At 31.4% G+C, this 72089-nt stretch overlaps 1 long non-coding RNA gene across 1 annotated transcript; it reads right to left on the bottom strand.

Moving 5' to 3' along the window:
* Window positions 1-54358: 54358 nt before the first annotated feature.
* On the bottom strand, window positions 54359-58289 carry LOC143081852 (uncharacterized). The gene is made up of 4 exons (XR_012980120.1): window positions 57871-58289; window positions 57002-57087; window positions 55939-56035; window positions 54359-54739 (listed from the first exon to the last, which is right to left on the bottom strand). It is a non-coding gene; the product is annotated as an uncharacterized LOC143081852 (long non-coding RNA).
* Window positions 58290-72089: the final 13800 nt, after the last annotated feature.

Raw genomic sequence — 72089 nt, 5'->3', positions numbered from 1 at the left:
ACGAGAAAACTCACGGCCTTGTTTGTATACAAAAAATGAACGAAAAACAAATAAACAAACGACAACCACTGAATTACAGGCTCTTGACTTGGGACAGCCACATCCATAAATAATGTGGCGGGGTTAAACATGTTAGCGGGATCCCAACCCTCCCATAGTTTCTTAAATGATATTTCGTCCTAAATATGCATGAAATGTTTGCCATTGGACGTTATGGAATCAACAATCAGTTGATCAAATTTTGCACTAAAATATGTATTCAACAATTTAGTTAACTTTCTGAATTCGTTTTTGTGCAGAAATTAATTCCATAGAATATATTAAGTATGTAAATATATGCAAAGGGTATCTTGTGGTCTTGTGGTATAGTTTATATTATCAAATATTGGTTCCATTTTTTTCTGTTCGTCGCCTCCCCACTTGGATTAAGACCAATCATTTGGCTGTTGTCTGCTCTTTGGTTGTTTTGTTGTCTCTTTTACACATTCCCCGTTTCCATTCTCAATTTTATCGTATGTTAATTTTTATTGTATATGCCAGAAAATGTATTAATCCAGTTTAAATGAAAATAAAGAGAATTAGAATATTGTTGAAGAGAAAATACATATCCGTGCAGAATTCGCCTCAGGTTGTTGTTTCAAGTTTGATATCCAACTTCTTTACCCGACAACCTTGTATATTGTATATGTTTGATGGACCATTATCATGCTCATGTGACCATCAGGGACTGAGATAAATATGTTATGGTTTAAACTCTGTCAAAGCCTGGCCAAACTGATTAAATATATATATCTAATATAAATTCATTCATGCATGCAGTAAAACATTTCTTGAATGAGTGAAATTATATAAACCAATTTTTCAATTTTTGTCTATAATGCGTTTAGCCTACATGTGAAAACAAACCGGGAAAGGACTTGTGATAGACAAATGGACAACTATATGCATGATATACAAACATATGTATTGTTATTTTCTTTAGTTATGAAATGTAGAAAATACCCGATTCATTTATCCTCATTACACATAATCTGTGTTGAAATGCGTTGAAAGCATGGGAGTTTGTAATTCTTGCTCCTATATTCGTAAATATTTTCTTCGCCTAAACTGTGATCGATGTTTATATTGTTCTTATGAGTCCTGAATTATATAGTACGTATCACACCTCTTAACACAATCGTAAGAAAGGGGGGAAAACCTTGAATGACACAGTACAAAACTCCCAGTATATGATTTTATTTTATCATGTCCATTATAACGTTTAATCTATATATTGGTTACTAAAAACATGAAATCGACAATAAAATTATACCACCAGGTATTTAATTGTACCATGTTGGTACTACTTCTACTACTTTGTGTTACACGAAGTTCCTCAAAACAGGGACTTAGTATAGAAAGTCCCTGCTCAAAATAAGGCTATTTTGACATTTCAAAGAACTCAGGTGTTTTTCGTTTTATTTTGCCTGGCATTGTCGGTATGTTTTCGTCTTATAAGTTTGAGATCCCCATTGTACGTTATATGTTCCCTCCCTTATTGTGCAGCAGAAAATATTCCAGAAGTACGTAATAAATACTTAGTATCCCGTATCATGACTAAATAATTAATAAAAGTAATGAATCATGGCCTTTTTTTTCAGACAGGATAATATGCTCATCTCGGAGCTTTTTAATAGTTAACTTACTTTGGTCTCTTGTGGAGAGTGGTCTCATTACCAATCATATACTATAGTACCACATCTCCTTTCAATGGGTGCGCTCTGTTTGCACACATTTGGGAATTCAAATGTTTTACATTTGCACTCAGCTTTTGATTACATTTGCACGCATTTATTTAGCAGGTTTATTTCAATCAATCTAGATTGCCAGAATGTTCTCTTTTCATGCTTTTTATTCAAAAAAGTGTCTCGCAACAAAATTTCAGTGATTTGAAACCTAAAGCATGTCAAGCTGACTCATATAATAAAATTAGTTTAACTCATCAACAAAATTTCAGTGATTTGATACCTCAACAATGCTTAAGCTGACTCATATAATGAAATTATTTCAATCATGTTAATGCGTCCACAAAATTTCAGTGATTTGATACCTCAAGCTGACTCATATGATAAAATTATTTTAACGCGTCAACAAAATTTCAGTGATTTGATACCTCAACAATGCTCAAGCTGACTAATATATAATAAAATTAGTTTAACGCATCAACAAAATTTCAGTGATTTGATACCTCAAGCTTACTCATATAGTAAAATTATTGTAAGGCGTCAACAAAATTTCAGTAATTTGATACCTCAAGCTGACTCAAATATTAAAATGATTTTAATGCGTCAACAAAATTTCAGTGATTTGATACCTCAAGCTGACTCATATGATAAAATTATTTTAACTTGTCAACAAAATTTCAGTGATTTGATACCTCAACAATGCTCAAGCTGACTCATATAATAAGATTATTTTAACGCGTCATCAAAATTTCAGTGATTTGATACCTCAAGCTAACTCATCATGCTCATATTGTAAAATTATTTTAAGGCGTCAACAAAATTTCAGTAATTTGATACCTCAAGCTGACTCAAATAAAATATTTGCTCTTTATTATGTAAATCATTATACAAAATGATATAGAAGCAAAGTAAATCAGCAATATTTTGATGTCAGAATGGATTGAATTATATAAATTTTGTTGATTGTTGGCATGTCTTATTTTTATTCAAAATATTGTCTCGCAACAAAATTTCAGTGATTTGAAACCTCAGGCTGACCATGCTGACTCATATATTAATAAAATTATTTAAACATGTCAACCAAAACTGACCATATAAGCACTTAAGCATGTCTATTATGTAAATCTATATAGCAGGATAGCAAATCAGCATATTTTGATTCTTTTCTGTTAACGTAATATAAAACTGTCAGTGAAGTCAGTATCATGAGTATCTGTATCTGTATTTCCCACTTCTGAATATGGATGGGTATGTCATTGATTCATTTTGGCTATTCTGTGATTGGTGGGTCTGCGCATAAATAATTTGTGCTTGCTGAGGTGTGCTCATTTAAACCCAGTGGTTCAGGATGTTTTGTAAGATACACCATATCGCTAATCCTGGCTGAGCCGGATGCTTGAACTTTTGATGAATTTAACAATCACTTTTCCATGGTGTCGTCATATATTTTGTTTTATGACGTCAAAATATTACGGGAACTTGTGTGATATCTATTAATGGCAGACAAATAGCGATAAGGTTTATTAAACTAATCCAGTAGTTCATCCCCCAACAATGTGACTGACATGAGAGATTTCCTTTGTACTTTCTAACTACTTTCATGAATTCATAAATAAAAAATGAGAAGTTTTCTTCTTGGAAAAGTATACTGTTACACGTAGTATATTATGTCGGTTGGTTGATTTTGTTGGTAGCTAAATTTCAAGTGGCAAATATTTCATTCCTGTTCGCATATAAAGTATTTTTTCGAACGTTCACGATATCATTTATAATCCATAATGACAAATCTAACACAACTGTTCATAGTTATACAACACCTTATGTGCAATACATGTAACACTGTACAGTGTACAAATTTCTTTTGAACATTTTCTGAAAAACAGAATCGTACATCCAAGGCAAACAAACGTGAATTACGAAGGAATATTTATGAAGAGCCTGTCAAAAATGGGGAACGAAGAAACGTTAAAAATGATGTTGATAACCCATGATATAAAAATAATGTTCCTATCGTGGATAACCTCTTTATACGGCTTCTATTTAAAACAAAATCATTTCTTTTAATTTATAATAGCTGCAAGTGATAACAAGTGTCCAATCTGATAGCCATTGTTCACTATAAATAAGAATATGAAAAAATAAAATAATTACTTTAATAAACACATTAAAAAAAACGTATTATTATCTATAATATATAAATAGTCTACCGGGTATAGTAATTTGCTACTCTAGAAAAATATTAATTAAGATTATTATTATTGTTTATGTTTACAATCCGAAAAAATAAAATAAAAAGAACTTCGATTTCCACCAATGAAATGTAGTACACCATTCATTCACACCATTCCCGATTGCACGTTACACGATCACACCATTCCTCATACACCATTACACCATTCCCCTTACACCATACACCATAGCACCATACACCTTACATCATTGCACCATACACCTTACACCATTACACCATACACGGTTTTTTTGGAAGTTTACACCATCCAAGGGCTGTAATGCAAATCAGAATTAAAATATTTCCCTTTAAAATTTGGATATATATAACTGTACCAGATGAATCGTTGATTGAACTATATGTATGTATTAATTAAAATATAATGTATGTTGGTTGATATGTTTACTGATTAAACAAACATTAACTCAAAGTTTGTCTAAAACAACACGAACAATAGAAAGTTTCATGTGATGCAACTTATCTTGTATCGGCCTTCGGAGTCAAGTCATGATAAGAATGATAGTCATGATAATATTTTGGTATAAAAAAAAAATCACGTTCGAAAGAGTAAGCGCCGTAAACATTGTCGAACGTTAGTAGGTATTTATAAGACCTTGTCACCTTACAGACACGTGATGTAGAAATAAGAATAACTGATATAATTTGTGTAATCCGTTGAGAGGCACATACCAATTTTACAGAGGTTGGACGCATACATGAGTGTTGAAACATATGCAGAAAAAGATGCATACACTAATAAAAAACGAAAGCAGGAAAACAATTCTGTCGAAAATGACATTTCATTCGATTTAAGACTGTCCATACAAAAAGTATGACATCAAAGTAATTATCTAGTTTACAATAATATTACGAAAGATGACATTAAGTAGCATATAATTGGTTAAAGCTATTCATTATTCACTGGATAAAGTTATGCCAACTTTCTTATACAGTATATAATGCTTGAAGCTAAAAAGCATTTTAATACTCTAGCAATCTCTTTTTCAATTGACATTTTTATTCCTTTAGTAGAAGCCACCGTTCAGACTGGAATTAGTATCAGTATAAGAACATTGTTAGCAACTTTAACATACACATATCCATCATGAACAAGTATATGTGCATACGAAAAAATATCTGAATTAGTTATTAACTCAAAAATGTAAGGGCTAAATAAGTCCTTCAAAATCACTATTGTTTAGCACATGTAACACGGATAGCATGGTAAATCATAAACACTAGACAACGTATCGCTACTCAGTACACTGAATGTTGTTTATGTTTATTACGTTGCAATTATTTCGATAAATTTTAATATCATCCTTTTATTGTTATAGGGCCCTTGTCATTGTTGAAGGCCCTATGTTGACCTATGGTTGAAATTTCTGTGGTTAAATTTCTTTTAGACTTCATCCACACAACATTAGAGTAATCATATAATATATATATAAAGTAAGAATTATTCTAATTAGATGGTAGGCACGTCGAGTGTTTTATCAAAAGTTTGTATACCCTATTTCTCATATGCCTAATAACAAAAGGACTTCCAAACAAAAAAAAAGAACGATCACCATTGTTTACCTTAAATGGGTGTCTTCGATACTTAACTTAGGTGAATACAAGGGGTAATTGCAGATAAACAAAACAAGTATAACAGCACCACATCTATACGCGATAACGCCTACACTTGATATATGCTTTTAAGTTTAGTATTTTTTAACGCTTAAGTTTCTCTGGACCCGTCAAACGCTTCTATAGTTTTTTTCGCACGCGTAATTTTGTTACAACAAACCATTAGAAACATGTGTTTATATAGATGCAAAGATTTGGTCGGTGTGTTTGATCGAAAAAGTAACAAACAATCGTATTGTGTACATATTTGATATTACGTTCATAGGTTACGACGATTTGTATACTTAGTTCGTTAATTTATATACGACCCGTGTTCATTTTTTTTTTATCCTATATGACTTGTTATCTTAGTTTTGTTAATAGAATACAAATTTGACGTTTAAAGTCTCTACTGTATCAAAAGTTTTACTAACAGTCGTAACCGATCGTAAATATGTTAACCTCTGTCATATTTTCTTTATTTAATTGGGCTGAAGTTTTTTTGTCATAAGTCCTTAAGACCTATTTTCCTCGTCCTAATACCATGTTTAACAAACGTTTTCAAAGATATTGGGACATTGAAATTCTCCGCCAGACATATAACCATCAGTGACAATCAAATCAAATTAAAAGTAAAATGCCAAATCGATTTCAAACTTGAAGAACACCGAAAAATATTTATCTGTCAGTTATCTACCTCCTGTATCTCTGGTCCTCACTGCATTATTAATATATTAATTCTCCTCCAACGTTTCCAACTCCGCCAGTTTACCTCCCAAGTGTTTACAATTTTCATAAAAGCATGTAAAAACATAGTCACAAAAGATTGCACTCAAAAAAAAACTATTTTATTTTGTTGGTCCTTTGTTAATAAATCGCATTGGGATTAAAATTGTTTAAAAAAAGATACTTACAATAGTTCATTGGAAACATAAGTTTCCTGAGTTTAATCTAACAAGCAGTGTCTGTAACTAAAACTTTACTTATACCAGCAAATGCAGCAAACTCATATCAAGGGCAGAAATAAATCATTTCTCGTTATTTTTTATTCAACTAGAAAAATGAGTTTTTCAAATTTCAAACATTACTTATTCCAGATAACATTTTTTTCTAACAGGAAAGGAACAGGAAAATCTACTTATATTTTCGTTATCATTCACAAAAAGCTTTTTTTTCTTTTTCTTTTTTTTAAATTTCCTGGAAACATTTCGTCGTGTGAATATTATAATGTTATAAGTCCATTTTACAGTGGAAATGAGTTATGGGTGTCAATAGTTTCGTGCTGCAATGTTCTATCTCCCTATATATTTAACCAGGCTTAATTATCTTCAAATTTGCTAAACAGTAGTATTAAAATGATATATCTCCAAATACAATGTTGTATTCAGAATTATAGTGATCTAAGTACAAACCAATGAAATTGACGGATTCTGGGTCACATAACAAAAGTTTACCAATGGAGATAGTATGAAATGAGGGCATTATAATTTAATAGGACTTTATGGCACTTTCATACATAAATATAGTCTTAACATGTTGTTAATATTATTGACAAAATATAGAAATTTTCAAATGGTCCAAGTGACAGCTTTTTAATGAATATCAAAAAAAAATATATACATTTTGTTTAGCTGAAACATATACAGATCCCTTTCATATCATGTCATGAACTTAATGTCCAACTGTTTTGATGATGTGCTAATTATGATTTGTTTATAAATCAGCATCCTATAAGGAGTAAAGGTGCAATTTTTGTAATTCTTTAGTTTTATATTCATAAAGTCATTGTCTAATTATTATGTGTCATTTTATTACTGTCCTTTTAGAAAAAGAATGTCCAATGACACTACATGCCCGCCAATGATCTGTATTTAAATGACTAACAGTTTGTTCAGACACAGACCCATTACAGACTTAACCTTAAGATCATATCAAATTAATTTTTACATTCTTATCCCCATCCGTTCCAACCAATTAGGTGGTTTATATTTTTTATGTATTTTTATAAAGTTCTTTGGAATCTGTAATAAAAATACGTAAAAATAAAATATAAGAGTCCAACTCAACCCAATATTTTCAATTTAGGTGGATGAGAATCTATCAATTAACTTGATCTGGCCTTACCCTAACTTTGGGTCTTTAGCATTGACTTTTTATTACAAAAGACAAAGTCAATGAGTCTTGACTTATTACGACCCAAGCATCAACTTTGCATCAAACAGTCCACATCATAAGCTATCTATGTACAAAGCTGCTTGATGATATCATAACTCTTATATCAAAAACTTAAACCTGAAACTTAACCTGGTTTTTTAACATTGAAATTCTATTAAGAAAGACAAAGTCAACGTGTACCTTAACCTTGCAAGGACAGACGCATAGACAGAAGAACTATACGCCCAGTTTGCCTTGCAGGCATAGCTATATAGTTCAAAGAAAACATAAGACACTATTTTAACCAACAAGATTGTGTATGGCCTTTGTTTCTACTGCCGATTTTATTCAATTTTAATGGCATATACATTGCCCAGTAATAATATTATAATGTTTTATGTCCAATACCATTTTAATTCTTTCAACTTGACTTATCACAAGATTAAAATGTACTATCTCCAAACTTGAAATATGAAATTGCCGAAATAATATATACTTTATCAGATTTCTGAAAAGGACAATTTAATCAGATGTGTTGGAACTAGTATTACGCATACTTTTTGCATAGCTCTTGTTTTATATGACTGGATATCAGACTGTCCAACTTTAAATGCCATTTTCTCAGTTTTAGAAAAAGGGGACATAAAACATTATAATATTCACACGACGATTTTCCAATTATTTTATGTAAAAAAAAGGTTTGATTTTGATTTCCTATTGCTAACTTGAAAATAAAAAAAATGTAATTGAAGGATTGTCATAGTATCAGTTTGCAAATGTAACAAAATTTGAGTATTTGTTGTGATTTTAAACATATAATCAGTCAATACGGTATTGTAAATAAAATTCAAAAATTAGAACCAAAACAAATATTGACTAACCTTTGATCTGAACCATTCTATATGCTCCTCAAAAATCGAATATGTGGATTTACTAAAGTGAATGCATCCGTTATACGTCAGTGGAACTAAAAGCATAGATAATAGCAGTTTAAAATCAAATGTTTAATATTATCGTGTTGGCTTAACGTCATTAAATTGCATTACTTTACCAAGCTATGTTTAAGGTTTCTTTTTAAACCTCACCTATAAAATCCTTTATCCTACTTAGATCTTTTTCGTTGGTAGTGTACAATGTATGTTTATCTAAAGAAACTTATTGTGTACTAAATCGTCTTTGTGTTTACCAATGGAAATGTCTTGTTAAACGATAAGATGCCGATAAACTAGTCATTACCATAACTAAAAAAATCATCGTATATGTATACGGTACATATATTTTTTACGTTTTTAAGAGGAATTTTGAGGCCACACTCATGTTATACAGCTAACTGAATACAGATTTAAAAAAACAAACTAGTCCGTAAATATATGTGTATAGTGTCACCAGCATATACTTTGTACGTGTGCTTTTGTTATCTTTTGACATTCATGTTGTTATACTTTAAAATAAAAACAATAGTAGAAGGTTTGGAATGACGCGATGGCTTACTCGATAATAAATTTCGTCCAATGGTGATATAATGGTCATAATCCTTAGACTTTAAGATATTTCATGATTTATTAGTTTGTTCTGAAAGGGAAAGATGTTGTTATACTTCATTTCCGATATTTTATGGAAATATCCAACTGTACATATTTGACTGGATACATCGTGCCTATAACGTTCATTCCTAAAGGAGTAGGTCCGGTAAGACCCCTTTTTGGCACCAAAATATAGCAGTTTTACAAAATTGTTAAAATGTAAACTTTTATTTACTAATTGAACAGTAGAATACTTCTGTTACATAAATATGGGCTGTTTTTGACAATACAATGCACATATATCGGGTACAAGCACCATTAAGTCATGCTGAATCACTGAAATCTTCACAATTCTAGCATTTTAGTCAAATTTTAGACGGTTTTCGTGTAAAACGAAAGTGGCCGCATTCGTGTTCATCTTTAATAGTAAAATGTAAGTTGTATTTTATGATAATACATAACATATATAAATTTGAGGATGAACACGGATGCGGCCACTTTCATTTTTGACAAAAACCATCTGAAAAGTGGCATTTTTTGGCATATTTGGTAGATTTTTCATATTTAAGCTTAAATTGGATCGTTTTTAATGACAAAATCAGTTAAAATCTTTCTCATAAACTAATTGAATCAAATAAAATAGACACTTAAGTGTTTAAAAAGTGGTCAAAATCTTTCGTCAGATAAACCTGAAATTTGAGGCCAAAATCGGTTCTTACCGGACCTACTCCTTTGTTTCTGACCGGCATACATTTTCTTCTGCAATGTTCAGGTAATTTTATTTCTATGTTTTAAAGACCGGATAGAGTCTTGGTACTTTTTGTTGTCTTATAGTCAATATATATTGCGAACAGAAATAATGGTTAACGTTTATTATTCATCAATTTATATTAGTTTGTATAGATAACATACCAAAACCATTCACAAAACTGATTATGCTCTCATCGCTAATGAAACAACAATTTATGGAAAAGAATCCCATACATGTATCAGCATATCATTGCTAAACGCATTTCAAAATTGAATATAAATCGATTTTATACAAATTACAAAAATATTAATATAGAATTGTGTAAGGGATTTTGACATTAATTTAATATTTAACTATCTCGATATTTTTTCTAGATCAAACAGTAAAACAAATTAATCCTATACATATAGTTGCTTTGATCTAAAATCATATGAACTGGATGATTAATCATCTTTACTTTTACATACGAATATAAAATGACAATAGAACTACAACTACAAAAGATAAGACATAAAACAATATCCGATCAGAATTACAAATAAAACATCATAAAAAAAGACATAAATACATGAACGTTGGATAATCAAATTCAGAGCTACGTCCTAAATCATAGAAAAATGGGAATAGGAAAACCGGTTAACTTTTTAAAGTCATCAATAAAGCATTAGTTGCTTTAGATGAAATAGCGAAAAGATTGATAAAACTGATTACAATCTTATCGGTAATGAAAAAAAAAAATTACTGAAAAGAGTCCCAAACCAGCACATCGTCGCTAAATGCTAAATTTTCAGTTAGAAAAATTCTAGTGCTACCCTTTGTTTTAAATGTTTCAAATCTCAGATCTTCATCAATTGCATTTGTTACAGTAAACGTAAGTGTTGTGAAAAAAAACTGCACAATCAAGATAGCGGCAACTTTTCATTCAAAATTAAATATTTTCGAATTTCTATTTCGTAGGTAGAAAGATTGTTAAAAGATTAATAAACACGTGTTCCTAATATAAAAAGTCGTAACAAAATGCAACTTCAGCATTATTATAAATATATATAACATTTAATGCGATACCATAGATCAGATTCGATTTTCAGTCTGTTGAATTTAAACAATAACACTCTATTATGCCATACAAATACATGATGATGTCAAAAGACGGAAGTCAAACTTTGTTTCATTAAAGTATCAAGTAGTTTTAATGTAGTGTAAAAAAACTAAGCTATTTTTTTGGTTCTAGTTTCCGTGGTTTTAAAAACTAGTCCATAGAGAACAAACTACTATTATTCACGTTTGTCTAGAACAACGCAAAGGAAGACTATACAACTGAACAAAAGTTTTGTTTACTTTACGTTTTGATTTTTCATGTATTTCCGTACTCAGAAAAGACTTCATAATGTAAAATATTTGCATTAAAGTACTAAAATGGTTTTCATAAGTAGTGTTGCCAATCCTGTCAACAACAATAAATCATGGGTACTTACAGTATTATGATTGAAAACATCATAACTAAAAAGATTCCTTAGCATTATATCACTATGGCTCTCATTTTATTACTAATGTAGGGCCAGTATGTATCGCGTCATCTGCGTTTTCTTTCAAAATGTGTAATGACTACTCAATCGATTTTGACATGACACTCTTGGCGTCGAAAAAAGACCGTCGAAAGATATCAAAAGGACATTCAAAATTTAAAGTCGGAAATCTTATATACTCATATATGAAGACTATCAGAATCTTCTGTTCTAGGAACATGTTCATTTGTGTTATTCTATAAAATGGGTTCAAATCAATCATCATATTTTCCTTGTTTTTTAGACTTTCAGTACATATTCGGGAGGAAGGTTTGTTGGTAAGCCTTTTTTTTTGTCAATGCTTTTTTCAAATCATATAAGTGTAACAAATATACCTGTTTTTTTCGTCGTCCGATACTAGCTGAACATCTTGAAACTCATTAAATTTTTGTTTGCACATAGGTGAGAATGCCATTTGTTATTTTTTTTTATTCAAATGTTTCACCGTGTTCATTTTCTTTTTCTTTTGATACATGTCCTTTTAATGCGTCTAGATTCAATCAAAAACATGATGTGTTACAATGTTAAATAGGGGACAATTGTTCGTCCGATCTATTCAAACAAGCATAATGAATGACGCAAAAACAATAGAAAAGACAGTTACGGATACCCGTTTCTCAAAGTGCAATACAGTGACGAATATCTGTCTTTACAGTTACACATTAAATCGCATTTGTTTTTGGGATAACCAATTTCTCCATTTAGCGGTTAAACCATAAATTAAGAAATCTTTAAAAACACGATATGTCTCGTGCAAACACATGTTGATTTCAATATCAGAACACGGAAGTTAAACTCTTTTTCATCTAAATTTGAAGTAGTTTCAAAATGTTTGTAAACTTCATTAGCTCACGTTTTGGTTCTAGTTTCCATATTTTGAAAAAAAGTAGCCCTTGGAATACAAAAGATTATAATTATCTTTATAAAACTGGCTTTTGTTTAGGAGAAAAAGGATATGTCATTGTCTTAAGTGCTTAGACATCATGGATCCTAAATGCGTCAGTATTAAAACATCGTCTTTCAAAACATTCAAAATATATAATGAAAATGGCGTTGTAATATTAAAAGGTATAACAATTCAATTTCAATAACAACGAACTAAAACAAGCATTATACAAATTGAAGCATAGACATTTTCCACGTATCATCTACCTTTATTATCATTTATGTAGATCAACAAAGGATTCTGTCATTACGATTCGTTTTATTTTGACAGTTTACCCATTGCGTCCTCGTCCTAATATTAACATTTTGACTGAGTGAGGTTTTGCATGCCGGGTGATTCAGGCATATCAGAAGAGCATTTATACAAGGTTCAAACCTCAATAGCTTTAGGGATCATGCGATTTCCCCCGTTTGTGTGATTCAAAGAAAGAATGAACATCCTCATTATTTGTTAAATAAAATAGGCTGTTAGTTCTTTTGTTTGAACTGTTTTACATCTGTCATTTCAGCGACTTTTATAGTGAATATGCTGTATGGACTTTGCTCATTGTTAAAGGCCGTATGGTGACATATAGTTGTAGTTGTTAATTTCTGTGTCATTTTGGTGTCTTGTGAAAAGTTGTCTCATTGGCAAGCATATCACATCTCCTTTTTTTAAATCTTTCAACATGTTTAACTGCTGTTGCCTTATTATATATCACAAAATTTACTACGATTCTTAGGTCTGTAATAAACCAGACACTTCTATCGTTTATACATCAGTCTTTAATTTTGTTAGTGTCAACAAATATAAAACTACATAGTTCAAGACTACACATAAGACATGTTATAAGCTGCAAGAAATGTGTTTAATCTGTACATTGAATAGATCCCGAATTGATTTTTTTTTAGATAAACTTACATCTAGAAGAAAAATACTCAATTATTTAATTTGGAGGCATACTTAATATTTGTCTTTCAGTTATTCGTTGATGATCCGTACTAAGTATTTGTTTGTGGTTTGATTTCGAAAATGGCTAAACTAAATGCTTTTTTAGAGATATCTATTTTGAATTGAGTAAACTGATTTTACTGTGCGCATCGGCAAACAATGTTCAAGAATTATACGCAATTGTAGGTCTAACAGTTTATAACAAAAACACATTAAAAAGGAAAATGCAAAATTTCAAATCGGAAAACTCAATTAAAGATATGTTTTTTTACATGTATATTAACTAAGTATGATACCATCATAACATATATGAAAAGAACATAACCCGTTGTATGTCAAAAACCGGTTTGGGAATAAGTGTGTTTATTTTCCATGCAAAGATCCTATGAGTTAATATACTAACACCAACATTTAATTACATGTACCCTTATCTCTAAATGCCTTAATGTAACAGATTAATTGAAATTATTAGATGAGGAAATCCAGCATAGTCTTCAAACTAAAATCGTTTCATCCTTTTTTTAATACATATATAAGGGAACATGCAAAATAGGATAGAAAAACTGGAATGATTGAAAGATTAAGAAGCGACAAACACAGAAGGAAATACACGCAATTTAAATTAAATAACTCCCATTTCGAACAAATTCTAGATAACTTGATTAAAGTTTGAAAAAAGCATATAGGGAAGATAAGTACCTTCTCTTTTTTTAAATGAACGAACAAAAATCCACTAGAAAATACAGAACTCACAGGAGAATTCAAAACGGCCTTTTTCAAATTGTTAAACCGAAAGCTCAAACACCTAAAACGAAGTCAAAACAACTGTCATATTCCTAACTCGGTACATACATTTCCTAATGTTATATATAATGGATTCAACCTGGTTGTATAGATATATAAACCTCTCCAATTCTTAGGGTCGCATATAATTCCATTATATTGACCAAATTATGTAAAGAAACAAACAAAACAATGTGTAAACAAACAAAACAATGTGTGAACAAACACATAGACAAGAGGTAATATTGTCAAATATTTGGGACACATAAGCCAACACTGTGATACAAATTGAATCCTAATCACTACCAAAAACAGCACACTATTCTAACAAAGAAAAGCATAACAGAATATATACACTCTAGAGACAATGTATGTAGGCGAGAAAGAATTTTTTCAGCTTGAAATAAGCTTGCAGTAACTCGAGTACATAGTTGGGTTTGGATTTTTGTTGGGATGTATAAATACCTTGCCATGTTATTTTTGTCATTTTGATATATATTTTGTGTTTTTTGTCGATCTAATAAGATACGCCTTTTCAATGGATTTTTATTGTTTGTTTATATGTTGGACTGTTATACCACCAATGAAAACTGTCCAAGGTAAATGAGGGTTGTGTATGAAAATAATTCGTGAAAGGCTATAATTTTTATTATAAATGCTGTTTCAACCACAGAAAAATTTTATGACAATATGACAATAACACACAAGTCACAAGTTTGATATGTTGACATTGCGATTGATAAAAGTTAATAAGACTCACTAAACAGTTTAAACATCCGCGTAACAATAATTTTAATATCACTGACACTCTGACAGCCTATTTCATATCAATCATTTGATATCAACTTGCTGGTTTGCCAGGATGAACAAAGCAAGTTCAAAAACCATTCTAGGGTTAATCTGTATGCTCTACTTTTCCTCTCAAAATCAACCTCCGTTATATGGAGTACCACTTCTTTAACTTATAATGTACTTCATCAAATCATCAATTCAGGACAAATCCGTCATAAAATGAATAATAATATAAGAAAGTTTTATCAGATTAAAATAATCGCCATACAATTCAAAATTAGTTTTCAATTAAAGTGATAATATTTATCGATTCGTTCCGATACAGGTATGACGTCCGCTAATATATATTATTTGCTCGTGTATGTAACAATGTTTTAGATTTTAACGAGAGAAATTTATGTATTACTGAAAAATTATTACACCAGGGTTTTCGATATCACAAACTAGTCAAAACATTTACTAAATTTTATCATCGGTATAAAGTCATCATTCGTAAATATAGCTCAACATGCAGACTTCTAATACGTTCAGGTATTTCACATCCAATATTTTATGGAAATATTCTTTATAAAGCACAAAGGTGTTAGTATTCACCTCAGAAACTTACAAAACCTTTGAATATACTTATTAAGAAGGGATATAATTACGATACTGTTGTCAAGTCATTAAAGATTGCATGTTTTGGCGTTAATATTGAGTCACTGATAAGGTCTTTGCATCGGAACTAAACACATTTATTCTCAAAACAGTTGTTGGCATGACACGGGTTATGTTCTTCTCATATATGTTATGATGGTATGAAACTAAACCCCTAACGGGAAGGATTGTGCCTGATGTTCATATGATGAAATCATAATCTTTCAGTCAGTTTAATTGAAGTCTGGAGCTGGCATGTCAGTTAACTGCTAGTAGTCTGTTGTTATTTATGTATTATTGTCATTTTGTTTATTTTCTTTGGTTACATCTTCTGACATCAGACTCGGACTTCTCTTGAACTGAATTTTAATGTGCGTATTGTTATGCGTTTACTTTTCTACATTGGTTAGAGGTATAGGGGGAGGGTTGAGATCTAACAATCATGTTTAACCCCGCCGCATTTTTGCGCCTGTCCCAAGTCAGGAGCCTCTGGCCTTTGTTAGTCTTGTATTATTTTAATTTTAGTTTCTTGTGTACAATTTGGAAATTAGTATGGCGTTCATTATCACTGAACTAGTATATATTTGTTAAGGGGCCAGCTGAAGGACGCCTCCGGGTGCGGGAATTTCTCGCTACATTGAAGACCTGTTGGTGACCCTCTGCTATTGTTTTTTATTTGGTCGGGTTGTTGGCTCTTTGACACCTTCCCTATTTCCATTCTCAATTTTATACTATATTTAGACATGAAATACTCTAGTTTTGTTCAAGTTATACATTTTCAATAGAATTATCAACCCTATTCCATGTTCGAATTATTAGTTAGTACATCATAAAATTGAGAATGGAAATGGGTAATGTGCCAAAGAGACAACAACCCGATCATAGAAAAAAAAACAACAACAGAAGGTCACCAACAGTTCTTCCATGTAGCGAGAAATTCCCGCACCCGGAGGCGTCCTTCAGCTGGCCCCTTAACAATTTAACTGTTTGATTAAAAACAATGCACAAGATTCGTACATTCATAAAATGTACTCTTACATTAAAAAAGGTGATTTGCCTTTGATTTGAAAATATAAGGTGTTAGAACAGCAGTCGTATAACGATTTTTTTTCTCTCATGCAAATAATCAGATTTAAAAAAAAATGTTGAACTTCACTAGAACTAAATATTCAGTCTGATTTGTTGTTACACTAAAAAAGTCAAAAAGTCTGAAAGACCAGTTTTTATCTAAATTTGTCAAGAAAAATTAAGTCACAAATCATACTTTTGGAGAATGTCGAGAAAAGATTAATACATAAATAGTTCTTTTCAGATTATTAGACTTTTGTAGTGTTATTTTTCGATGACAAATATGTATTATAATAAATATCCTTTGCTAATATTTAAACAAATTGGAAGTGTAATGTAGTACGTTCAAACTTATTCAATAAATGAATAATATATTTTTAAAAAAGAAATCATTATGGAGAACAGATGCTTTCAGATACAGATAAAAAAAAATTACAGGAAAATACTAGATATTCAATAACATAAATAACAATTTGAGACACTGATAAATATTTAGTCTAAAATTAGTCATTTTTTGAAAGCATTATCATGAAAAATCGCTCTCCTCATTGATAACGTTATAGCACATGTATGGTTGTATGGTCCTGTCAAGTTTATTGGTGCTCAAATTCACAAATATATGAAAGCGGGGTGGTACAATAATGATCGGCCCAACGAAAATTAAAACCTCTCCAAATCATCACGCATCGCTGGTCCGCAGTTGCTTCTGGTTGTGGGTATGTCTCCATGTTCCAGTCAGTTATTGGCATAGATTGGTTTGGTCTACTTAGCCATTCAAAATCACCATCATTGTTGAAATTATAACCTCCGATCCAGTATCCATTGACTGAAAAAGATAGAATATTTGAATGTTGGTCTTTACAATATATGAGTAATCAGTTTCGGGTAAACGGAACTATGTATTCTGCAATAGGTGACAATACTAACATTGTTTTTAATTTACCACGTTTTATAATAAAAAAACCATTCCAAAAAAACTATAGTACTTTATTATTATGTTTTAAAAATCGAAAGCCACATTGTATCATGACCAACTTCCAACGGAGTTTGTTTCAAATTTATATTGTAAATTTACACACTGGTGTAATTCATTGATAATTGTACTCTAGATTACAATCACACCGCTCCTTGGTTGTTTCCTTCCAACTGCTTTTAACACAAAAGGCCAACCTAATGCTTGGAAAATGTTAAAGTACCGTTTTTCCTATACTGTGATTTCAAAATATAAAAAAAATCTTATAACACCTTTAATGCAATACTGGGTTATTGTGGAAACCTTGGCTATAATATATACTTGTATGTACCCATTAATTATAGAAACTGAAAATTGCATTTTGGAATATAGTTTTAAAAATAGCATCAGTGTTGATGTTCCTTATTCCATATAACTCGTAGACGATAAGAACGTTGACAAAGTGAAACAAATGATCCATTTTTTCCGATTGATGTCTAGACGCGTTTCGTTTAGTTGCTGTCACACAGAAGCTATCTGGCACATCCTTTTATATTCCTATAACTGATTTAATCGATCGATAATACACTTGAGGAAACTAATGGCATTAACAATAACATAATTCGAGACGCTTGTGAATGGTATTGAACTTTAATATTCTGTGCTTTTTAGAACAGATCAGTGTATCTCCTACTTTTCAAAACTCAACTCAAGAAAACCAACAATAAGTTAGTTTGCTCTGCATGTTTTTGCCTTATGCAAGTGGTGTCTTGTCTTGAAGATTCTTGTTTTTTCTGTAGTATAAATGTATTTTGTAAGAAAACTGTTAGCTCAAGGTTAAGTTGTTTTATGCATGGCATGCTGTTTTACTGACGTAAATATCATACGTATTTTTGTATTCCTATTTAAGAATAGAAGTACCTCCAGTATTCAAGGTCCTCACTGTATTCTTGATAAACTCATTTTCCTCTGAAGTTTCCAATTCCAACAGCGTTCCTCCGAGACATATACAGTTTTCCTGAATCCACATAAAGATAAGTAAGTTACCTAAAATACCTTGCATCATGCAGAATTGTATCCTTTATTAAACATAAAGGACAGTGCAGCCTTTGCATGCATTGTACTACTTTTCATGTTTTGCTATACAACTGCGGTTTTGTCAGATACAATCAACAGATAATAATGCAAAATATATTTGGTACTATGTAATTTTGTTAGAAATGCGTCGCGCGAGAAATTCTTCAATAAGTTCAGTACAGTGTGACCTGCCTAATCCGACACCTGAGTATTAATTCTTTAACCGACATATTTGCATGATCCCAAAATATGCATATCCTTGCAACAGAACCTGAGTATTCTGATAGTTGGCTTAATTCGTCCCCCAGTGTGTCGGATTAGACAGGTTACACTGTAGTTATAGTCGTCAATGTATCAAATTAGTTAATAAAAAAAAGTTCGTTTTAAACTTGTATCAAGCGCGATATGTTTACTCTTATAAATTAGTCGTTTATTTGATAACAAATAAAATCTGTTGAATATAAATTAATACTAGAAAGTTTTAAAAATAAAATATGTATATTTTTTTATTCCTTTTTTTCAGTGCGGTATGTTTTTCTTAAATCCTAGGGACGTAATGTAAATTAAAATATCACTATTTGGGTCAGTTTACACTACTGAAAGTGAACAAAACACATTATGTGTTTTCTTTCTATATGAAGGTTTTTCGTTCCGTTCCGAAAAAGCGAAAGAAAACATGTAAATTGTAGATTTTATTAATACAAATGACATGTCCATTTTAATACTACGCATTTAAATTGATTTGTGAATATCCTTTCATTTCGAATATTCAGTTTATCTTTTGTTTTAAATAGTTTTAAATAGTAACGACTTATGCATGTTTAAACCAATAAAATGGTTAACTTACTTTCGCATTCTCCCATTCTTCATAATCTGGGATAATAGAATACACGGAATTGCCAAATGTAATGTTTCCTGTACAGGTAATTGGAACTGAAAACACAAATATGTTAATTAACAATTAAGATAAAACAAAATAAATGTTGTACGATTCGTGATTTTTTTTTTATCTAGATCTATTGAGTATATGACAGAACTGGGTCAATACAACAGTCATGTATCACAGCGTTATTTACCATATGTTCATTTTGGCGTGGCTTGGTTCCTATAAATCAGGTCGTTGTATAATGGCGTTATGGTTAATTTTCGTATTTTTTTATTTGTTTATCCTTACGTAATTTTTTTGTCGAGCAATATTGTTTTTGACATATTTCTTTGGTTTTATAGTATAAGATTAGAAGGACACAACGTTGACTGCTATACCCCTAATTTTGACATTTTCTGTATTATGTCTGTTTGCAAATTGTTGTCAATATTACGGAATTTGATCCAACTGTCATACAATTGAGAGGTTTGTCTCTCTGTAGAAACAAGTATAATCCACAAAAGTTTACATAAAAAAATACCGGATTCTAATCCTAATGATGTTGTCTATTTGTGTGATGCGTTTAAAGCTTTCCATTCCGTAATTTGATTAGAAGATTTCCGTTTTGAATGTTTGGTATATTTGTTATTTTATTTTTTCTCATGTAAATGTGTCATGCATGCTGATACACAAGACATCACCAATTTCAAATAAACATACAATTAAAGATGATAAACGTCTTATTTATACAAGCGTAGTAACAGTTATAGACTAACAAAAGATGTGTTTTTAATCTGAATACATTAATGTCTCGAGCGGAGGAATATCATGTATACGTCATGCAGTGGTACAATCGATCTATATCAGCCTTTTAAGTCGAGTCTTTATATCAGTGAACAGAAAAGAAACACGTTAAATTGTCAAATTGAAATTTTATATTGTGTCTTTCTATCTTATGATATTAAACTATTGTTCTAGGTAAGGGTGAATGTGGGTACCTATTAAAATTTTTAAACTCCCTGCATTTGTTTGCTTTTGTACTTGGCATGCTAAGTCAGGAACCTGATGTTCAGTGGTTGTCTTTTGTGTCTTTTGTTGATTTAGGTTCCTCGTTTTTCATTTTGTATATTGGTTTTCATGTTTTAATGGTGTTACACTGGTCATTTTTGGGGGCCTTTTAAAGCTTGCTATTCAATGTGAGCCAAAGCTCCGTGTTCGAGACTGTATTTTAACTTATAATGGTTTACTCTTTCAGTTATTTGTATCACCAGACCTTGAATTTCATACAAGTTGAAATTCTGTATGGCATTTGAAATTACAAGGTTTATTCCACAGGTTATTAAAATTATTTTTATATTTACCCTTAGTCAAATTATGAATGTATAAATGATTATTGTCTTATAAATCAGACCACCATTATATAGATCAGGTTGAATTGACATTGTCATTATCGAGGAAATACTTTCAACTTACGATAGTTTTTTCGTCGAATAGTCCTCCATCCGTCTTTGGTTTCAGTATCAATGCAGCATTTCTCTGAAATATCCAAACGACATGTTGATGTTTCCTTAGAAAAGCTTGCAACACAGCACTGCCGATTTGATAAACATGTCTGTGCACATATAAGTAGGGACTTGCAGTGAAAATCTGAGGTACTTAAGCTTCTTATAGCTCTTGTGCTTCCCTCCGTTTGAAACGATTCGACATCTTTAGCATTTATGTTTACGGCGTATAGCAGGCATACTGTAATTACATAGTACACAGTTGCACTAAGCAGAAAACAGCGAATGGTCATAATGATTTCAGTATGAACATCAATGTATCTTGTGTGTTGCAGTTTAAACAGCCGTCTTTTAATGAACAAGAAATCTTGAATAGGATTTCTTTATATAACCTCATAGTAAACAACTCAAAAAGGGTGAACTAAATTCATTGGTCTGATTTATGCATTTATCCAATAGAATATAAACGATACTAAAGCATAAACAAAATAGTACAACAGTGAATTGTATCATCAAGAAACAAATACTGTTTTCGAATTCGATATTAGGAACGATTAAACGGATGTTGAAAATGTAGTTCAGTCAAAAGTGACGTACTCTCCATTATTTTAGAAAATGTCAATAACCTTTTGATCTGGTTTCCTTTTATCATTTAGAAAAGCTGTATTCAAGGGATAAGTATTGCAATCGAAACACTTAAAATGAATGTGATTCCTTAAATAGCAATACATTATAATCTTGAAAGACTATTGTTTTATATCAACAGAGATTGCCAAGGCATTTTTTTAAATTTTACCCGTTCAAGAAAAAAGAAATGCCTATTTATAGAAAAGGAAACAGAAAAACGGACGTTGTGAAAACAATAGTTCTATTCAATATCAATGTGATTTCAGCATACAGTTCCCTGTGTCTGTGTATAACAACATTTCAGAACCACCTGCATATAATGATATTCCAGCGTAAGAGTTTGTCGATATCCGTGATAGGATTGCGGCTTTCAATGAATCTATTGAACTAATTAAAGTCGATGTAATCGCAATTATTTGATGAAAAATCAAGAAGCTTACGTTATGTACGTTTAAGTTCCTGTTATTATTTGAAAAGCTGTATTTAGGACATAAGTATTACAATCGAAACATTGAAAATACAATATAATGGTTCATAATGCATTAGAGTTTTAAATATCTATGTGTTGTGTTACAATGTATATCAACGGAGATTACCATGACATTATTGCAAATATTACCTTTTTGAATAAAGATAAAACATAGAAGAATATAGAAAAGTAAATAATTTCGAAGTGATTTTAGCCTACGGTTTATACACTTTCCGTTCCTTTGTAGGATCATTTCAGCACAGCCCGCATATGAAGTTTATTCCTCCATTTGTTGATATTCCAGTGCATGCATTCCCTATAATGATTTATAATTCAGGATTGCTGCTTACAATGAATTTAATCAAATCCAATTGTGTTACAGTCGATGTAATATCTGAGAAGGTTTTACGGAGTCCACCAGGACAGATTAACTATGATGTGATATCTACATGTGGCCAGGGGTATTTTTACTTACTCAATCGAAACTAAACAAAATGGGAATCTTCACCGAATTTGTACTTTACACGAGCCAAACAACGGATGACACTAGTGGAGAATCATCAGGTTACTTTTACCAAACACTGGAAATCTCCCATGTATTTTATTAGTTTCGTGTTGCTGAATCTAAGTTTTTTAACGGTTTGTCTTTTTGTTTTTTTAGTTTCCCACGGCTTTGTCATTTTTGCTTCGACCTATTAATAATAAATCTTCCCTCAATACATGCTGCCTCTTCTTGCGCAACCAGAGCATTTTGAATAAGATGGCTCTAAGCTAACTATTCCAAAAAAGTGTTTTCTTCGCCAATTTTTTTTACATATAACACATTGTATAATATGAGAACGCCGACATTTGTTAGAAACTGACGACTGTTTCAAAGTTTTTTTAAATCGTTCATAAGCTTCCTATTCTAATTTGCATATAAAAAAGGCTCAAAATGTTAAATCTTACTGGAACTTTTAAGGTAGAGAGTCTATTCAATCAAGTTTATATACTAAACATCTTCCTAAACAACTCAACGTATGTCAATTCAATCAAATGATAGTCAGTGATATATGTTACTGTTGGAGGCATTCTGATATAAATTTGGTTTCCAACGGGTCAATTTCTTTTTTCAACACCTCTTTCGCCATTGTTTTTTTTTTTTTTTTTGCCATTACTTTCTTACTTAACATGAATAAAGCCTGTTTTTTTTTATTATAACTCGACATATCTTGGTCATATCCCACATTTCAATAAATGAACACTTTATGAATACAGACATTTCTTTTTTTTTTTAAAGTACTGTAACATTTTTCTTCTGGGATTGGTCTTCAATCAAATTTGCCTCGAAAGACGAAAACACAAAATGGACCATTAGTAATTCCCAATGCGTCTATTATATGAAACTAAAAAGAGGTGGCCTCATTGCTAATGAAACAACTCTGCAAAAGAGAGCAAAAAACACAAAAAGTTATAACGAACTATGGGTCACGATACGGCTCAACAATGAACCAAACATATACAACATAGTCAGCGTTGAAAAAGCGAACAGCAAACGACAACCATTGAATTACAGACTCCTAGATTAAGACAGGCACATACATGTACATAATGTGGCAGAGTTAACCTAGATTACCGGAGCCGAGCCCTCCCCTAAGCTAGGACAGTGAGGTAACAGTAAAACTTGAGTCTGCAGTTTTCAGTCAAAAAAGAAGTTTTGCCTAGCAATTAGTCAACTACTGACGTCTGAAAGGACGTTCCCCTACGAGTTGAGGGTATTTATATGGGGCTATTAACTGTACAGCAAAATAGAAAGTATTTTCCGTTTAATTTTGTCAAAGTTTATGTAACACTACTAATTCGGGCCTGGTCAGAAAGGACATACCAGAAGTAGTACATATTTTTAGAGTCCTGTTTGATGTGTGTAATTATTGTGTGCTATCAGAATGTAGATTTCAATGATAAGTGTGCTGCAACCAGCGATACGACAGATACGGTATGATGTAAAATAGTTATTATCAATATTACATGTATTAAACTGAAAAACTTTTTTTGTTTAGATATTTCAGAAGTTTTCTGTTACGATGATATACGAATATTTCTGTTAACTTTGTACAAGGCAAATTTGTGTTTAAAGCTTCTGTTAATGGATGTGTTTGTTATGTGGATTATCAGTAACAAAGACATTAAAAGAGGGACGAAAGATACCAGAGGGACAGTCAAACTCATAAATCGAAAATAACCTGACAACGTCAGGGCTAAAAATGAAAAAAGACAAACAGACAAACAATAGTACACATGACACAACATATAAAACTAAAGAATAAGCAACACGAACCCCACCAAAAACTAGGGATGATCTCAGGCGCTCAGGAAGGGTAAGCAGATCCTGCTCCACACGTGGCACCCGTCGTCTTACTCATGTTATAACAAATCCGGTAAATAGTCTTATTCGGTAGGTTACATTCATGATCTGTCAACCAACTCGTGATAGTGTCCGTAAAATTTACGAAGGGATGATTTCAACTCTTGGTTTAATAGCTTCCATTGTGAGTAGCAACCCTCTATCAAGAAAATCATAATAGGAAATACAAGCACGGGAATATCGTATCAATTGGGAGATATATACCCCGTATGGGGAGAGGGTTGATAGAGGGTTGCTACTGACAAGTTAGCAATAGAACCAAGAGTTACAACATTAACTTATAATGATACGACAGATAGGCATGCATTTATTAAATGACAGAATAAGTGTTGTACATAAACATGGCTTATTAAGAAAATCGTTCAATTTGTTTATTTCATTGATTGAATGTCCGTTGCATACACATACTTTTACATAATTACATAAGATGTATGTTTCATTATAATATTTTATTCTGATTGGCAAACTGCACATCATGTGTTATTCCGTAAGTAGTTGCATTGATCAATACAACTTTTCATTCATGATGACACGTGCTCCAACAATAAAGTGCACAGGTGAATTAAATAATAAAATATATGAAGTTCGTGTTTTCATAATCATAGCTACAAAATGTAATTATAAGTAATGAATGCTTCTTTTTGTAACTTTATAGGGTTGTAAAAGCGTTGACCGTGCGTACATTTTTAGAATGAAGTGCTTCCGCGCTTCATAAAAAATGTACTTCGGTCAACGCTTTTACACCCCAATAAATTTACAAAAAGAAGCATTCAATTATTAATTATTATCTTTTCTTTTAGTGTTTAATTTGATGAATAGAACTTTGAAAAGTACATACGTATGGAGGTGTAATACCACCATTGATTTCCCCCTATTAGTCTTTGTTAAATTTGCACTTTTCAAAAAAATGTGCAGAATTTATCTTTGTTTCAAATAAAAAAATACTTGGCATGAGTAAAGTTTTATCCTGAAAATGAAAATAACCATCATTGGAAGTTAACCAATAAAATTTCTCCTCTTATTTTATCTGTGTACAAGGTTTAGTCACCATGTAACCTCGAGATACAAAATTTTCTATAAATATAGAAATCCCAAATAAAAAAAAATGGTGTTTTGAAATACCAAAGACATAAGTTTATGACACAGAAATAGTTTTACTGCAATACAATGTAGGATTAATTACCTACAACTGTCAAATTCAAGGGAATATTTTTTTCGACCTACTTTCGTATACAACCGGATGTGACGTACCATAATTTGGTGGTATTACACCTTGATCAGTAGTTCATCAATACATCAGGCCGTTGGTTTTCCCGTTTGAACGTTTTTTTCAATAGTCATACGTGGGGCCCTTCGACATGTTTATAGCTTGCTGTTCTGTATTAGCCAGGGCTCGGTGTTGAAGACCGTAATTTGATATATAATGGTTTATTTTTACAAATTGTGATTGGATGGAGAGTTGTCTCATTGGCAATCATACCAAATCTGCGTATACTAGTATATATGCAAATCTAATCGTATGTTGTCTGAATACGATTAATTTAATTAGTTCAGTTGCATTCAATTCGTTTGAATGCATCTAATGATGGTAATATAGGACAATGAGCTACGCCTTCCTAATCAATCAACTCAACAATGGGCAAACAGTCTCAGTTCAAAAAGAGGTATAGCCAATTTACCGGCAATTTGTTTCATTCGATAAGATAGGTAAAATCATGTTTTAAATAGCCCGATAGATGCTATTTATAGTACATAAAAATACGTCACATCATTTATTTTCATACCTTGAACAGGTATTCCTACAAAAACAAGGCCATGACTATTGATTTTTTAATATTGATTTATTTTATTATTAACATCCTTTATGCAAGGTGCCATACCATGTAACTTCTCAAGGAGCCAAATAATATCGAACTAATTCAAATCGTGATTTTCTCATTCTGAATACAATGTATGTATATCTGTTACACAGTATTTGTCCTGGTCTTTTAAGGTTTTATCGTCTATAAGATTGGACGAGAAAATACATGTACATGTATATATTTTAACCGGAGAACATCTTACATCAGTTGGTCATAGATCACCCTGTGTTTCTACTTCATGTTGTATTGCCTTTTCTGTAATTTTAACAAATCGACCCTTCGTTGTGATACAGATGCAACAGCTTCTTGATGTTTTACCTACAATCACGATTTGTAGTGTAATTGATTTGTTCTGTTATGTTGTTTTATTTTTCTGATGAGTTATGTACCCGTGTATAGACGGTGGTAAAAATTTCAGTACTAGTATCTTTACAGTTTGTGATTTGGCGACAAAATTGTTGTTGACTGCATTTGTTACATATAATACCATGTTCAAAAAAGGTTTCGACGAAATGTGTTTTGTTGTTATGAAAATTGTATACAATGGCCTTATTTTAAGTTATGTGTATATTACACCCGCAACATGTAGGCTTAATTTCTATAGAAATAATTCTCGTGTTATTGGTTATGTACAGGCACCTACATCAGTTTGACGACAGTTGTCCCTTGGATATATGTATTAACGTAAACACATGAATAGAAAGTAATTCAAGAGTATGGACAGTCATAGGATTGCACACAATAAGCGATACATTGTTTTTTCTTTGATACACGTAAAATTATTTACTAGTACACTAACTGAATAGTCAAAATGAACCAAAATGACTCTATGAATCAAGAAACAACACAAAAAAATATGATAGAAACTTTAAAATTTAATAAAACAACACAAAAAAATGCAAAAGTTCTGAGCGAGGTTCGAACCTTTTCTTCAAAACCGTCATTTAGTAGTAGTTCTCTGCTCTACTGGTGGAGCTACGGCGATTCTTATCATTATATATGTTATTTAGAAGCTATATTGGTACAATTTATCGATGTTACAATTTTTTCTTTAAAAAGTTGTTTTTTATGTAATAAGGACACACTAAACCAATTTCATTTTTGAAGTAAAAATTAGTATGAATAACAACAGTCATAAAAAGCATAACTTTTCTTTGGTTTGAAATGTCCTTCTTGGGGGATTCCCTGTTTTTTTCATATAAAAACACCCGAAAATCCGGATATTGGACTTTCATCCTTTTTTAGGGTTAAATTAACTATTGATCACACATATCATACTATATGTAAATCGAGATATTGATCAAAAAGCATTTTTATTTTTGGTTTTTATAGGAAATTTTACTCTGTTGGCACTTTTTGAAATTGGCCCTTCTGTGAAAACAATCCTCGGCATATTGGCCATACCTCTTTGACGATGTGTATGTGATCCATTGATAAAATATATTAGAACAATTAATGATTCACTAAATAATCTTTATTAAGAGTCGTCGGCATAGTTTACAAAAACAAGAATGTACATTACAAATTCTTTTCAACTTTAAACTGGCGTACAAGTCATACCAATACTAATCAAAACAGGTTTGAAATAACTATCAGAAAAACAAAATAAAGCAATATGATTAAGTCTGATAGCAATAGCAGATTTATGAGCATGATACGGACAAGATTTTACTTTTTTCATCATTATCTCCTCATGACGCCACTTATTTCTTCTATTATGAAAGCGGAGCCATTGTAGGCTTTATTGCAAATGTAGCTCTTGAAGCTCAATAAATGTATTCACATGGCATCCTTGCGATCTTTTATAAACAGATATATTCAATAAACAAATGCATCAGCTACCGGCCTTTAAGCATTTTGAATGCACTCAAATTATGTTTGACAACTTAGAATAAATGCATGATTAGTTGTCATGGGCAATTTGTACAAAAATTATGAATTATAAGAAAATTTTATCAATATTTAACGAACTATATATCTGCTTTGAAATTGGCATCTTAATCATGAAAATGTAAGTCGTATGAGCTATGATTAATTGCACATAGGTTATGGTTTTTCTCATCTCATTAAACCATTTTTGTAAGAGTTGTGTATTTTACTTTAAGAATCAAAATGTATATACCGATCACCTGAAAAATAATTACGAAATGTGATTATCAAACTGTTAGCAAGTAAAAAATAAAATACAAAAAAGACTCCGAAGAAAATTCAAAACAGAAGTCCCATATAAAAGGCAAAATCGAAAGCTCATATATATCAAACGAATAGATAACTACTGTTTTATTCCTGATGTGGTACGGGCATTTTCTTATGCAGAAAATGGTGGATTAACCTTTGATTAATAACTATCTAAACCTCTCACTTGTATGACAGTCGCATACAATTCCATTATATTGACAACGATGTGTGAACAAAACAAACGGACATTATAGGTATAAATGTCAAAATAGGGGTACAACAGTCATCATTGAATTATAGACAAAGCACATAAACAAAAAACAAATACAAACATGACAAAAATACAAAATATAAAACATTACTCTTGCACAATAGCACAATGACGAGATGTACAAGAACATAGCCACGTCAAACATTTGTCGAAATAATACCACAAAAATATCCTTAACTGTAAAAGAAATATTTAAAAAAAACATTAAAAGAAAACTAAAACACGATAGTAAGTTGACAAACAACTCCAGTATGACAGTCGCATTACATCCGTTATATTGACAAGGAAACGCAAGTCCTTTAATAACGTATATATTTTAGTTATATATACAAACTAAGATAAACAGTTCCTAACAGAAATTGCTGAGCCAGCGCAATGTGAAGACACTAAGGTTATTTAGATATCCCCTTTTTGTTATTTTCGTGCGGACATTATGACGAATTAACGATCATAAATCGTCTTATATCCACCTTTTACGTAGTAATGTATGAGCAATCAAATTTATATATAAAATAAACGAAACCGAAATTTATTTTATTAAAACAATGATTTACATAATATTCAGTTTATGTCTTGGCTTCCAGGGGGAGTGGTTCGTTATGTTTTTGAAAAAGGAAAAGACGGTAACTGGACATAGACGCACGAAGCGCTGTGTACAAAATGTTAATCGTCACTTGCATTAATTTTCTAAAATATTGCCAATAAAAAACAAGAATTTAGATATAATAATAAAAAAATATTCTGAATTTTTAATTTTTGAAAGTTGGTTTTACTAATGTTGATATTTGTATATGTATCATATAGCGTCAATTAAACATGTATCCATGTTGTCTAGATGTTATATGAAACTTCTATTTACCAAAATTGCTAAACAAAACAGTGTGTCACCATTAAACAATTCAAAGTATTACAAGAAGTGCTGCCTTCCTTACTTAGAAAATTTAAAAGTCATATTAAAATCCCACCTCTTGAACACTTACCATACATAACAATGTTACTTCAAAAGGTTAACAAATTGAATGAATTCATTTGTACAACACATCCATTTTAACGAATGGATGATTAATTGTATTAATGAACAAATTATGCATAGTAGATGCTTTGATATACAGAATAAGATGCCAGGAAATAATTTACCAAATATCATAAGTTTAACTGATTTAAATAGAATCACTTGTTCGTCTATCATCGTACAAACATGACTGATATCATCAATTGCAATTTTCTATTTATAAGTACATGTTCAAAGTTGTTAACTTTATTGGTACTAAAATTCGCATATATATGCAAGCTGGTTGTTACAAGGATTATCGTGCCAGCGAAAATCATTAAACCTCCGAATCATCATGCATTGGCTGGTCATTGGATGGTTGGGTTCTCCGTCGTACATGTCACTAAATGGCATTTCTTGGTAAGGTTTACTGATCCATTCCATGTCATTATCATTGTTGAAATTATAACCACCGATCCAGTATCTTTCGACTGAAAATGAAATTATAATATTTGTATTTTGGTCCTTATAACATATGCGTAATGAGTTTCGGAAAAACAGAACTATTTATTCTGCAATAGACTACAATACTGCTCATCATTACAAAATATTTTTTTGGGGTGAGGTCTAGTGCAGATCGTATCAGTTCGCTGTTGAATGCATTCGCAATTTTTGATTAGCACCAGCTGGTTGATTGGAAGCTTTTCAAAATATATCAAACTGACAACTTTGTAACGATGATTTGATATCACTCTTCAGTATAATGTTAAATGCTTAATTCATATAATGTTCATGAACTTGAACATAAACCTGTTGCTACCCCGAAACAACTTCAAAGTTGCATTTTGTAATCTTATTCTAAAAAAGGATAAATGTTGATGTTCCTTGTTCTTAATAACTCGTTGACAATCATAATGTTGACAAAGTGTATCGAATGATCCATTTGATAATGACCTTTGACCTTTGACCTCATTTTTTAAGTTGGGACCCAAGGACCTCAAATAAACAGACTCTAGGTTGATACGCCTTACGGTTTATGAGTTCATATGCATATCACTTATATCAAATGTATAAGGGGAAATAACTCTCATATGGAGTCTCCGAATAGCTTCCGCCAAAATTAATTAGCACATCCTGAGGATATAACAAACAATTGGGTCAATAAGTTTTGTCGTAATTTTATACGGTTGGGAAGTTTTAGCGATAACAAGGAAAACAGTGTTCGGGGAGATAACTCTTACACCGAAAAAAAATTGTACGCGGTGTCAGTTTCAAAAGCGAACAAACTGTTCAATATCATAATCCAAATAATCTAAGAACATGAATAATATGTATAATATGTGTATAAATGTTATACTAAGCTGTATAGTGACTATTGGATATAAATATTAGGTGAATTCAATAACGTATTTACTTATAAAAAATATTATGAGTATTATTATAAGTGTTGTCAAATCATACAGTTTTGCCTAACCGGTTACTCGAATAATCGTTCGACCGATAAACCGGTTAACCGGTAGTTTAATTTGATGTCTGACAGCCTTATCTGTTCCACCCTTCAAATATACGTTATTATATTACGATGAATTAAAGTTTTTCTTTTGGTATTATAAGGCTTTTCTGTGACGAGGCCTAAAGAAGGTTGACTTTTAATAATCCAATATTCCGTAACTACTATGGCGTTTTCAATAACTTCAGACTGAAAAATTAAAAAAAAAAATCTCGATCTCGTCGAATTGAAAATGATTGAAAACTCGAACCATCAAGCATAGTTCATTTATTACATTCACGTTGATTTGAATTTCTCAATATTTTAGTTGGGATTTCGTTTAAAATATGCCAAATCCCAGCTTGAACGATGTGGAGGTTGCACATTCAGATGTAGGTATATACGCAATATTAAATAAAAAATAAAATAGAGAAGGAAATCGTAAAAAATCGTGAAAATCTGTCGTCAAAAGGCTTATTTTTGTTATGTTCATGTAACCCAACTTTAAATAAAATAATTTATTCTTTTATGTTCTATATTGAATAACTGATAAGCAAATTTCAGTTTAAAACAACTTGTATACTATTAAGGTTTACTTAAGATCTTGCCCCGAGCTGATATACAAGTTGTCTCAGTTCTAATTAATTTTTTGTTTTATGTATTACCGATAGCAATCAATATACTGGATAATTGATCTATCAAATTAATTATCAAGACGACAATTAAATAAAACAAAATCATTAATGATTTCAATACACATTTCAATAACCGGTTAACCGTTGAGAACACTAATTAGTATTATAGACGGTTATGATGCCCAATTTATCGTATATGTGCTGACACGCTTAGATATCCATACCTTTTGTAAATATCAATTTGAAAGAAATGGTACTCCGTTATACAATTTATAATCGTGGTCATGCACTTGTCTCCCCCATTCCAACCATGGAATTAGTGTTTTGATTTATTATTTTTTACTGCCCTTTTCATTCAGAAAATCAGTGGTTGTAGTCTATCTTTCATTTGCATATTAGGATTGGTAAGCGAAAAGATTTTGGATGAGTGTACACCGATTGGTGTCTTTGTTTATGTTTCGTTCTGTTGCTCTCCGGCTGAAGTAAACCGCACATTTTTTTTAGTAATCTCTAGTTTGGTATTATTTAGTCGTTACTTGGACGAGGCATCATTAGTAGTTCTACTGCAAAACACTTGTGATATGTGTTCAAATTAAATATCACGATTTTCCTTTCAGAACAGAACAATGTCGTCTTGTCTTTTATTTCGAACAGTGAGTTGGAGACAGTATGACAACATTTTCCTTTTCTTCCATATGGTTAACGGATTAATGAAGACGAAAAAAGGTACAATGTTAATCTTGAAGCTTTAAACTTAAGTTGTATAGACATTGTTTATATTTTACATAAATATTGGGTCCTAACTTTTAAGCTCTTTTTGGGTTGGTGTGCTATTTCATTTGAGTCAACCGTATACGTTTCTTTACGTTTACTTAAATATAAAAAATAACAATTACCGCCAGTATTTCGTGTCCTCACTCCATTCTTTATAAACTCATTCTCCTCTGATGTTTCCATTTCCACCAGCTTACCTCCGAAACATTTACAGTTTTCCTTCAGAAAAACAAAGCTATTTACAACTTGGCATTTTTTTTAAATGTTTCAGAAACTATTTTGTTTTACTGATTGATATGGCTGTTGATTCTTTGACACATTATGTGTTCATTCACAATTTTATTCTTTTATTGCATAATGATTGTGGCTAATATGAAATCCCTTCTTATACTTCATACTATTTGCGATTATTAGGTCTTTCCACTTTTCTGTGGAAAGACCTATTGTTTTTCTTCTGATTATTTTTTTTTTTTTTTTTTTTTCCGCCTAATTTTGTTGTTGCGATAAACATTTGTTTCGCAATATGTCGCTTAGATATTTGGTATATGATATCGAACAGTTTATGCGCTTTTGAAATTTACCCTGCGTAAACAAATACTTTTCTTTGTAGGAGTTATCTCCCCAAACACTGTTTTCCTTGTTAGCGCATCTCCTTCGCAACCGTAAAAGATTATGACAAATTTATTTTACAAAATTGCTCGTTATATCCTTCGCATGATTTGTCCTATTTTGACCGAAGCGATATGACCGCTCCATATGAGAGTTATTTCCCGTTATGCATCTGACATAAGTGATATGAATTTCTATCTTATAAACCATAAGTGATAGAGACCTAGGATCTTTTGATTTGAGGTCCTTGGTCCCAAAAAATGAAAATTAGGTCAAGGTCAAAGGTCAAGGTCATATTCTAATATTTGAATTTGGCTTTTTTCAACTTATATCCAAAGACTGTATAAGATATCAACAAATAATTTTTACTAAATTGTTAGTTACGACATGTCGTAAGATGTAAATTTTGATTGCAAGCGTACGTTGAATGTAAAAGGGAGTTTTCTCCCCTCTTGTATTTAAAAATACGTGTTTGGTGATATAACTCATTAACTAAATATAATTAAGACCTATGGTCTTTTGATTTGAGGTCCTTGGTTGATGACCTTGAAATTGATCTTTTGACGTTCTAGATTTTGACCTTTGCTTTTATTCTATATGTATACATAATAAAGATATACAACTTTTAGAAAAAGGTATCAAACCATTTAACCTTGAAAAAAATAACCGGAAGTGACCCTTTGTAAACCGGAAGTAGCTATTTTTTGTACTTTATTAATATAAAAGTATATAGAACCAGATATTTTTGGAATCAGTGTCAAGTAAATATTCAAATATAATCGGAAGTGACATTTTTCAAACCGGAAGTAACAAATTATCTCCCTTATTTAAAAAAAAGGTATGGAAACAATATATTTTGGAATCAGCTTACTAGGAGCTATCATTTGACGATTGAAATGACATTTTAAACTTAGTTTCACAACTTTTCATATCAAAATACATTGTTTTGATGGAAAGACCTTCAATTGTTCTCTGAACAATTGGTTTTTAATTAATTATATATCGTTCAGTGCATTTTATTTTTTTTTTAAATATACTTTGATTGTTAAGCATTTCAAAACTATGTCTTTCTATATGCTATACTATTGTTTCAGGGTAGGGTGACGGTTGGCGGCTATAAAAACGTTTAAAAGTGCTGCACAGGAGCCTAAAGTTCAATGGTTGTCGTTTGTTGATGTGGTTCATACATGTTTCTCGTTTCTAGTTTTTATATAGACCGTTGGTTTTCCTGTTTGAATAGTTTAACACTTTTCATGTTTGGGGCCCTTCATATCTTGCTGTTCGATAACAGCTACGGCTACGTTTTGAAAAGGCCGTACTTCGATTTATATTGGTTTATTTTTACAAATTGTGACTTAGATAGAAAGCTTCTAATCTTCTAATTCATATATCATATATATGTGATTCCCAATGTTTCTATTTTTGTAAAGGAGAACAAACAACGCATTATATATTTACCATCATGGGTTTTCATTACATTCGGGAAAGCGAGGAAATGCGACTGCTCATAAGCGATTTTATGATATAGTTGCCCATTATCTTTCAGCATTGTTAAGTGCGTATTAATGTTCATTAATTAAAGTTTATGTAAGTGTTTATTTCCTTGCAGATGCCATTTGTTTACTTTATCTCTTATCTTGACTTATTTATGGAAGTCTGGGAATTGTCTGACCGCAATGTTAATAGTCTATCTTGTTTGATATAAGGCATGTCAATCTTAAGTTACTCCTCCCTTACTTGTCTAGGGTACATTAGAAATTTAGTTAAATTGCAGTTGTAATTTTTATATGGATTAGATACACATGTTTATTTTATGTAATATTTTTATTTGTAATTATTTAAAATGGCTTCAAAAAACGAAAATCCGCTAATGTTGTCAATTCAAATGATTCTAGCAAAAAATCAAAAGAGGAATTAATAGCAAAACTAATTGTGATTGGAGTTAATGCTCCTGCTTCATTTAGCCAAAAACAATTACAAGCTTTGTTACACTCTAATCGTCAACCTATGCCTGCTGTTAATGTGCAAACAACTGATGACACAGAAGTAGTCAATGATATGTCAAAGAACACTATTCGTGAACTATCGGCGAATGTTAAATCGTTGACCGAAACAGTTAAAAGTCAAGGAGAAATTCTTAAAACAGTAGTGGATCTTCAAAAGAATGCTACCGGGAATGATATATCGCATACTGGTACTCAAATTCCATCGTCATCTCAATTAATCGAAACACAGGGATATAGTGCTTCCGGGAAAGTGTCTGCTGGTATGTTTCCGCACATACAAACAGTGTCACAAATTCAGCGACAAAACATTAAAGAAGGCAAGTACATTAATTTAGTTTCTTTGCTTATTCCTGTTAATGAAAATCATAGTGATACACAGCAAATAGAGGCAGATGGATCTATTCTCCTTCTTAAGCCAAAAGATCATCGCCTGCAGCGTGACCTATCTATCCAAGAATACATAGAGGCATTTAACATTTACAAAAACATTGTGTGCGAATTTCAAAGATCGTCGGGTAGAACTTGACATGTTTTTGCAAGACATCATAGAAATGGCAACTAAGTTTAAAGGTAACATTTTCTATGAATACCATAAGGCCTTCGCTAAGAAAGTTGCGGCAATAAAATTGACAAAAGGTTTGACCGTCGACTGGTCAATCAGAGATGAGAAACTGTATTCTTCAGTTTGCTTAGGGAGAGCTATCAATACATGTGGCGTATGTGGAAGTTCATTGCATAGCACTGAAATGTGTTATTTATCTGATACGTCACAGGGCAAAAACAACCGTTCCCAACAAAAGCGTAATCCTACAACACCGTATTCTAAACCACAATCAGCCGATATTGACCAATACGGAAGACCAAAGCTATTCCACAAAGGGAAAGAAATCTGCAACTATTATTTCGCTGGTAATTGCTACAGGGGATCCGCGTGCCGCTATGCTCATGTTGACATGAATATGAAATCGTCAAATCAAATCAAACCCTCTACAAGTGTACCAAAAACAACCAAACAATCAAATATATGACTAGATAATGATAATGTGTTAATGCATGCCACAACACCAATCAATGTAGATAAGTTAGCGTGGGAGCTACAGAGACATCCTGATAGATATTTCGTAAATTCATTAATTAACGGGTTACGTAAAGGATTTTTTACAGGCGTATCATCCTTACCGGAAAAGGTTTTAGAATGTAAAAACCTGCTTTCTACTACAAAATGTCCAGATGACGTTTCCGGATTAGTCAAATCAGAATTAGACAATAATTTTGTTATAGGCCCATTTACGAAAGCCCCTTTTGATATATACAGGGTTAGTCCTGTTGACATTGTTGAAGGTAAATATTCTAAAAAGAAAAGACTTATACTTGATTTATCTGCACCTCACAATAGTGATGAGCATAGTAGTGTCAACGACCTCATCAATAAAGAAGATTTTTCGCTTTCGTATATTAAAATCGATGGTGCAATTAAAATCATCAAAGAATACGGTTTTGCCTCAAGATGTTGTAAATTGGACGTATCTAATGCATTTAAATTAATCCCTATTCATCCGAGTTTATGGCATTTATATGGATTTAAATGGAAAAATATGTATTACTTTTACACTAGATTAGCATTTGGGTGTCGTTCCAGTCCCAAACTTTTTGACAATTTATCTATTTCTATGTGTTGGATTTTACACAATAATTATGGAATTAATACAGTTCTACATCTACTAGATGATTTCTTAACAATCGACAGACCGTCAGCAAATGCCGACGCTACTATGAAAACTTTAGTTTCCGTGTTTGATTCACTTGAAATTCCGATCGCAAAACATAAAACTTTAGGACCGGTAACATGCATCGAATACTTGGGTATAATATTGGACACTATTCGTATGGAAGCTAGATTACCCGAAAATAAATTATGTCGAATTAAGGAATACCTATTGTTTTTCCTCAATCGCAAAATATGTACAAAACGTGAGATGTTAAGTTTATTAGGTCATTTAAATTTTGCTATGAGAGTCATTATTCCTGGGAGATCGTTTATATCTTATCTACTTAACATAGCTCACTCTGTTAAAGAACTTCATCACCATGTCACTTTAAATTCTAGTTGTATAAATGATTTATCATTGTGGCATAGGTTCTTAGATCAGTGGAATGGAATTTCTTTCTTTATTGATGATAATATAGTAAATGCGTCTGATTTTGATTTATATACTGATGCTGCGTCAACCGTGGGATTTGGAGGTTATTTCAAAAAATCGATGGTTTCAAGCGTTATGGCCCATAGAAATGAAATTAGATAAGGAATTATCAATGTCTATGGCTTACCTGGAATTATATCCTATAGTAATTGCTGCTATTATATGGGGTGATGAGTGGTCAGGGAAGCGTATTCTATTTTACTGTGATAATATGGCAACAGTTTTAATTATAAAGAAAGGAAGATCAAAATCATTAGAAATTATGAAATTAATGAGACGTCTAACTTGGTGTTCCGCAAAATACAATTTTATTATTCACGCTACTCATGTAGCCGGAAAATGTAATACTATAGCTGATGCTCTCTCTCGATTTCAGATGGATCGTTTTCGTCAACTGTGTCCGACAGCATCAGTGGAACCTTGTCACTGCCCGCCCCACTCAGAAATTCTGTGGAATTAAGTTGTGTTATTAATAATTTGTGGAGTAAAAGTATTAATAGTGCAACAAGAGATGTATACACATCTGGGTATAAGTGTTTTCTCAAATTTCGTACCTCTCAATTCGAGGGAGAAAATATTGGAAATGTAATGTCTAATATTTCCTAGGATATATTATTTGTTTTGTATCATATTTTCAGTCAGTGTTAAATTTGAAATATTCTACTATCAAGTTATATCTTGCTGGAATACGTCATTTTTCTATTGCAAATTGTAGTGTCAATCCTTTAGTAGATAATGTAGGTAAACCTTTGCTACGTTTACAAAATATTCTAAATGGTATAAAGAAAACTGAAAACAAAAGTGTGCGACAAAAACTACCGATTACTTATAGTGTGCTTCAACAGATTTACCAACATTTACAGAAAAGTATTTTCGATCCGCATTTAGATTTTACTATGTTAACTGCATCTGTTATAGGTTTTTTCGGTTTCCTGCGTTGTTCTGAATTTACATGCAAACAGTCATTTGATTCAGCTTTGAATTTAACTATGGATGATGTAGTATTTGTATCTGATTGTCAAGTTAATTTACGTTTGAAGGCATCCAAAACCGACATTTTCCGTCATGGAGTAATCATTAAACTATTTAAAACTAATAATGATATTTGTCCATATGTACAGTTGTCAAAATATGTAACATCCAGAAATATGAACGGTGCAACAGATAATGATCCGCTATTAGTTGACAGTAGTAATTTAGCTTTACGCCGATCGTTATTTATAGACAAATTGAAAACAATTCTATCACACTTAGGTTTAAATGCCGATAAATATAGTGGACATTCTTTCCGAATAGGAGCAGCTACAACTTGTAGTTCTAATGGTATCCTAGATCATATGATTCAAACTTTAGGACGTTGGAAATCTGACTGCTACAGTCGTTATATAAGAACATCTGAATTTGATATTCGTCAAGCTCTTTCGAAAATGTGTAAATAATTACGATTCAAACTTTGTTAGAAGGAAAATTAGGGATTCCTTATTATACTTTTTTATGTATTTAAGTAGAATGTGGATTTCTGCTTATTTTTGTAAAGTTTGCTCTAATTAGTCAATACATGTAAATAAGTAACAATATTCAATTTGGCACAACCACTGTCTCGGAATAATTTTGGGGATACTCAATGCGTTACAAGGGCAGCATGTGTAGCATTTCATTTGGGCAATGTAATAATGAATTTCATCCATTCTTTACTTGTCACAAAATTATTATCTGAGTTCTCAGGCAGCCCTGAATAAAATGGATAACTAGGCAGCCCTCTCGTCGGGTGAACGAATCATTTGTTTGTCCATTTGACAGTTCTTTTGGATACATGTTTTAGTGTGCAAATGGTTTTTTCACTCGAAGTTATCCGTCTCAGGTTGCAAAGTGAGCCCATATACCCTCTAAGCATGGGCTGGGCCAGCGCTCAACATGCAGGTATTAAAATTAATTAAATAAACTAAAAGAGTGGGTATACTTGAGTTACATATGTTTGACATGGGATGGGCCAGCGCTCAACATGTCACTCGTAGAGAGGTATTTTGAAGTAACATATTGTTCTTTGAATTATGCTTCGAGCTCTTGTAAATACTCTCTTTTAAAAGGCTCGCTTTGCTATTAGGTTCACATTGTTTGAGGTTTCATTCAATACTCTACGAGTTATGTTTCTGTTTGATGTATACTAAAGTGGCTCGTGACTTTCTCCTTAAAGTATATGGTGAAAGTTATTTGAAGTCACGGTACCACATCTACACTCTGTCGTCAAGTGCAAGTGCCGCGATAGATGCTCGAATAATGTGAATTTAATTGAGATATGTATTTTATTTTTTATTTTTTAAATACATATCAATTGCTAGCATGTTGCCCGTAACGCCAATTTTATATTTTGTATTTTTTATTATATTATGTTTTTTATTACTTTTGTATATATATTATGTCTTGAATACAAGCCTGTGTAATTATATATAATAAATATTAGTCATTCTTAATTGATTTGATTACTTTAACTTAGGTGGCAATTTGCTATACTTCATCAGTCGTTCTAATTCTGTATCTATGACAGATCTAATCTGTACCGTTACACACATTTAAATCTTAAACAGCTGGAAAAAGTTCATCACTCGTTCAAATCTTTATCAATAGAAACACGGCTCATAAATGCGTATTAATGTTCATTAATTAAAGTTTATGTAAGTGTTTATGTCCTTGCAGATGCCATTTGTTTACTTTATCTCTTATCTTGACTTATTTATGGAAGTCTGGGAATTGTCTGACCGCAATGTTAATAGTCTATCTTGTTTGATATAAGGCATGTTAATCTTAAGTAACTCCTCCCTTACTTGTCTAGGGTACATTAGAAATTTAGTTAAGTTGCAGTTGTAATTTTTATATGGATTAGATACACATGTTTATTTTATGTAATATTTTTATTTGTAATTATTTACCCTCCATCCGCCCCTTTCACCTCCGAGATTGTGGTTTGTGCTTTGGCAACATGTGCAGCAATTCGTTCGGGCAATGTAATAATGAATTTCATCCATTCTTTACTTGTCACAAAATTGTTAAGATGATTATATATGTGCTTACTCATCAATTACTCCATTAAAAATAGATGATCAGAAGATATAGATAAAGTGACTAATTCATTTTAAAAAGATATGCATAAATGTGTTATGACCTTCGTGTATCTCGTCAATGCTCTAAGCCTATACTATTTTTACTAACTTTTGCTTTCTCCCATTCTGTCAAATCTTCAATTATAGAGTACATGGAATTGCCAAAGCTAATACATCCTGCACATGTCGCTGGAACTTTAAACAAAAAACATACAGATTTAAAATCGTGAACATTTTTAGAATTGATGTTAATGTATTATAACTTTGCTTTCGTTGCCAATTGATTATTTTGTAATGATAAGTAAACTCAACAGTCACCTTTTTCATTGTAAATCTACCAGACGTTCACTTAAGCATACATGTACGTATCGCGATGAGAAAGTATTATAGACATGAAATATACATATTGTGCTGGCTAATATATTATCAATTTACAGAATCTTTAAAAACAGACCGAGATATTAAGAAAAAAGTAAAAACACAAAAATACTGAACTCCGAGGAAAATTCAAAAAGGAAAATCAAAAATCAAAAGGCAAAATCAAAAGTCCAAACACATCAAACGAATGGATAACAACTGTCATATTCCTGACTTGGTACAGGCATTTTCTAATGTAGAAAATGGTGGATTGAACCTGGTTTTATAGCTAGCTAAACCTCTCACTTGTATGACAGTCGCATCAAAGAGTAAAAATGTCAAAAATAGGGGTACAACAGTCAATATTGTGTTATCATCTTAATATCACTACATAAACAACAAATGTAACAAAGTAGCACAAAAAGGCATACATCAAATTTAACATTCTCATTTTGCTTTTCTTATACGGCTGAATTTATCTATGGAAAGTCTACCCATAAATGAAAGAAGGTTTTCATTACTGGTGTAAAATTGCGCGTTTGAAATTCGCACAGGTAGACATAAAAATAATTTTGTCGTATGACGGCATACATAAATGCAGACTCACGTAAAGTAGATATAACAAAAAACAGACTTACAGTAAAAATAATAAATAAAATAATGGTGTGGTTCAAAGTATGACGGGACACATAAGTACAGTTTCACGTCAAATACGGCTGAATTTATCTATGTAAAGTCTACCCATAAATGATAGAAGGTTTTCATTACTGGTGTAAAATTGCGCGTTTGAAATTCGCACAGGTAGACATAAAAATAATTTTGTCGTATGACGGCATACATAAATGCAGACTCACGTAAAGTAGATATAACAAAAACCAGATTTAACAGTAAAAGTAATAATACTAAATAAAATAATGGTGTGGTTTAAAGTATGACGGGATACATAAGTACAGTTTCACGTCAAATGTATATCATAAAAAACAGACTAAACAGAAAAAGTAGTCTTATTGAATAAAATAGTTTAGTCATTCATAGTATGTCAAGATCCTTAAGTAAAAGTAATATCAATAAATGAAATAATTTTGCCGTTCAAAGTATGTGGTTTTACGTAACCAGAGGAGAGGGTTGCTGAGGTGTATTATATAAAAAAAAAATCAGTTATCGTTATAAACACTTACTGTACTGGTTTCTTGACAAAACGCTCCAACCTGTGGCATTTTCGGTGACAACACAACAGTTTTCAGTTATGTCAAGACGACATATTAATGATTCTTCAGAAAAACTGGCAACACAACATTGATCCTGTATTAAACACATCGTTGTGCATGCTGCTCTTGATTTCGTATAAATGTCTGTTGTGGCACATGACGACATTATGGTTTCTCCACTTTTCACTCTAAAGGTACTTTTTTTCTTCTTCATAATTTCAGCATGCACGGTACAGTAACTTAGGATTGTTGTTAAACAAATTATAGAAATTATTAATAAGAATCCTTGCATCTTCATTTTGAAACGTAACCGAAGTGTTGAGATAGAATGCTTAACAACTTTTAAATATGCAACAAAATTCAAAAGATCCAATCAAATTGCTTAAATACTTAATTTTTAATAAGTCATAATTACATGATGTCAGAAAGTTGCAATATATATTATGGACTTGTTCGATTATATCAAATTATATGACGACACTAGATCTTTAAAATATTTTCTTTTAAAATAATAAGATTTTTGATAAAACGCTTCCAGTACATCAATAATTTTAATTTAGAACACAAATTGTATTATATTACATGCTGAAATATGCTGTAGTGTGGAGAAGATTATTAGATATATTTAACAAGTCGTATTGAAAAAAAGAGTTAAGACAAAATTGAGAATGGAAATGGGGAATGTGTCAAAGAGACAACAACCCGACCATAGAAAAAAACAGCAGAAGGTCGCCAACAGGTCTTCAATATAGCGAGAATTTTCCGCACCCGGAGGCGTCCTTCAGCTGGCCCCTAAACAAATAGTTAACATAGAAAGTTTTATTGATTTCCTCTATAAAAAAAAATGAGCGAGGCAATAAAACATGAAAAAGCTAAAAATAAAACTGTATACTTTATCAAGCTTCCAAGCGAAAGGAAAGAATTGCCAAACATTGTTGTACATGGGTTTTCAAATAAATTCAGGGGATTTCGTTTTGTTTTATAACTAACTAAGCCTCCAAATAACACTTGTTTACAGTTGTTTATAGTTTAGATTAGATTTGTATTGTTATCGCCAATGATGTCCTATCGATCATACTTACATTATACAGTTGCAAAATTTGATAAAATAACATGCATCTATCATATATTTGTGTTGAGCAAAAGGTGTCAGCGTTCAGCATCCATTTTAACAAAAAATCATCCATCAGCCATCATCCCTAAATCTGGAAGTCATTATCATTTTGTTTCTGTGCTGAAAGCGTTGTAGAACGTTTTCAAGAATGACGAACATTGTAAGATCTGCCAATTCAGCAGACGCCGATCCGAGGCTATTTAAATACATTATGACTTCCAGATTTAGGGATGATGGCTGGATTATATATTCCGGACCTATAGAAGAAATACACGAACTATTTACAATAGCTAATACTGCACACCCGCACTTGAAGTTCACCTACGAATTTTCCCGTAATGAAACAATATTCTTGGACACTGTCATATATAAAGGAGAAAGATTCTTTAACGAAGGCATACTAGACATTAAAACCTATTTCAAACCAACTGAAACATTTCAATATCTACACAGATACAGCTCACACCCGAAAAGTGTTTTCAAAGGATTTATCAAAGGTGAAGTATTGAGATACATCAGAAACACCAGTAGCAAAACTGAACTTAAAAAACAGTTAGAAGCTTTTAAAACACGTCTCCTCAAACGAGGATATAAAATATCTGAAATCAACAAAATTTTTAATCAAACACAAAATATAGAAAGGAAACACCTGCTTATACAACGCCAAACGAAACGGGAACAACCACTAGTTATGTTAACAAAATTCAACTCATCTATACAGAAACTGAAAAATATAATTACAAAACACTGGAACCTTATTTCATTAAACCCTAATTGTTTGAACATATTTAATCGCCAGCCTTTTATAGCTTATAAAAGACATACAAATTTACAAGAACTATTATCAAAGCATTAGTGGGTATAGTTTGCTCAACCTTTCACAACACAATATGATACTGATCTCACAAAAAATAAATCATAATTAACTAATATGTTATTCAAGGACAACCGGTGTATGGTCCAATATAATATACGAAATAAAACAAAAAACATAAATAATACGCCAATATACAACTTATTGAGTCGACCACTGATGAAGCCGGACTCAGGGATCTTTTCCCCAAACACGGCAGAAACACTGGGCCTTACATTCATGCTCATGGGTGAGCTCGGATGGGCTATTTAAATACAAAATATTGCATTTCATATTTCGATCGAAGTTATTTTAAACTTTATTTTATTGTAGTAAAAAAATACATTTTAGTAAAAATTACATGTTTGTTTTCTTAAATTGTTTATATTGATGCATAAACAAATAAAACGCAGGCTTTTGCGTCACCTTGTGTCTTCAAATTGCTTCTTTATATTTGAATCTATGCAACGACGCTCAATGATGCAATTTTGATGGGAATTTGCAGATGGCGCATGCCATGTCATTGTATTATGTTTACTTATGAATGCATGGTTATTGAATTATATATGTTTTGTAGAATTAAAGGTAGGTATTAAATTTGACCTACCAAGAACTTATCACTTTTGACTCGAAATTAATATATATATATGGCTGCCAATGATGTGTTTAGTCCTTTTGTGTTTTCAAATTAAATAAGAGTTTTTTTAACAATATTAAATTATATATGTTTTAATATATGTACTACAAAAATTTCCTAAACGATATCAAGATTTATTTTGTCCATAGTTCACAATTTCTATTTCGAAGACAGTTTTATAGATTACATTATATAGCTTTGTTTTACAATATTTGAAGGATTGATAAATGATTCCAGAAGCAGTTTATTTATATGTAGCTAAAACAATTACAGAAAAAAATAAAATATGAAAATCCTTAACTCAAAGGAAATTTCAGACTGAAAGTCTTTTATCAAATTGCAAAATAAAACGCTCAAATACACCAAATGACTTGAAAACAATTGATTCGTTCCTGACTCAGTGGAGGCAAATAATTATGATGAAACGAGTGGATTAAACCGGATGGTTTAGCCAGCTAAACCTCTTACATATATTGACATCAGTATTTCAACAAAACAAGCAAATATATTTAATAAGTACAAATGTAAAAAAATATATCGATCTGATGATCTTCTTTGAAATAACAAAATCAGCCTAGTAACAACCAACAATTTCATATTCATTGTCGACGGTCCTGATGTTTTACTTTCATATGGAATTGTGTTCATACATTTGGTATGACAGATAAAATGGAGAATGGAAAAGGGGAATGTGTCAAAGACACAACAACCCGACCAAATAAAAGACAGCAGCAGAAGGTCACCAACAGGTCTTCAATGTAGCGAGAAATTCCCGCACCCGGAGGCGTCCTTCAGCTAGCCCCTAAACAAATATATACTAGTCCAGTGATAATGAACGACATACTAATTTCCAAATTGTTCACAAGAAACTAAAATTAAAATAATACAAGACTAACAAAGGCCAGAGGCTCCTGACTTGGGACAGGCGCAAAATGCGGAATTTATTACAAAACACTTTTTTTTAATTGTACTTTTATTAATTTGAAAATCATTTAGAACTAAGGTTTTAAATCCATCAGACAGGGTATACCGTAGATGGATTTGAATATATCTTAAGGATTGGGTTGCAGTAAAGATGTAGCTGTTCAGTCGTTTGAGTTTTCATACATCAACGTATGAATTTGAAATATTCGGATTCGCCCACGCTGGATGAATGAATTCAATGCAAATTAAATGTTTCTTTGTGTTGTCTTTTGATTTCTGTTTTAAAAAATCTTCGATTATGTTTCTCTTATATATAAAATACATAATGTTACATCACTTGATATTTGTTAAGTTATTTACACAAGGATTCAAATAGAAAACCCCAACTATATATATACATTATAAATATTCTCTTTAATTTTCGGTTTAATTCAAACAGATGTTGTATCTAATTTGAAGTAAGAAGTTGTATATAATATAAAGCAAGATCGTTTATTCAACATTTTACTAGAACTAAGACAATACTAAAATGACAAAGCTACAATTTGACAGTATATAAATGTAAACAAATAAAAAACGATTACATCAAGTTCATAGTAGTCGGATTTTTTTGGTTTTTGTTAGCAAAACTGACATATTTTCCCGGTTTTATTTGATAGTTCTCCATTGTTATGATCTTTTTCCTTTTTCTGAAGAATAAACAGTGGTTATCAAATCCAACCCACATTTAAGACTATAATTAATATTTGTAAGATGATATATTTACTGTTCTTACTGTATGAAATACCGATATTGTAAATCCATTTTATTGGAAAATCCGTACGCCTTTTATTTTGTTTAAAATCCAACACTTAGATGATATATTTTCTAATATAAACAAGTTAGACTGAATTTCTTTATACCAAAGAATGTAACTATGTGGTTTTTTTATGTACAATTAGTTATAAACGTTCAATGATTATGTAACTATATGGCCTATCCCTCTTGTCTGTATTGTGATGAAAGCTTTTTTATTGTCAAGTACAAAGGCTTTTCTACCTCAGGATTAGATAACGTAAGCTGTATTTGAAACAAACTTTTATTAAAGTATTTTAATCTTCAATGCTCTTCAACTTCGTACGTTATTTGGACTTTTAAAAATAGTTGGATTCGAGCGTCCCTTTTGGGTAATTTGCGGACGTAACGGGCGTCTGGTCCAAATACAAAATTTGATCCTGGTATCTATGATGAGTTTATTTATAAAAAAGAAGATGTGGTATGATTGTCAATGAGACACTGTCCACAAGAGACCAAAATGACACAGAAATACTTAACTTGTTGATAGCTAAAAATAAATAAAGCAGTGCACATCCTTCAAAGAGGTAATGGCATTAAGGCCTGGCTTTAGCCCAAAAAAATAAAATGGTTGACAACGTTTCCAAACTGCCACACGATGTTTGGAAATAAGGAGGGTCATGAAATATAAACATTAAACATAAACACTTGTATCTGATGACATTACAATTACGTCATAATATGTATTGTTTCACAAAAAAACAACCAAAAATAGAATTATGCAGTTTTCCGTCGTTATTACAATCGACGAAACATCATCCGTAGCAAAGTAATTTCAGAGAAGGTTCGTTATAATACTTTTGATGTTTTCACACATAATATAAAGCTGTTTTACGTGAACACATATTTCCAATCTTAATAAGGCAAAAGTAGTATATCTGTGTTCAAAAGTCATAAATCGATTGAGAGAAAAAAAATCCAGGTTATAAACTAAAATCGAGGAGAACACATTAAAAATAAGAAAAAAAAACAACGAAACAACAGAAACACAAAAATGCCCCAAAACAGACTTTAATTTATCGTACATAGAAACGAACTATTGGTACAAAACACAACTGACACATTCCTGACTTGTTACTGGAAATTGTCTGAAAAAACGGGTTAAATCTGGTTTTGAGGCTAGTTAAACATCACTCTGTATGGCAATGTTAAATATACCGCTTATATGACACCATAACACTACTGCTTATATAAAAACAATATGTGAGCAAACAAACATACAAAAGTTAAAAGTGTAAAACATTTGGAGCACAGAAGCTAACACTTTGCTGCATTTCTTACCATTTCCATGAACACATAAGTATTCCAACAAAGAAAAGTAAAACGGAACATACTCTAGAATATATAAGCAAAAGAAAGATGTATCAGCTTTAAATAAGCTTATATTAACTGCGAGTACTCGAGTACTTAGTTGGGTTTTTTTAGGTTTTTTTTTGTTAAGATGTAGAAGTACCCTTCCACGTTAACTGTGTCAATTTGTTATCTGTTTTATGTTTTGTATCGATCTAAGGAGATACGGCTTCTTAAACAGATGTTTATAGTTTTTTTTTGTATAGGTTGCACTGCTACACCACTGTCCCATGTTAAGGGTGGGTTGTGTATGAAGATAATTCGTCAAAGGCTATAGTTTTTCATTTTAAATGATATTTCAACCTAAAAATTACAATACGACAATAAACACGACTCAAAAGTTTGATAAGTTGATATCGCGATTGATAAAAGTTTATTAGACACAGGAAACAGTTCAAACATCTGCCAAACCACAATGTTTATATCACTGACACATTGACGGCCTATTTCATATCGATCATTTGATACTTATAAGGAAAGGTGTATTGCAGGTTCTTCCACATGTTCCAAGTGTTTCACTAAACCCCTTTCTAAAGCTCGTACTGCCATACTCATTGCAGTAAAAAAGGACTTCAGAAAAAATCCGAAACGGCGTATTCAAGAAGTGGTGTTTATCAGATGTGGATACTGAAAATTTCAAAAGAGTTATTGGTGAATGTACAATCTCAATCATTAAAACATTTAACCAACATTAACACCTTTGATTTTTGAACTCTGTATACCACTATTTCACATACAAAACTCGACTAAAAGAACTCGTCAGCTTCTGTTTCTTTAACAAACAGGACACTAGACGTTTTGAATACCTAGTTTTGGGCAGAAATCCACCTTACTTTGTAAAAATCATACAGAGTGAAGGAAAAATACACAAACAAGGATATCACTGCCCTGCTGGACTTTTTAATTGACAACATATTTGTTGAATTTGGAAGTTTGGTCTTTCAACAGACTATTGGAATCCCAATGGGAACCAATTGCGCTCCTCTACTTGCAGATTTGTTTTTGTATTCCTATTAAGCAGAATTTATTCGAGGGCTTGTACTGAAAGGAGAAAAGAATTTAGCCCAGTCTTTTAATTTCACCTTTTGGTATATTGATGATGTACTGTCTATTAATAATAATAGATTCAATGGTCACTTACACTTAATATATCCAACATGTCCAAGTGAACTTCAAATTAAAGAAACTACGGATACAGATAAATTTGCTCCATAGTTAGACCTTTTTCTCGAAATGACTACTGATGGTAGGTTAAATACCAACATTGATGAAAACGAGATGATTTTAATTTTCTTACATTCAACTTTCCATTTCTGTGTAGCAACATCCCAGAGGCACCAGTATATCGAGAATATGAGTCTCAATAAATATCTTACTATAAAGCTATATAGATAAAATTAACCCAAAGTACGTTGATGTTGTTAAACAAGGAATACTGCTTTCTCAAAAGTTGACAGGGCTACAAATCAACTAAATTCAGGTCATCACTCAAGAAATTGTACGGTCGCAATCATTAGCTGAATGGCCATTATGACAAAAGTGTGTCAGAAATCATATATGATATTCTTCCTCAGTCATATTAACTTTCCATCATTACTAAACTAAACAAGAAATAACACGACGGGTGCCGTATACGGTTCAGGAAATGCCTACCCTTCCTGAGCACCTGATTTTACTCCCGGTTTTATGTGGAGTTCGTGTTGTTTCTTATTTATTATTTTTAACAGTTGATGTAAATGTCTTTTTGTTTTGTGAGTCTTTGTTTACTCCTTGGTTTGATTGTTATTGTCTTGATATTAACGTGTTGGTGTTCCAGAACAAAACAAGTTCAGAATGTTATCAAGTAAAATAATCGTCATGCAATCCAAAAAAGATATCAATCAATGTTATAAGGTTGATCGGACGTCCGCTAATATATATTATAGTATATGCAGACATTACATACTTTATTTAAGTAATACACTATCAACTCGTTCAATGTTTTAGATATTTGAATTTAACTGATGGATTCAAATAGTGCACAATATTCATATATTCACAAATATTTACATGTCATCTTACATTGAAAAAAGTCGATTCGCCTTTTTGTTGTAAATGTTAACAGTTCGAATAACAGTTATTCACGATTTTGTTTTCTTTTTAATCCTTCAGTATTAATAACTTTTCTGTTTTATTAGAATAAAATTATTTTAGAAATTGTACTGGACATATTGATTAAAGATGCGTTTTTGTTTAAAAATTTTTGAAAAGATTGAAGATTGTTATAGATAATAACAATGAAAATGGGGAAGAGCAGATAACAGTCACCGATGGGTCTTCAACGCATCGAGAAAATGCAGCTTGCGCATGGCTTATTAAGAGAACCGGAGGTTTAATTTATTACTTTGAAAAAATGTCCGTTGAATGCAAATATGTGTATTTTATACCTTTTTTTTCTATGATGTTTATAATCTGATTGATAAAAAATGAACCAAGCTGAATGTCTTAATTTACATTGATTTTTTTTTTAATTTCAAGTAAAAACTGATAAAAAAAAATTAGCTGCAAATCAGTTATTCTACCTTGGGATGCAACTAAAAATAATTCCGGGTGGTCTTGGATACATCGTGATTTTATCAGAGTTTGACGTTCTCTGCGAAAAATGTTTTACCCTGAACGATAGCGAGGGGTAAAATATCGGCATAAAGGTACAACTCGTAGTAAAATCATGATATATTCAATCCCCCATGCATTATTTCGATTCGAATAGGACAAATACGGCAATTTTTTTGAATCGAGACGATCTAGGTGAAGACAGTATTTGTCGTTTCAATAAATAAACGCACTTTTAAATTGACGTAAACAAACGGGGCAAACTGAATAAGTGACATGCTAAAACCATTTACAATAACATATTTAGATAGGTTTTGATGAATCTAAATGATAAGTGTACTTATATGTCTTATATGTATACAAAAAAGACTTATATAACACTTTAGCATCTTGTGTCTACGTTTCCTTGTTTTAATGATTTTTGGTTTCACAGACGTTTATTTTCCCATAAAATGCGTATATTTTGATGTCATCATTCTATGATGCTGGATAGCTTATTCATAAAAAGCATATGACGTGGGAGTACGATCTGATTAGCCCAAACAATATATTCATATTTTACCAAAGGTATGTACTCAATATGTTTGAAGGACGTCATGTTATAATTTGCAAAAGTTAGCTCTGTCCACCAATATATCGAGACGAGTTTCCTAAAATGTTTGTGCACTTTGGGCAATTACTATTTTACAAATCGCAATTGAAAAAAAAATACTTATCTTTATTGAAAATCTTATCTACCACTTATTTGTATAAATATATAAAAAGTGCACTGTATCTAATAAGAATCGTCATACTCTATAAAACAAATCCATACTGCTCCTTTCATTTACGTGGAGTTTTCTTACGAATTCTCGTTCGTACAAATGTAGTCTATCTCTCGCAAAACTTCGTAAATGACTCAAAAATCATTTTTTACGATTTGGTACAGTAAGTTTACGATTTATAAACAAATCAATTACGTATTAATATAAGTGCTGGCATGTTGGTAATGATTTTAAATGGTTCTTGTTACGATTTAAAACAGTGCAATTCAAGCATATCACGTCAGGTGGCAAGAACTTTACGAATACAAACGTGTACTTTCCGTGTTCACGATTACGGAAAAGCATTGTATCACTGGTTGCTATGCGAAAATATTTTACCAACGCGTAAGTAGTCGTACAAAAGTCCCTCATTTACTCGTAGTAATCAGAAAGCTGGTAGAATGCCCGTACATTGCTCTTAGATATTCGTTCAAAAGCATAACAAATCATTGGATTTCGTCTCATATTAACTGGTTCTGAAAGTTAAAACATTGAACGGATCCGTGAATTTTTGCAAGCAGGAATAACATTCCGTATATGTGAAATGGACATGATATAAAATCGATATATTTTAACCGACATAACAATACAATACAAAAACAAACATCTTTACATAAACTACATGAATATATAACATAATACCATAAAACACACACATTATTTGTTTCTGCTATTTAAAGTAATATTAAAAATCATCAGTTAATGGGAAATAACTCTTGAAAAAATTTGTCTGACAGTTTGTTGTAAATGGAATAATTAAAAGCATAGCTGTTTTTATCAGATTTAAAAGCATGAAACAGTCAGAATTTTGTTTTCCTTATTCATATTCCTTATTCATCACATTTTATTTTAAATGCGTTTTCTATATAAAACACAGAATGCCTTCTCATTGCTACGCGCTTCCGATTTGGCTCCATAATAAACGATAATGTATCCACATGTCTTTATTACTATCTTTACATAACCATTGTATTTAATAACTATAAAACATATGTTAATGTACCTACCGGGAAGTTCTCAACTTAAAAACCTATTGTGTTCTTTTTTGTTAGATGTACGTTATTATCCGCCGAAAAACATATATGATAGATATTTAACTACTGATATAACTGCTTGGAAATTGACATATTTACCTTAAAAATGTAGTGTATTACTTATAAGTGATCGAAAATGAATTCAGGTAGAGATGTCATCTCATTACATGATTTTAATTTAAGATTTAAAATGTCAATCACATATACCTCTCAATTTTTGATGATCTTTTGATATAAGTTACTTATCTTTAACTAGTACGAATTAAATGCAAGTGATAATCCCATGTTTGTCTTAAGGAACTGCATGCAAAATGTAGTCGTCACTTGCATACATTTCGTGAAATATGCAATAAAATACATAAATCAGTTATACGATGAAATTTCCATTTGATGTGTAAAAGAGGGACGAAAGATACCAGAGGGACAGTCAAACTCATAAATCGAAAATAAACTGACAACACAATGGCTACACATTATAAGGACAAACAGACAAACAATAGTACACATGACACACCATAGAAAACTAAAGAATAAACATCACGAACCCCACCAAAAACTAGGGTTGATCTCAGGTGCCCTGGAAGGGTAAGCAGAACCTGTTCCACATGTGGTACCCGTCGTGTTGTTTATGAAATAAAAACAATACAGTAAATAGTATAATTCGGTAGGTCACATTTATGAAAGGGAAGGATCAATTCCGATATCATTTGTATTCCATAACGGTCAACCAACTCGTGAAAGTGTCCGTAAAATTTACGAAGAGATGATTTCAACTTAATCATTTGGAACTCTTGGTTTAATAGCTTCGTTGTGAGCAACTGCGTAAACACTTGCATCTTTTGTGTCTTGCTGATTCTTTTACCTCAATCATTTAGTGCTGGCTTTTAATTTATTTGTCTTCACAAGTTCAGCAATTCAATATGTTTCTTACAAAGCACAATCTCTAGCAGAAAAATATTCTAAGCATAAATCAAGCATATCAGATTATAAGTTATCTACGTTCATATCCGTAGATATTGATATTTTAACACCCCGAAGTACACCATGAGGCGTATCCAAATGGTATACATGGTACTGAAGGGTGTTAAAATATCCATATCTACGGATATGAACGTAGATAACGAATTTATCCCCGGTCTTAGTCCGAATCGGGCTAGTTTTATGGAAATTCGGGTACGAGGTGTAACGTGAAAACAACGTTTTTTTCATTCGCTAAAAAAGTTTTATTAAAATTTTGAAATTTTGCATATTTTTTAACGGGGTGTAGAGTACTACCTTTGGTAGAACCCTACAGGTAGTCAAATGTAAGACGTTTTTAATACAGAGACAGAGAAACTGGATTGAGTCAAATTTGGTGCTCAATGTTGTGAGAGTTACGTCAAATATGGTGTGACGTCAATGTTGGTCATTTACATGGGTCAGTAGTCCCATGCCTTGAAAATGTGACAGTCAAGTGATGCATGCAACATGTTTAATGAAATGAGTTGAAAGGAACAACATAATAGGATAAAAACGTTCGTTAATGAATTAAATATATTTAATTACAAACATCATGGATAATCTACAGAATTCAATATTTCACAAGAAGCAATCATGGAACTAAGGAAAACTTGCGTGAAGTTCCCCGGGGATACGGGTTATCAACACCCAGGGGCTAGGTTTTTTTTTAACGACGTGCGTTAACCAATCAAAATCCTAGATATATACTAAGCCGGGGATAATAAGATATCTTCCCTTCTAAACCAAGAAATTCGAATGTAAGACTATTAAAATCACTAAAAAATTGAGCTTGTTAAATGTGACTTTTTGATTCAACAATTAAACAATTCGAACGTATAATGATTGTGTGAACACATTTATATAAGTGATGAATAATATTTTGTTTCAGTAAATATTATGAATCACAGAAGTTATTTGTTACAGATAAAATTTAAAGGAAACAGCCAAACAGTAAATAGCAATATGAGACTCTTAAAGGTAGCTTGTCTAAACATGTTAAATTATAGTCAGTGTTTAAGCATCATCATGAAAAATAGCAACTCTCATCATTAATAGGGTACTGGTTTTATGTATGGCCCTGTCAAGTTTATTGGTTCTGAAATTCACAAATATATGACAGCTGGCTGCTACAATAATGATCACCCCAACGAAAATCAAAATCTCTGAAAATCATCATGCATGGCTGGAAAGCAGGGTAATTTGGTTCTCCCGACTCCATGTTACTAAATGGCATCACTTGGTTTGGTTTACTTAGCCATTCCATATCATGATCATGGTTAAAGTTGTAACCACCGACCCAGTATCCTTCGACTGAAATGAGAGAAATATATTTTTTATCGTCTATACAATGTACGTGTTATCTTTTTCAGATGAACGGTTTTCGTATCATCTAGTGAGGAACATAAGTGTGAATATTGATATTTTAACACTGCGAAATTCACAAACGACAAAATTTGAAAATGAAGCAATGCCATATTTATTAAATGAATTAACATCGAAATAAAGTATGATCATTTTCATGTCGACATAATAAAAAGGAAGTTTCATTCCTGGAATTATCCTTGTGTTGCCTGAAACATGAAAGTGTCCATTGACATGTAAATATTCGAACGCAGAAATTTACTTACCTGAATTGTTAAAATCGAAAAGTTCTAATGTTTTTTATTTTTTTTTTATTTTTTTTTTTTTTTTTTGTGATTTGTGGTTTGTTACTTTTCAAATGTATTAATGATCGCATCGCTGTAATTGTCGATTTTAGATTATTTAACTTTTTGTTCGCTGTCACACAGCTGTATACTGCACATCTCTTTTGATATATGAGTTGTTTCATCGAATAAATTGCATAAATACTATCATCAAATAATGTTATACTGAGTATGGCCAAATATTCTTCTTGTATTTGGTTGACAAGCAAGTGTTTTACCTTACGCAAATTTCGTTTATCAAGTTTATCATGTTTATTTAGATGATAAAATTGGGAATGGAAATGGGGAATGTGCCAAAGAGACAACAACTCTACCACAGAACATACAATAGCAGAAAGTCATCAACAGGTCTGCACCCGGAGGCGCCCTTCAGCTGGGTCCTAAACAAATATACTAGTTCAGTGATAATGAACGCCATACTAAACTCCAAATTGTACACAAGAAACTAAAATTAAAAATAGTACAAGACTAACAAAGGCCAGAGGCTCCTGACTTGGGACAGGCGCAAAAATGCGGCTGGGTTAAACATGTTTGTGAGATCTCAACCCTCCCCCTATACTACTAGCTAATGCAGAAAAGTAAACGCATAACAATACGCACATTATAATTCAGTTCAAGAGTAGTCCGAGTAAGATGTCAGAAGATGTAACTAAAGAAAATCAAAGATCCATAGTTATGCATAAAGTATACACATGTGACTGTGGTGAAGTGTGTGAGCTGACCTTTTAATTTATTTTATGTTGGTGTCCTGTTTAATTGACATCATGCTGTTATATATTTGAACTAACAGTAGAAGAAACTCACCTCCAGTATTCAGAGTCCTCACTTCATTCTTTATAAACTCATTCTCCTCTGAGGTTTCCAATTCCAACAGCTTTCCTCCAAAGCATTTACAGCTTTCCTTAATCGAAACAAAGCTATTACAAAAATGTTTGTTTTTCATTCTTTAAAATCGAAAAAATCTAACGCGCATTTTTAATCAATCTTCATGCAAATTTGTCTTATTTGAAAGCATTCTGCTTTTTCATTTTGTCACAACACAGTTAATTTGTTTGTCAGTTACAAACAACGGCTTATGACAAAAAGTTAGAAAAAAATATACAGAATTATGAGGAAAATTTTAAACAAGTAATTACTTGGACACAAAAATTTAAACACATCAATGGATAACCACTGTCATACTCCTGGTTTGGTACATGCATTTTCCTATGTAGAAAACATTGTATAACATCTGGCTGTATATTTAGTTTAACCTTTAGCTTGTATAACAGTCGAAAAAAATCAATTATAGAGAAAAAATGTATGAAAAAACCCGACAGACATAAGTGGTGCTAATATCAAAAATAGGGGTGCTACAGTAAATATCTTAATATATTCATAATCACTATAGAAAGAGGCAAACACCTTAGCAAAGAAAAACACAAATGAAATTTACACAAATTAACCATTTCACAATAACATAATAACAGAATGTATGAGTATCGAGCCAGGTCAATTAGATATTACCAAACATTTACTATACAGTAAATTAAAGAATGTTATAGACAAATCAAAGACCACAAGAACACCAAATGAACATGAACATGTAACTAGGATGATTAACAAAGTAAGGTTATGTTTGATCGTACTAAGACATGCAAATGCTTCGTATGTGAAATTCGAAAGCATGTTGGTTGGAATTAAATTTCGAGACAAATTGGTATATACACTTTTATCACTGTAGAGATGCAAAGCAAAAATCTACATTTTCAACAAACAGTCAAAAATTATATTCGAACGTTTTGGCTCTTCAAAAGAGATTTAAAACTTTTAATACATATACTGAGGTATACAATAACACGTTATAGTATTATAATCTTTAACTTACGTTCGCCTTCTGCCATATTGCACTCTCTTCAATAATAGAATACTTGGAATTCCCAAAGCTAATGGATCTTGTACTGGTTATTGGCACTTTAAAAAGATATATGATGTATATATCATACATTCCGACATGGTAATTTTATTCTGATCAGCAAAATATGTTAAATATGAAATAATAAAAGAATGTCGGTGATATGTAACATGTAAAATAAGCCTGTCCAAACATTTGACACTGGCAAAAACAGAAGAGATACAGTTTTGCATATAGATTCTTCTGTATTTCAACCTATAACAGAATTATTTTCATACTGTTTCTCATTTTTGATATTAGTTATATATAATTCAACGATTTCTGTTTAATCGCATTTTTCGCCTAAATATTGTCTTTCAATGTAATTTATTCGTTCTGAGGCGTACACGAAACTATAAAACGCCCGCTATTTACATTTGATTTATTTACGGAAACATACTTGTGACGTCACATTGTTTCATGCCATGCGAAGACAAAACATTATTTCGCGGAATTATCGTTTTATGGAATTTTACTATATAAAATAAATTAGAATAGACTTATTTGTTTATTTTGATGTAAAATAGAGATAAATATATTGTTTCTGAATTTTGGCCTTCGTAAATAGGGGCTTTTGACATGTTTGGTGTCGCAAATAGGGTATATATGGCAATATAAACAAGTTGGTCGTAAGGCGGAACCGCCTAGTTTTGCGTATTACTGCGTCTGCGCTAAAGGTAGATATATTGTAGTTATACTGGTTGACGATAATAGGTCGTCATATTAGAATAATTAGTTTGAAACAAGAAACACCTCAGTGTTACTTTGTAACTATGACAAGCATTTTGAAAATTAAAACTTACGATAGATGTTCCGTCGAATAGTCTTCCATCCGTCTACGTTTTCGGTATTAATGCAACATGTCTCTGAAGTATCAATACGGCATGTTGATGTTCCCGTACAAAAGCTTGCCAAACAGCATTGCTGATTTGAAAGGCATAAGAGTGCACATTCAATCATTGACGTCGAGTCAACATCGATGATGTTTTCACTCCACAGAGCTCTAGTGCTGCCCGTCGTTTGATATGATTTAGCCTCCATTGCGTTTGTGTTTACTAAGTTAAACATACATATTGTAATGGAACAAACAGTTGTAATATAAGGAAAACATAAAACTGTCATTATACTGATTTCAATATAAACAGCAGCGTATATAGGTGGTTGTAGAATTGACTCCAGGAGTAGAAAAGATATTTTGTAAAATAACACAATCTTAAATATGGTTTCCTAATATAACAAGATCGTTATCAAACATCAAAAGGGTTAAGTTAAAGCATTGATCTGATTTGTTGCAACTAGCCAATAAAATAGAAATGGTACTACAATAAAAATGTCTTAATATATATATCGGTATTTTAAATTATACATAAGTACACGTTGTTAGAGAGTTTCAATAGATACCATTGACCTGTTTGGTTTAACGCTGTTTAAGTCAATATGACAATTAAACAGGTCAATCATTAATAACATATTCCACTCTAACAAAAATATCTTTAAAAAAAATACTGAACAAAACCATGAAGTATCAACAATCTTGAAATATATACAGATAAAAATTAAACCGAATTTCTACATAATTAAAAAAAAGTTCAAAAATCCAGAAAAAGGAAAACTTAAGACTATATACCCAACGGTACAACTGTTAAACAAATGTCATATTCCTTACTTATTACAGTCATTTTCAGGTTCAGTGGTAAGTTAAACCTAGTTTTGTGACTTTCCAAACCTTCCACTTGTACGGCAGTTGTTAATAGTTTGTTTAATTATACCTCAGTTATCATTTTCTATATAAAATACGTACATAATATTTTCACTATTTAGCAAATTACAAGCTTTGAACTATTGCACCGGTCAAATATTTTCAACTATTGGACCTGGTTGAATCTATTTGACCACAAGCGTCGTTAAATTTCGAAGAATTGTAAATGCAGTTACGGAATTGGAGGATTTTAAAAATAACGTGGGAGTAACGATGTCGTGTTTTACGTACTGTATCTAGTATAAAATGAACAACAGTGCAAGACGTAGCCTTAGCATTTTAACATATCTATGAAGTAAACGTTATCGTTTGGTTTCTTCTTTTTAATATTTCGATAGTTGATTTCTTATCGCCATTTATTGTCTGTTGTCTTTTTCGATATAATAAAATACTTACTGACTGGATATTCGTAGAATAGTAAGTTTATTGTCCCTCGGATACAAATATTGCCCTCGGATATGCCTCAGGACAAGCGAGGACTAATACTATTATACTCATACCCAGGCAATAAGTATACAATATTGACAAAATTGGGTGAGCAACCAAAACAATCAGAATTAGTCAGTGTGACAAAACTGTGTTCAAACTCTCAAAACTATTCAAACATACATCAAACATACAACACAACTGACTGAAATTTGAACAAGCACACAAACAAATCTGACTAAGGTGCAAACAACAAAATGATATGGCGACAACATATCTCCCAAAAATGTGTTTGGAGTGGATACTGAAAAGGCATAATGTTTATTAAAACTATTACCACAGTGTGAAACGTGACGGTACCCAAATTGCTTCTATTTTGACTGTTTTATCACCTACGTTTTTTATGATCAAGAAAACAATGGCCATACTGTGTTTATTTTGTAGCCCTATCCTTCTTTATTGTATATGTACACCAGTTTGATTTTTAATTTACATTGAGTCATAAAAAAAATGGGTTTGAATCAACCTCCAAACTATCCATGATTCTGTAATAAGGAGTACCCAAATAGCATCCATGCTTAAATTCACATCGTCAAAAGTCTTATAACCGACCTTCTGTCACATTTCTTCAAATATTTTGAACAATTGGATATTAGGCCATGCTTGCTCTATTTTTTACGAAATGGATACTTATGATATATTGTATTTGCTAATTTTAAAAAGATGACGTTTTGATGTCGTCGCATGGTGACGTTTTCGTGCATTTTGCTTTTTCAGTTAACAGCCATCTGTTGATAAATACTGTGAACGTTTTGTGTATATTTAAATATGTTTACATATGTTGAAAGACGTGCATAGTATCAAATCATAAAGATACAAATTGTTCAGTCTCTATGAAATTTTGTAAGATTTCCGTTGATATTTTTTCTGAATAGGTGCAATTTGGGTACCCTTACGTAATGCAGATTAAAAAGTTCTAAACATCATTCAAATGTATATAATTCATATATCTGTAATAAATGCATTCAATGATAATTTAAAATGTTATTTCTTAAATATGTTTTAATAGATAAATTAAAAGACGTGTCTTTTTTGTTATCATTAAATACCTTATTTTGATTTAGAAGATATTAATTTCCCATGCATTCTGATTAACTTTCAAAATATTGCGTTTCAGAGTTCTATTTGGAATTTTTCAATATAGTATGAAAGATTTACATTTTCAATGAAATTATATTTGTGAATTCGACATTTGTTTATATTGTTACATTCACAAAGAAAATTCAGGTGTTTACGTTACTATTTATTATTCAATTATTTACCTAATAATTTCAACTCAAGTGTAAACAATATCATCCGATCTATAATTGTACAACAATGGTGAGAATTTAAAAAAACAGCGCATATCAATCTATCGGTTTTTATTCTTTATGACTGCAGAGCTTTTTTGTTCCTATTTTTGGTATAATTATAGGTAGGTATTGAAATTAATTTAAAAAAAAACAATTATCGCAAGATAATGTTTCCGTCATGTCCATTGATAACAACTATAATGTGTGTTACTCAAATACAAATGTTTTGTTCTATTTTTAACTATTGTTTTACATTTTATAAAACTCTTACCATTATTAAACGACTATATGGTTTTGTATCCTTCCTTTTTATAGACCTCCGAAATGTGTGTTCTTTGTATGCGACGTCATCACGCATGGTTGCCTTTTTTCATGAATTCAAAATCAGACGAAAAAAACTCATTTGACGTCCTAATTATATTCTTTTTTCGCACCGATAAAAAAAATGTGACAATAGCTCAAATATTAACTAACAGTATATTCACGAAAAAAAGGAAAATAAACATACTGGATTCGGACATAATTTTTATTAACAAAAGTACAATTTATTTGTTTATAAACAAACGGAACACAGATGCTAAGATTAAAATGTTATTTACGTTTGGATTTTTTTTTATTTGTTAGGAAACCATCATATTTAATTTGCTTTTTAATTTGTATTCTCCCATTGTTATGATTATTATTGTTTCCGTTATTGTAAAACTCAAAGTAGTTATTAAATCTTACATACATTCAATTTTAAAGGATATTAAATATTTGCTACCTGACACCTTTTCTATACTGCATCAATAAGATATCCTCAACTGCATTGTAACTCCATGTTACTAGTAGTTTCATACGACTTTTTCTTTTATATTCCAACTCTTTTACCCAGATGGTACATTATCTGATAAGATTATGTAAGCTTGTGATTGTTCATGCTAACAATGTGTTTGTTTATTCTATGTGCAGTTAATCATGGACGTTCAATACTCCAATAGTATTTACACTTTTTCGTCTGGTCAAAAAAAAACTGTTCCCTTACGTTCAATATTAAAAAAATATCTGCACTTTCACGAATTGTCCAAATACTTCCGTTTCAAAGATTAACTTTTGAAAGGCAAAATTTAATTACATATAACATTGCACTTCATTAAACCATGTTTTTATCATTTCCAAATGATGTCTGAAATTAACTTAACTACTAAACATTTTGCTTTGTTATTGATGATACGAATCAAATACATATTTCAATAATGCTCTACCGAAAACTTTAGCGTGATGTTAACGTAAATATAAAAGATAAACGGTGTCGGGGTTAATTTTTTCTAATTTGTTTAAGGGAAACAATATTTTGGCGTTTTAACAATTCGTTTTAATGTTTCCTCGAAAGATCCCGTATTGAAGGGAACATTTTAGTTTGGGCATATATTTTATGATTGAGTGATACTGAACCACTAACGAATTGTGATTCATTTTCATATGATGAAGACATAATCTTTCAATTGGATCAACTGAGGTCTTGACCTGGTCTGTCAGTAACATCTAGTAGTCCTTCTGCAGTTACCAAAAAAAAAAGAATAGCAAAATCTAGTAAAGTTTTCAAATATTCTGAACCTTAAAATGCATTTAAAATTTACTTTTCTAGGGCCAGTCATGCTCTTAATTTTTTTCAAATGTACAGGTTTGTCTGTACTCCGAGTGGAATTTGACGTGTAAAAACGGCCATATTGGCGGAAAAGTTATAGTGGTTAAGTTGTTGGATCAAGACGTAAAGAGCGAGACATTTCTTCAAGGTTCATCAATATTTTTATTGTACAAATTACTTTTCTGTATAATGTTAAATATGATTCTGTCTTGTTTAACAGTACACAGTTTGGCTATATATACTGTATATTTTAACTTTATTGTCAATGCAGAATACGTAACACCAGAAACAACACCAAGAGCCGTAGCCAGCATTATAAGGTATTTACATTGAAGGTTTGTTTTCAACTTAATTAATGGTCAAAAGTTTTTGACTTAAATATTTTATTTAGTTTCATTAACTTTGCTAGTTGTATTTCAAACTTTATATTTTCTTATTTACCTGTTATTAATTTTCAATGTTATATAATATTTTATATAGTAGTATGGCTAACTTACTTTAGTGAACAGTTTTCATAAGCATTGATTATCAAATTGTCTACATTCAGAGTTTTTATGCCCCACCTACGATAGTAGAGGGGCATTATGTTTTCTTGTCTGTGCGTCCGTTCGTCAGTCCGTTCGTCCGTCCGTCCGTCCGTTCGTCCGTCTGTCCAACTTCAGTTTAAAGTTTTTGGTCGAGGTAGTTTTTGATGAAGTTGAAGTCCAATCGACTTCAAACTTGGTACACATGTTCCCTTTGATATGATCTTTCCAATTTGGAGATTTCACTCCACTCCAATTTCACGGTCCAATGAACATAGAAAATGATAGTGCGAGTTGGGCATTCGTGTACTGAGGACACATTCTTGTTGAACTGTATTTTGCATTATTATTTATTTGCAATTGTGTAATTAAACATAATGTACATTATTTATATTCATATGCCATTATATGTAAACTCGTATGTATTTGTCATTATCTGTATATTTCAGATCTGTCGTTGCCTTCTTTGTTATATTTGATGAAGTATATGGACATTCTGCATTAATTCATCTGAGCCTGATTCCACCTGGGCACAAATTGAAATACAATGAAAAGTATGAAAACAAACACTTTTATGTTAGTCATCCGTTATTCCTTGTCACGCCTTTTAAAATTTAGCATACACCAAAAACCTTGAAAAACAATGTTACCTTTCATAGTTTATAATCACCTAACAAAATAATATATATCATGAACCGTCATAAAGCAGTAGAGCATAGTAAAAATCGTTTGTTTTTATAAGTATTCAGTTATGAAATAAATTACGAAACACTCAGACAAATATTTGCATGTGTAACAATACTAGCAAAATATGTTGTCGTATATATGGTTACGACAAAACAAAGATAACATAAAATCACCAATCACTCCATTGAAAGTATGAAGTGTGTATAATTACTTTTGTTTTAATTGGATAAACCATTCTGGAAACAAATATACTATTGAGAACTGAAGCTATTAGAAACAGATCAAAATTCAAAGAAATAACGTATTCAATATCAAATAATCTAGTATAAGACAATCACTTATATTGTGTTTAAAACATATTAAGTTTTTCAAAAGAATAGAAAGCAAACCGAACAATTCCAATCAATGGTAACATATGGATTCAAAGTACGTGTATGATCTGGTCAAGGTTATTGTAACTCAAATTCACAAATATATGAGAGCAGGGTGTCACAGGGATGATCACCCCAAAGAAATTTAAAATTTCTCCAAATCATCATACATAGCTGGGTCACAGGTCCATTTGGTTGTCCTGGATCCATATCAGTAAATGGCATAGGTAAGATGGGTTTACTTATCCATTCCATGTCATCATCGTGGTTAAAATTATAACCACCGATCCAGTATCCGTCGACTAAAAAGAAAGAGTATTTGTTATATCGTCTATACACAATACGCGTAATTATTTTTTGATTTACAGTCTTCATATCTGCTAGTGACGAATCAAAAGTGTTAATATTGATCATCATGTTGATATTATTACACTACAAAAAAATCGCAAACGAAAAAATGTACAAATGATGTAATGACATATGAATTTAGGTAATTAAGTAGAATTTACATCGAAATGAATTATGATTAAAATTATAAAAATGGTATTTACCACCTATAACATAAAGTGTTCATTGCTATGTTTATATTCGAAAGTAGAACTCTTGTCAGCTGCTTTGTTATGTTTGATAAATTCTGATGTTGTTTTTTTGTTGTTGTTGTTTTTGTTTTTGATTTTTGATTTGTTAATTGTAAAATGTTTTTTTTTTATTCAACAACAATATATCACATGCTGTTAACAGATTTCTTCACTGGTACAGCTATTTCAGTAGAGATCCCTGTTTGTTAGTACCTTAAGACCATGGTATCTTCAGGTAGTATTTTTATAACTTTGTTAGTTTATAAATTATTTGTCATTATACATTTATTATCATTAAATACATTAATTCTCTATAATTTTGCAATTATAACTCTGAATATGAACTTTATATATATATATTGTAAATATCTGATAGATGTTGGGGATAAAATCAGAATCACGGGTTATCTAAGCGTGTTCCGAATTTGATTTGTGGTATTTGTAAAATGTACTGCTGATGATGTCGCTGTTATAGTTTATTTTGAATTTATTCACATTTTTCTTTTACGGGCGGATGAACTGCTTTTAAAATATGTCAGGCTGCCAATTCAACGTCCTTAAATATTGATGTGCTTGAACATTGTATCGTTAGTATGCTGCTACTTTTATGTATTCTGCACATCAAGTTTATGTCAACCAGCAAAAAAAAAAGGAATTAACAAAATTGATAGACTCTGAAATCAATGTTATGATTCAGATATTGACTAAGTGTACCAATCTACAATACCTATCGGTGTTGATTAAAATATTGGTTCTTTTTCTGTTGCTGTCACGCTGAGGTATACTGCAAATCTCATTCGATTCATATCCCTTACTTTTGATTTTAAAATGCTTCTTGGAACAAATGGCATATCAAAAAGTATTGTTTGAGATGAGAATTTAATATTGAGTTTTTCTACTTGTATATATTTAACAAGTAAGTTATTTTATGTCGTTGTCCTGTTTAATTGACATCATGCTATTAATTATTCAGACTATTAATAGGAAGAAATTACCTCCAGTATTCAGAGTCCTCACGTCATTCTTGATAAACTCATTCTCCTCTGATGTTTCCAATTCCAACAGATTCCCTCCGAGGCATTTACAGCTTTCCTTGATTAAAACAGTAAACAATTTAATATGTAATTTCATTTAATCTTTATGCATGATTGAATCGTTTAAAAGCATACAACTATTTCATTGTTTTACAACACAAGTACTGTTTTGTCAGTTTTACAAACAACCAAAAAGTAACAAAACAAAAATACCGAACTTTGAGGAAAATTTTAAACGGAAAGTTGTTAATATATTTTTGATTGAATATTTGTAATATTTATATTCTATAAGTTGTATGAAGAATACATATTATTATTATAAACATATCAAACAAATGGATAACACCTGTCATATTCCTGGCATGTATTTTGTTATGTGGAAAGCATTGGCCTATATCTGGTTTTATAGCTTTCTAAAACTTTATTTTGTATGACAGTCGCTTCAAATTCAATTACATTGAAAAGAAAATGTGTGACCAAACTAACAGAAATAATAAGTGAAAATGTCAAACATAAGGTTACAGTAATAAAAAAAAAATGATATTGTCTTCATCACTACGAAAATAGACAAATACTTAACAAAGGAAAACAAAAAAGAAATATAGACAAAATTTACCATATTACAATTACATAATAACGGGATGTGTGAGTAATTAGCAACTGGACTATTACTAAAAATGTACTAAAATGTAAATCTAATGATTTAAAATACAAATAAAAGAACTCAATGTCACGTGTTTAAGATGATTAACAAAGTTAAGTACCCCTACGGAGACATGGAATGCATCGCATGTCAAATTAAAAAGAAGCATGTTGGAATTAGATTTCAAGACAAATTTGTATATCATTTTAATCACTGCAGAGATGCAGACTATCATCCCCATTTTTAACAAAAACTATATTCAAACATTACAGGTTTTCAAAAGAGCTTAAAAAATATAATAAACCATCTCTGAATATTTTATACGAATTAAATTTTTAACTTACGTTCGCCTTCTCCCATTTTTCATGCTCTTCAATAATAGAATAAGTAGAATTACCAAAGCTGATGGATCTTGTACTGGTTATTGGAACTTTATCAAAAAACAAATATGCAGATCTACAATTGATCGTTATACATTGTCTAATCTACATCTTCTTTAAAAAAAAAGAGGAATAAAAGATACCAGAAGGACAGTCAAACTCATAAATCGAAAGTAAACTGACAACGCCATTGCCAAAAATGTAATATACAAACAGACAAACAATAGCACACGTGACACAACATAGACAACTAAAGAACTAGCAAGACTAACCCCATCAAAACTAGGGGTCATGTCAGGTGCTCCAGAAGGGTAAGCAGATCCTGCTCCATATGTATAATAGCCTTTATTTTGACATATTCAAAATTTACAGCACAAATTCAATCTTACAGGTACATATCACATATTTAATCTATCATAAATTCCCGCGTAGTGTTGTTATTCTGATCAAACAGATACAATGTATGTTAAATATGAAATATACAAACAGTGTCGGATGATAATAGTCCTGTACAAACTTATGACACTGACAGAGACAGAAGAGAGAAAAGTTTGCAAAGATTTTCATCTGAATTTCAGCAATCAACCTATAAAAGATTTTATTTTTCAATTTTCTTTCATACTTTGTAGTTCTTGATTGAGATTGACCGTTTTAATTTTTCTTGTAGATCCGAAAGTTGAATTGAAATACATGATATAACGCGGATGACAAAGAGCACGTAAACATTAATTCTGCCTCGAACAGTAAATGAGTTATATCTGTTGGTCTTCAGTTTACCAATATATACTATGATTATCACACTAATCGATTTGAACGATTTATAATCATACAGAGGGCTAGGTTGCCGAGTGATATAGGTTGTCCATGTATTGTATCACTAGAATGATAACAAAAAGGGTGTAATTTCGATTCTAATATAAAATGAGTATGAGCCATTTGTGTTTATCAACAACCAAAACCAACCAAACCGTATTTTTTAAAAGATTAATTACAATATATTTCAATATTTGTCATACTTACAAAATTTTTTATGTTAGGTGTTGCATTACAAATATAAATATATATATGTATTAACATCTTAATTGAAAACAACGGTCAAACGTTTGATTGCACTGGATAAAAACAGCAATGTGCATATATGTGTGTGCAAACCAAATTGCTTGATCGAGGGGTTTTAATTCAGCACAAACAAAAAAAAGACCAAAAAAGTAAAAAGGTTTATTTTGAAAAAATGTTAAATATGTACACTAGCATGTCGAACACCGAATGTTTTATACACTGCTGACTACCATGGCACTTACCGACTAAACAAAATTGTAACGTATGAATGATGAATTTGATCCAGGTTTTCAAAAAAAATGATATTCATTTTGAATGTACAACTATGATGGTCTCTCCGATATGTTCAGATCAATACGGATGAAAGACATAAATTATTGAATGCAGGATTGATGTATATATCGTTTTCAGTTTCATATCAAATGAATCATTAAGGTATCATTGCATCTGGTGATCCGTTTTTGCCAACTAAACGGATCACCAGATGATTACCTGGATCAAATTAGTCATTCATACGTTACAATTTCACAAGTTTACACTGGTATTGCATTAACCTTTTTTCCTGCTTTTTTTCCTGTAAATTACAGTAGTTGTAATATTTCCAAAGTAATAATATTAATATACTATTATGCTCTTATACATAACTGATTACAAACTTAAATCACCTCAGTGTTACAGTGTCCATATGACAAGCATTTTTAACATTAAAACTTACGATATATGTTCCGTCGAATAGTCCTCCATCCGTTTATGGTTTCAGTAGCAATGCAACATTTCTCGGAAGTATCAATACTACAAGTTAATGTTTTCTTTGAAAAGCTTGCAACACAGCATTGCCGATTTGAAAAACATTTCTGTGCACATAAAATAATTGACTTCGAGTCGAAATCGAAGGTGTTTACGCTCCTTATAGCTCTATTGCTTCTCCTTGTTTTAAACGATATGACATCTTTAGCATGTATGTTTACGGAGTATAACAAGCAGGTTGTAATGAAATAAACAGCTGCACAAAACAGAAAGCATTGAATTTTCATACTGATTTCAGTATATGATCAGCGTGTAAAGTTTGTTGAAAGATGCATGCTTTCGTGGATTTTGAGAACACAAGTCTGCAATAGGGTTTTGTATATAATTAAAATGTGAATAAACACAAACAGGATAAAGTTAAAGCATTGATCTGATTCAATGCAACTATCCAATATAATATAAACAATACTACAGAATAAACCAACAGTGAACTGTATCAGAACAAAAATTCTTATATCAATATCATCAACAATAATCCGGATATTACCAATGTGATTAAGTCAAAACGCTCTATTATGTGGGAAAACGTCAATAAGCTTTGATTCCAGTTTCGTTTGATCATTAAGAAAGCTGTAAACAGGAAATAAGTATTGCGTTTGAGACATTGAATATAAATGTGATTCCTTCAATAATTATGCATTACAGCACAGTCTTAAATGTCTTTGTATTGTATTAAATCAATGACAAGTATTATGCAATTTTTGAAAATAATACCTTTTTGATAGATAGAAAAAACGGTATATAAAGAAGGCAATAGAAATCTGGACGGTGTTCAAGTTGTGAGAACAATTTTTATATTCAATTCGAGGTGATTTTAGCCTATGATTTAAACACTTTGAAATTCTAAGTAATGCAATTTCAACATCTCCTGCTTATCAAGTGTTTTCCTCCATTTGTTGATATTCCAGCGCAAGCGTTAACTAGGATGCTTTATATGACAGGGTTGCTGCTTATAATGAATCATATGAACCAAATGTGTTATAGTCGATGTATTCTCTGATACAGTTTGACAGGACTGGTTTACTGTTATGTAACATCTGTGTCACATATGGCCACAGCTATGTTACAATTAACGTAAGTACAATCTTGTCCAATTTCCCTGATCCTAACTAATCCGAAGGAGACTTATCGAATTGTATAGTTGAAATGAACAAAATGATCGATGACACTAGTGGGTATGATTTGCTTATTCTTCCGGGACACATAACATTCCTCTGTATTTTATTGGTTTTGTGTTGCTGAATCTAGTTTTTGTGACGGGTTTTTTTCACTGGTTGTTCTTGTCGCTTTCTTTTTATTTTTGGTTTGAAACGACTTTGTCATTTTTGCTTCGACTTTTGAATTATGAAGCTTCCTGCTTAACTAAAGTATTTCGGATAAGCTGTCACTAAACTAACTGTTCCAAAAAAGCAAGTGTGCCTTCTTTGCCATCTGTTCTTCCAAAAAAAGTGTCCTGTTTATGTTTTATAAAACTTATACTAAATGACACAAATCCTTAACGATACTGATACACCGTTTACACATGTTGCATGATGTCGCGGGCTATAAATGCCTATCGTATATGAAGAGTCATAAAAGAAGTTTTGCCTAGCAATAAGTCAATCTTTTTAAATTTCTAGATGTAACGCCACTTATTCTGGTCCGGCCAGAAAGCACATACTAGAAAGAAGTACATTTTAAAGGGTTCTGTTTGATAAGCGTATACGTTATTATTGTGTACTATCAGACTGTAGATTTCAATTTTAACTTTTCTGGAATAAGTTATGCTAAAGATACGGCATGATGTAAAATATCTATATTGAATCTTTAATTAATAATCTGTTAGAGATATATTAAGGAACCTTTCTGCCATAATGATATACGAATATGTCTGTAGAAAAACGTTTTTTGCCTCTAATCTTTTGGTTAGTGCATTATTTGATATATAGAAGTTTGAAAAATTCAACGTCTTTATTGATAGGTAGTTCATCAATACATTGGACCTTTGTTTTTTCAGTATGAATGGTATAAACTATTCCTTTTTGGGGGCCCTTCATAGCTTGCAATTCGGCGTAAATCAGGGTTGAATACCGTACTTTGATTTATTATGGTTTACTTTAACAAATTGTGACCTAGATGAAGAGCTGTCTCATTGGCATATACCACATCTTTTTATACTAGAATATATATATGCAAATCGTATCGCATGTTGGCTGAAAACAATTTATTTAATTACTTCGGTTGCATTCAATTTGTATGAATGCATCTAATGATGGTAATATAAGACAATGAGATATGCCTTTCTAATTAATCAACACAACGATGGGCAAACAGAGTTTGTTAAATTTCAGTTCAAAAGATAAATGACTTGTATGTGATCCATTGATAAAAAAAATATATATTATCAGAACAATTAATGATCAACTAAATAATCTTTATTAAGAGTCGTCAGCATGGTATACAAAACAAGGACATCCATTAAAATCGTTTCAGCTTTTAACTGGCTTACAAGGCATACCAATACTATTAAAAAAAAAGCATAAAATAAGTTACACAAAAAACAAAATGAAGCTCTATGATTAAGTATGGTAGAAATAACAGATTTATGAGCATGATACGGACAATATTCTACTCTGTCATCATTATATCCTCATTACGTCACTTATTTTTCCATCATGAAAAGTGGAGCCAATGTAAGCTTTATTGCTAATGTAGCTCTCGAAGCCCAATAAATGTATCCACTAGGCATCATTTAGATCCTTATGTTTGCTACTCAGTTTCGAAATAACAAGCTATTCATAACACTAGTTTATATTGATAGGGGTTTATTAAAGGAACCAAGAGAGCAAAAAAAGATAGGTCAATGTGCTTATTTTCGAGATATTAGCCATTGAAATTATGGCGTGAAAATGTTCTCTTTTGATTTTTCATAGCTTTATCATTGACAAGGTTAAGTGCTCAAAAACTATCAAAAAATAATAAGGATTTTATAAGACTTTTACAGATGGCTTATAATTATACATTTAAATTATTTATAAAGAGAAAAATGGGGGTTAATGGGCAAAATAGTTTAAGGCATTGAACTGGATAAAGGCAGAGGATTTCGAAAATCTGACAGAAATTCCAAAACATGACAAGCGAACATCCTTTAACAGCTATATTAGAAAAAAATGTATCTGCCGGTTATAAAAACTTTTGAATGCACTCAAATTACTATTGACAACTTAGAATTAATGTATGATTAGTTGTCATGAGCAAGTTATACAAACATTAAGGATTTTAAGGAAATTTCATCAAAATTTTACAAACTTTATATCTGCTTTGAAATCGACATTCACCATGAAAATTTCAGTCATATGAGGTATTTAATTGCACGTTGATTATGGTATAGATTTTTTCTCTGTAGACCATTTTTGTAAGAGTTGTGTATTTTACTTTAAGAATCAAAATGTTGTTCCGATCACCTGTAAAAATTTATACGAAATGATTGATTGTGGTTATCGAACTTTTAGCAAGTAAACAGTAATATCACAAAAATACTAAACTCCGAAGGAAATTCAAAAGAGGAGTCCCATATAAACATGATGAAAGCAAAATCAAAATCAAAAATACAATAAACAAATGAATAACAACTGTCATATTCCTGACTCAGTACGGGCATTTTCTAATGCAGTAAATGGTGGATTAACCAAGGTAAAATAGCTATCTTAACCTTTCACTTGTATGACAGTCGCATATAATTTCATAAAATTGATAACGATATGTGGACAAAACAAACAGACATTATAGGTATACA

Source organism: Mytilus galloprovincialis, chromosome 7, assembly GCF_965363235.1.
Source record: "Mytilus galloprovincialis chromosome 7, xbMytGall1.hap1.1, whole genome shotgun sequence".
Taxonomy (NCBI): Eukaryota; Metazoa; Mollusca; class Bivalvia; order Mytilida; family Mytilidae; genus Mytilus; species Mytilus galloprovincialis.
The sequence above is the reverse complement of the archived record's forward strand: the minus strand, read 5'-3'. Positions and strand labels throughout refer to the sequence as shown.